The sequence below is a fragment of the Eucalyptus grandis genome, chromosome 3 (genome assembly GCF_016545825.1).
Source record: "Eucalyptus grandis isolate ANBG69807.140 chromosome 3, ASM1654582v1, whole genome shotgun sequence".
Taxonomy (NCBI): Eukaryota; Viridiplantae; Streptophyta; class Magnoliopsida; order Myrtales; family Myrtaceae; genus Eucalyptus; species Eucalyptus grandis.
Window position 1 is genome coordinate 26,475,155 of NC_052614.1, and position 72,089 is coordinate 26,547,243.

The window sequence follows — 72,089 nt, forward strand, 5'->3', positions numbered from 1 at the left end:
CTTGCCTTTCAAAATCAAGGTTAACACCTATAAGTAGGGGTCTGTACAAACTCTCAATATACATCACACACAGAACACATTCAGAAGAGTTCTCTTTTGAAGTCGAGGACCATTAAGGTCCTCCCCTCTACTTTTGGGTGATTGACTATTACCTAATTCAAAGGAGATCCCCATCATTTTTTAGGTCCATTGTACAGGCATACTCTACTTTGGGCTCATCGCCTATTAGCTAACTTAAATAGGGAATGGAGAAAGATAATTTAACAATTGACATTGGTAGATGCAGTTTTAAATCCAAGTTTGACCTCATGGAAGACACGCATCTAGTTGGTTGAGTGTGTTGAATTGCTCCATTATTCTCCAAGCTCCAAATCCAACACTGTAGAAGACACGCTAAATTTATCTCGAACCATGTTGTCAAAGCCCATAGATGCAATTTCCTTCCTTAAAATTGGGTTGTTTCACTTCCTCAGTATCTTTTCGACCTTTTATGTACCGAAATCCATTTTATAGTCCGTTTGATGTTCTTACTTGAATGAAGCTCCTATATTTCAAAAAGGGGGGAACACCTGGCGGTGTTGTTGATGGGGGCGCAACTTTTTCTATTTGCTTAATCGAATGCATTGAAATTTGGTCTATTCAAACCCATTAATTGGCTGTAATTTTTTTTATTTGGTAATAACCAATGAGTCGGTTACCCATTTTTCATCTCTACTTGTGGGCAACTTATTGAGATAACAATCACGTAATGACTTAAATAACCCTCAACCCCTTATATTTGAGCGAAGGAATTTTGTAAAATAAGTTTATCAATCTTTATATTTAGCGGTATTCTTGCATGCTACTTTTTTGTTGGCCAAATCTCCAACCCCTTTGCATAAACCCAAAAGATGTAACCTACTTATATCTGGGCTTGGACAAAAATGGCCCGACTACTAAAATATTAACACCGTTAGCCATGTTGGCAGCTATAGGATATTTAAACGTTAAAAAAAAAAAGTTTATTATTTTTGCCTCCCGAGTAAAAATGTGCTTTTGTTGGACATTAAAAAATTAAGCCATTTTGTCTCTCGGTGTAATTACGAGACATTTCCATTTGGCTGTGGTTCATGAAAGATGGTCATAAATACGAGACTTAAGAAACTTTTGGGCTTGTAGCAAGGGTAATTGTTAGTTTTATGCTTAATCTTGAAAAGTACTTTTATGCTAATTTTAGGCACGTAATTATTTTGTAAATTTTTGAAATTGGAATAACATGTTTAATTTTTGGTGAGAAATCAAGAAAGTATTTTTATGCTCGATCCTTGCAAAGCTCACAAAACTTTTGTTCTCATTGGATCCCGATGCATGCAAGGGTTGTTCTTGTATGTTCGATCGGTTGTCGATAAGTGCTAAATTAATCCGAGGTATAGTAGCACTTACGGTTGTGAGGGAATATGGATTTAATAAATTGTTAATTATAATAAATTATTAGACTATTCTTTATATAGTTCTTCTCCAAGTAAATCCCATCACCTCTCCTCTTAGTCCCAATCATTTGGGGGGGAGAACAAGATGAATGGCGAGAATTTAGACTTCGTATCGAATCAAAAGATAGGAATCAAAAATCGATCAATTCTAAGACTTTCTAGCAACCCTTAAACTTAACTATCTCCTCCTAACATTGGGAAGCAAAGTAGGGGAATTGCATATTCTAAAAGCTTCAATTCTTCAGTGACGAGATGATTTTCATTGAGTTCCATTTGGCTCTAATGCTACCATGACTTTGGAGAGGGTGATCAATGGTATTTAGGTTGCGACAACTCTGCCTATCTTGCATGAGTTCACATACAATGGAAAAAACTGAATCTAGAATTAGATTCTCTCGTGGATACTGTAATATACATTACCCATTTTTAGATCTCTACTTGTTGGTCAATCATTTGATGACGTAATAACCCTCAACCCCTTACATTGTTTGTGAGCCAAATCTCCAACCCCTTTGCATAAACCCCAAAAAAACAACCAACTTATATCTGGGCGTGGAAAAAAATCGCCCGACTATTAAAATATTCACATCCTTAGCCACGTTAGCAGCTACATAGGATAGTTTAAACTTTAATTTTTTTATTTTATTTTAGCTCCTTGAGTAAAAATATGCTTTTGTTGGACCTAAAAAAAAAAATTAAGCCATTTTTGTCTCTCAGGTGCAGTTACAAGACAATTTCAGTGGATTTGGTTGTGGTTCGTGAAAGATGGTCATATATATGAGACTTAAGAAACTTTTAGGCTTGTAGCAAGAGTAATAGTTAGTTTTATGCTAACTCTTGCAAAGTACTTTTATGCTAATTTTAGGCACATAAATATTTTGTAAATTTTTGAAATTGGATTAACATGTTTAATTTTTGGTAAGAAATCAAGAAAGTATTTTTATGCTCAATCCTTGCAAAACCCACGAAACTTTTGTTCTCATCGGATCCTGATGCATGCAACGTTCTTGTCTGTCCGATCAGTTGCTAGTATGTGCTAAATGAATCTGAGGTATAGTAGCTCTTGCGGTTGCAAGGGAATAAAGATTTAATAAATTGTTAATTGTAATAAAATTATTACACTATTCTTCATATAGTTCTTTTCCAAGTAAATCCCATCAGCTCTCCTCTCAGTCCCAATCATTCAGGAGGGAGAAGACAAGATAAATGGCAAGAATTTAGACTTTGCATCAAATTGTAAGAGACGAATAAAATATCAATAAGTTCCAAGGCCTTCTAGCAACCCTTAAACTTAACTATTTCCTCCTAACATTGGGAAGTAAAGCAGGAAACTGCAGATTCCAAAAGCTATAATTCTTCAATGACGAGATGATTTTCATTGAGTTTCATTTGGCTCTAATTCTATCATGAGGTTGGTGAGGGTGGCCAATGGTACTTAGGCTGCGTTTGGTTCAGCATTTGCAATGGGCTTTGAGTCCAATGCAAATGCTGAAAGCCCAAAGCTATTTTGGGAAATGCAGTTGTGTTTGGTAAAAAAATTTTGCAAATGGACTTTGAGTTGGATGCGTGTTTGGTAAAAAAAACTTTCGCAAGGGGCTTTGATGGGTATTATTTTTTCTTTTCTTTTTTTTGAAAATTCAGCTAAACCCTTCGCCGGACCGGCGAAGGGCCGCGGCTACCCGGCGAGCGATCCGCGCGCGGCCGTCGGGCCGAGGTCGCCCGAGGTTGGGCGACCTGCGCGAGGGTCGCGCGACCCAGCCGAGGTCGCCGGAGGTCGCCCGACCTCGGGCGACCTCGCCGACAGCGCTAGATCTGGCTCGCCGGCGGCCGTCGCCTTCGCCGGTCCGGCGAAGAGTCTCCTTTACATTTAAAAATAAATAAAATAAAGGGTAATAACGGAAATATGAAAAATCAATGAGGGTAATTTAGGAAGAAAAAAATGTTTTCAGCATTTGGTAGAATGTTGAATGCCCAAGGCTTCAGCATTTCCAAGGACTCCACTTTCATTTGAAAGCTCCCTGAGGAGGTTGCCAAACACCCTCTCTTTGGCTGAAGGGGCTTTGGGGGCTGGATGGGCTTTCTAAATGCCCATCCAAACGCACATTTAGGCTATGACGACTCCACCTATCTTGAATGATTTCACATACAATGGAAAAAAATTGAATTTAAAATTAGATATTTTGTAGATACCGTGACATACAACATGAAATTCTTGCAATCACATGAATATTGAATTTCAAAAGAAATTAATAGTAAGTCCTTTTCATTCTGCTTAGCTTTTCATGGTTGATGCATTTTGATTTGGGTGCAAAAGAACGTGGATCTTTGGTGAAAATGAGCAATTTTAACATTTGAGAAAATATTTGGTATAATTGATTCGTCAACTCAACAATATAATAAGAGCATGCTTTTTTTACTCATCTTTCTATTTAGACACTCTCTCTTCCTCGTCTTCACTACATGAGCAAAACTAGAAATGCATAATGAAGACGGGGAAGAGGGGGAGAGGACGGTTATTTATAGGGGAGGATACACCGACTTTGGATTGACCGTCGATAATAAATAAATCCAAAGCAAAGGTCGTGATTGGACGGCTGTGATCTTTGACGTTTTAATTCAGGAAAGTCGGTGGGCCGCCAATTCCGACCGTTGCTTGAGACGCATGCTGTATCGCGTGAAGAATTGGGAAGGCACGCTCGGCATGGATCATCTTTGAACATCTGTCCTGAGTTGGTGTGATCGTGTCCTTCCTTCTTGACATGGATAAAAAGTAAATAAAACCATAAAAAATGCACCCGAAAATTTAAGTGGTTCGGCCCAGTTGACCTACATCCACGGATGAAAAGGAGCGCATTATCTTTATGAACCAAGAATTACAACATGGCCAGCCATCTAGATTCAATTGCTCCCTTGGCAACACATATTCCAACAATCTCAAGACATTTATCCCTACTTGAGCAGCAACAAGTGGGCCTGGTCCCACTCTCCCCCGGCCACACCACAATGAGGGCCCGACGACTCTTTATCTCGTAGATGTTCCTGGTAACTCAACTACGACAGCAGAAAACAAAAGTATTCAGAAGAGCAGCAAGTTCCCTACTACGGATGGGATAAGGTATTGTTCGACGGCTACTGCATTGCTGGAATAGCCTTCCTCGCCCCAATTTTTTACCAATCGGAGGTTGACACGATAGTTGCATAATCTGCACTGGTTTCCAAATTTTTTATGGCAAGACCAAACTATTCACAAAACGCATGTGTTACTGTTGAATTATCCTGATTTTTAGGATCTGATTATTAGGAATATTCAATCATGATTTCTTGGGTCCTAATTATTAGAAAACAGCTGTAAATAATTAGTTAGGAAATGATTTATTAGTATCCATTGATTTGTGGGATTATAGCTGTATTTTACAGATCTGTTTTTTTTTTCTAGTTAGTACTTGTAGAAGTCCTATAAATAGCTTTGTAATCCTGGTACAGAAATACAGAGAATTATCACAATTCTTTTCTCTAAATTCTTCATGGTATCAAAGCCTTAGGCTCATTTTTTATGGGATAGTGTTGCAGTGCATCCTTCATTGAGGCAATAATCTTCCAATCATAGCCTTCATTACTGGGTTTGTCTTTGTCCTTAACAATCTGATCGCAACTGTCATTATTGCAATCCCTTTAGCTATATTTTTCTCTCTTCGCTTCTAAACTTGTCCCGATTTTTGCCCTAAAACCTCATTCACTTGCAGCCTTTACTGCATCTGTTTTTTGCTCTTCCTTTCCAAGTACTTTTTTTGTGCCTAGAATTATCCATGTCTAAGACAAAATTGATTGGAGATACTTCGGGTCAAAATGAGGAGGCCAACACCAACCATATGACCGAAGATCTACAAAATGTGAGAGCAACTTATAGGCTGAATGAAAAGAATTATCTCAAATGGTCACAATTTGTCAAGACCTATTTGAAGGGTAAAGAAAGACTCAGCCATCTTCTCAGAACAGATCCAACACCAGAAGATCCCACATTCAACGCATGGGATGAGGCAAATTCAATAATCATGTCATGGCTTTGGGATTCAATGGATTTAGCCATAAGTGATACATGTATGTTTCTCAAAACTGCAAAGGAGATTTGGGATTCTATTCGCAGGACTTATTCAAAGGCTCGAGATGTAGTACAAGTATATGAAATCAAGGTAAAGACAAGTGCAACCAAACAAGGGAGCAAAACGGTGACTGAATATGCCAATTCCCTTCAAAATCTATGGCAAGAACTTGATCATTATTGAGTATTTGAGATGAAGTGTGCAGATGATGCTGCGATTCTAAAACCTTCATTGAAAAGGATTGAGTATATGATTTCTGGCAGGTCTTAATTCTGAATTTGACCAAGTCATGATTCAAATACTTGGAAATGAAGAAATCCCTTCTTTGGAAGAGACGATTACTCTAATCTGGACATAAGAAAGTCGAAGGGGAATAATGCTAGAGCCTCAAGCTATGGAAGGTTTAGCATTAGTAATTCGCAATGCATCAACACAAGAAAGAGGAAAGGTGGATGCTTTGAGGCTTACATAGAGGGATAATTGAGACAGTTTGTGGTGTACCTGTAACAAGCCAAGGCATACAAAGGAACGTTGCTGGAAGCTGAATGGCAAACCAGCAACCTCAAGCCGAGAGTGGGGAAACAAAAGAGGATAGTCAAGGCCCTAGGCTCATCTAATTGAACAGACCAGCCATCAAATCAGTCACAGTGAAGGACGAGTGAAAGAATCCTTCAGTAGTGAGGAAATAAAAAGAATTAAAGGGCTTTTAGGGTTTCTTGATCAACCCTCCGATGCATGTTCCTTAGCACTCTCAGGTAAGTCTCCATTCTATTTTAGTCTAAATGCCTCAGAAAAACTTTCAAGTGAAGCTTGGATAATAGACTCAGGTGCCACTGATCACATGACTCACACTTCACTTTTTATTTATTTATTACCTACACCCCATGTCCAAGCAATAGGAAAATAGTTGTGGCAGATGGTTTTATGGCCACTGTTGAAGGAGTTGGTGATATCTATATTACGTTTGTTCTCACTCTAAAAGATGTCCTCCATGTGCCAAAACTATCAACCAACCTAGTCTCCATACAAAGGCTCACCAATGACCTCAAATGTTATGCAACTTTTTACCCTACCTATTGTGTTTTTCAGGAATAGGATTCAGGGAGGAAGATTGAACTTTCTAAGGAAAAGAATGGGTTGTATTATCTTGAGAAACCGGGGATTTCAAAGAAAGTCATGAACAATTCACCCTTGTCATTTCTTAGTGCTTCAAATAAGGATCTCATTTGGCTTTACCATTTTTGTTTTGGTCATCCATCTTTTCGTGTCTTAAACATCATGTTTCTTTCTTTGTTTAAAGGATTAGATATGAGTCAATTCCAATGTGATACTTGTGAATTTGCTAAGCATACCAGTGTATCTTTTCCTATAAACAACAAAAGAAGTTCTCATCATTTTGATTTGATTCACAGTGACATTGGGGACCTTCCACAATTCCAAATATCTCAAGGGCTTGCTGGTTCGTTTCTCTAATCGATGATTGCACTAGGGTCACATGGATATTTTTACTCAAACACAAATCTGATGTAAGTAGTATTGTTCCTAATTTTAATTTTATGGTTCAAAATTAATTTGGAGTTAAAATTAAGAGCTTTAGATCAAATAATGCTAGAGACTACTATAATAAGATCTTGTCAACCAATTTCCAAAAGAAGGGATCATCCATGAGTCATCTTGTGTAAACACAACATAGCAAAATGAGGTGGCTGAAAGGAAAAATGGTCATTTGCTCAACACTACTCGAGCATTGTTGTTTCATGGAAATGTCCCTAAGTCTTATTGGGGGGAAGCCGTCCTTACATCTACATACATGATTAATAGATTGCCATCAAGAGTATTAGATTTCAAAACTCCTATGGCAGTCCTTTCTAGCTTTTATCCCCATTTCAGGACAACAAATAATCTCATACCTAGAGTCTTCAGTTGCACCTCATTTGTACATGTTCATAATAAGCAAAGGGAAAGCTAGATCCTAGAGCAATCAATCCTAGAGCAATCAAGTGTGTCTTTCTTGGTTACTCCTCTACACAAAGGGGTATAAATGCTATCATCCTCATTCTCGAAAGACCCATATATCAGTCAATGTTACATTTGTATAAAACAAACCTTACTTTCCACAATCTTATCTTCAGGGGGAAAAGTCATTAGTTGAAGATAAAGACTTTGACAGCCTTAATCTTGACGTACCTCCTAATAATCTTCCAATCCCTGATCAATCAACTCCTAACCAATCAGCCTCCAACTCCAATTAAAGGGCTCCTCATGAATCAGTTTATGATGAATCGTTCGTGCTACTTCAATCCCGGACTCACTCTCTACGATTGAGCCTATTCCGGAACGAGAGTCCACTCCCATATCTCCCCATATTTATGACTCTATGAGATTTCTTTAGGTATACTCGAGAAAGATAGCTGTTTCTAGACCATACACAAGTTCAAGATTCCCATCCGAGTTTTGCAAATGAATTTCCAGTAAGTTCCAACTCTCATTTGCATAAATAGTCAATTGATATGCAAGAAAATGACTCGCATCTTCCCATTGCTGTTAGAAAATGTACTGGAGAGTGCACAAAGCGACCCTTATATCCTCTATCTCACTATGTGTCACTTGATCGCCTATCACCACCTCATAAAAATTTCATTGTGAGTCTGACACCTTTTCTATTCCAAATACTTTATTAGAGGCATTGTCTAAAGAAGAATGGAGAAATGCAATGAGAGAAGAAATTGATGCACTAGAAAAAAAAAACCAAACTTGGGAGATTGTCGAAAAACCTAAGGGAAAGAATCTTGTGGGCTATAAATTGGTTTTTACCTTGAAATACAAAGCTGATGGTTCTCTTGAGAGGTATAAAGCACGATTGGTGGCAAAGGGTTATACTCAAACTTATGGAGTAGATTATCAAGAGACTTTGCTCCGGTAGCAAAGATGAACACTGTGAGAATTCTACTCTCTTTGGCTATTCATTTTAATTGGCAACTTCAACAGTATGATGTGAAGAATGTATTCTTACATGGAGACCTAGAGGAGGAGATCTACATGAGTATTCCACTGGAATTTAAAGAAAGCATGTAGATTACGAAAAGCACTATATGGGCTCAAGCAATCACCTAGAGCTTGGTTTGGGAGATTTTCCGAAGTTATGAAAGTTTTAGGCTACAAACAAAGCCAAGGTGATCATACTCTCTTCATTAAGCATTTGGCAAGAGGGAGAGTGACTGCACTTCTAGTGTACGTCGATGATATTATTATCACAGGTGACGATGATGAGGAGAAATAGCAGCTAAAGCAATGTTTGATTAAAGAGTTTGAAATAAAAGAGCTAGGAAGACTCAAGTACTTTCTTGGCATTGAAGTTTCTTCCTCTAGACAAGGAATTTTTGTCTCACAACAAAAGTATGTGACTGATCTCTTGAAGAAATTGGAAAACTTGGTTGTAAACCAGTAGCCACACCTATTGAGCCTAATAAAAAGCTTGGTTGTAGATCGAGAAATGTATCAAAAATTAGTCGGGAAACTCATCTATTTGGCTCATACTAGGCCTGATATTGCCTATTCAATAAGCGTGATTAGTCCATTTATGCATGACCCAAGAGAATCACACTTACAAGCCATCAATCGAGTGTTGCATTATTTAAAGGGAAGTCCCGGAAAAGGAGTCATATTTAGAAGAAATCGAAAACTGGTGCTGCAAGCTTATACCGATGCTGGCTATGCAGGATCCATGGTGGATAGAAGGTCAACATCTGGTTATTGCACATTTCTTGGCGGAAATTTAGTAACTTTGTAGAGTAAAAAATAGAATGTAGTTGCAAGATTAAGTGCTGAATCAGAAATTCGAGCAATGGCCCAAGGAATATGTGAGCTATTATGGCTTTGAAATTGACGGGCATATTTTATCAAAGAAAAGATAGAAGAGGGGTTGATCTGCATGTCATACATACCTTCCGGAGATCAACTAGCTGATGTGCTAACCAAAGGACTTAATGGTGGGATCTTTCACGAAATAATCTCCAAGCTGGGAATGGAAGACATCTATTCCTCAACTTGAGGGAGTGTTGAATTATCCTCATTTTTAGGATTTGATTATTAGGAATATTCAATCCTGATTTCTTGGGTCCTAATTATTAGGAAATAGCTGTAAATAATTAGTTAGGAAATGATTTATTAGTATCCCTTGATTTGTGGGATTATAGCTGTATTTTATAAAACTGTTTTTTTCCTAGGTAGTACTTGTAGAAGTCCTATAAATAGCTTTGTAATCTTGGTACAGAAATACAAAGAATTATCACAATTCTTTCTCTAAATTCTTCAGTTACAATTGTTCTCGTGCTGCAGGAGAACCTTTCAAATATGAATACAAACATGACAATTAAAGAACGATCCAAAACAAGTATCATAGCACATAAGATAGTACAAAGGACATGCATCATTCTAAAACTCCCCACTCTTATCAACGTGGATTTACTGAAAGTTTGTGGACGGTGCACTAACGTTGGCTTGACAATACCCTCGCATTTAAGTCTGGCTCCACCACCCACATATACAATACAACACAAGTAAGAGCAAAATCCCAGGCATTTCATTATCAACAATGCTTGAAAATTGTAAGAGATGATGCGGTAACGCAGGAGCTAAGGAACACAAATCAATGGACCTAGTTCCAAGCAGAATTGAAATCGGCACGACAACCTGGAGCTGAGGGACATGCAAATAGAAGATCCCAGCTTCTTCAAATAAACAGATTCAGAATCCACAAGATAACCCTCTTCTCCCACTTGTCATCCAAAGATATAAAAGTCGAGAGAGAGTCAAAACTACTTTCAAACTCAAAATTAAAGAGAGGGATTCTGAAAGGAGTCGGATACAAACATCAAACTTCTACTGATAGCTCCATCATCATAATTATGTGTCCCAAAGATGTTTCCAGAGATGAACGTTCAAGTAAATCTCCAGATGGTAAACATATGGCCTATATACATCTTCAGTCAGTCAACATTGTATTGTGCTTAACCAACCTGTAAAAAAAAAAAAAAAAACCACAGGCAAACAAAACCCAGCAACAAATTCAGGTCCTTAGGAGGCGAAGGAATTACACCAAAACCTCTTCATCAGAATGAAGATCTATAATTGTGACTGGCATCTTGGCTAGATCTCAATTTTACCACCTCTCTTGATTGCTGACAGCGCAAATGCTGTGGCCTTGCAAGGTAGCATCAATGAGAAGGAAAACAAGTACTGCTAACAAATAGTTAGAAATTGCCTCTTGAACAGAATTAGGGATAACAGATTTGATATGTCTACATAATCAAGGTAGGTACCGAACTTAAAACAAAACACTCACTATATAAAAGAACCAGGTTACTATAATGAACAAATTGAAGTGCTCAGCCATAGTAGAGATTGTCAATAGTTCCAGAAGCTGTGCACAAGTCAATACTTCCACATCTAATAGCATTAACAATAACCATGCTTGGTGAGGATTTCCCAGAGAGCCAATGATACAATGGCCGGTAGGAAACCGTATAGACAAGGAAGAAACATTACTCAGTATAGCTGGATGAAGTATCGACATTCTTGAAGATCACCTTCCTGATGTCTGGTGTACACTATTAAAAGGACCATCCACCCTCAACAACATCAGAAGATTGGGAGAAATGAGTAAGGCAAGTTTTGTGAAACATCTCCATCAGGTAAAAATCTTATATACATGACATGGGAATCAAGGCGATAGCAACCGGTTAACAAAGAAAAGACAATAGACCCATCTCATATCCAACTGAAGCAATTTCCCAAGAAGGTAATAATCTCAGCCATCTGCGATCAACCAGTCACTTCAAGTGAAATTACCATTAAGATAGCGCACCAAATGCCAACTGTCCAGCCAAAATAAGGCTGGCATTATCCTTACAGTGACTAAAATAACTGAAAGACTCCAGTAATAAGTAAATCTTCTGTGTCTTAATCAAATTCCATTGCTATTAAAGACAACTTAGAAACCTTATCCGTATAAAAGCAAGTTGTTTCCACGTTGTTTTGACTTGTTGATGGTGCGTCAAGATCAGAACTGAATAGAAAAACCTCGGTCTTAACAACCAATTGACCAAATTGAAATCACCATCATTTTGGTAGCCATAACATTGTGAAAATCTGTTGATCAATGGCAAGGGAACTTCAAAATTTCCTTCTTATTCACTGACACCAGAATCTTTTGCTCATAAGAAACACGAACTCTGGAAAACAAGAACCAGAACCATCAAGTCCTAAGATATGCAGCTGAAAGTCCACAGCAGGAGTCTTATTGCAGATGTCCTCCATCCTATTGTAAAAAGAAACGATCTCCAGAACAAAAACATTGTAATCAGAGCACTGTAGATTTTGCATAGGAATAGATACTGGTGCACAATCTAGTACTAATGCCCATGATGAACAGCATGCTAAACCCCAAGACAACTGGAAGCAGAGAAGCCTCAACCCACTCCCCTCAACAGAGCAACCTACCCATTGCAGCCGTTGGTGGGAAGCCCACATTTTCAAAACACAGTAGATCACCCCATTATGGTTTCAAACCCATCAAAGTCCCCAGTAAAAGCTTTTTATCAGGATCAAGCATGTACCTAGTAAGCTCGTGCCACAGACAGCCTTGAATATGGGAACAAGCAATACGTCTCTCTTCCATTTGTCTGGTGTACTAAAGCCTCAATAACGCATGACAAGGACACCACCCATAAACCAACCCAACCAAAGATAGATGTCAATAGATCATCGAACTTGGGAAAAGCTCAGTCATTCTAAGTAATAATTGACCAACCTCATCATATGTACTCATTCCTGACACAACCTCCTCAATCAAAGAGATCGCTCTGTGAAAAAAGAAGCACAGCCAGTGCATTGGATTATAAATGCAGAAACAGCTCTAAAACAACAAAAGGATTGATCAATCCATCAATTGATGATCAAAGGAGTGTAAACACTGAGGATGTCCATGACCACTCCTCAACAACCACTTAAAGCATAGAAATCACCTGGTAAATGAAAAGTTCCAACAAAAATTCTGTATCAAAAGAAACATATAAATCGTATAGGATGAAACCCTAAGCTAAGTAAATTGTATGAAGGTAGCGTAGCATTCGCAAATAAATTACACTTGCAATATCTCCATGATTTACCACCAATCACTTTAGTTAATGCAGCATGCATTACAAGGATAGAAACAATCCATAACTTTGAGGATCCCAAGCTTTCCAGATTCATAAACAATCCCTACAATGGAAGATAGTGAATGACTATTCATTTTCCAAAAACAACAAAAGGCAAGAGAAGCTCAAATAAATAAGAGCTTGTTAATTGAAATGTAAAAAGAACCATTACAGATTAAAGAAAGCCCACACCTAAACAAGAGAGGCTTGCAATACAAGGAAAATGAGGAATGCCTAATCATCTCACCATAAATGGAAAAAAGCAGAAGTGGAAAACAAACTTCATTAAAACCAATAACTGCCTAGAATCCACAAAGCAGCTGCTTGTCCAATTTCAAACAATCATCAACTCAGCCCTACAGAAGAACACAATAGATCACCACTTCTCAAACCCGGCAAAACTTAAACCTCTAGAGAGAACTCAACAATTTCTATCTCACTTTTGCTCCTCGAAGACAAGTCAACCGAAGACAAACTTAAATCAAAACTACAAAATGCCTAGAGATCTTCAAAATTCCAGTCCAGCGCCCATCCTGAATATGTGGTCAGAGACTATTTCAGAACTCGAGCAAACAAAAACTGCATAATAGATCACCACTTCTCCAAGAAATACAGATCAAAAGTTTCCAATCCAATTCCGAAGAGAAAGTACACTCTAAAATAACAAAGAACAACTATCATCATCTGTTAAAAAATAGATTTAAAATAAGAAAGATCAAGAATACCAATCCAGATAGTTATTTGAAATACATCATCAAAAAATAAAATTCTACCAAGATATGCCCAAGTAAAACCAATTCTGTCAAAACAAATTCACATGTCCCAATAACCAAAGAAAACCCACAATTCTTTAGATATTTATATGGCCATTGACTGAATCCAACTTGAACAATCTCTTGCACAGAAAGAACACGAAGTGACCTCTTGATCTGTACCAAAAGAAAAACACAAGTCGTGTACAAAGGAAGGCGAAGCAAAGTAGGTAATGCCAAGAGTGATCTCCATGATAGGGAAGAAGTGCATAACGCATACATCTTAATGATATCTACATGAATAACCAGAGATCCAATTAGCGATTGTGGCACACAAATAAGAATGAAGAGAAACGAGCTACTACTTTGTCCGGACCTTTCCGACAAGAAAGAACTCGACAGAAGAGCTTGTCCTATGAATTAATTCTTATGCAGCAAGAAAGAGCCATCACCGATCACGACACTCCATCGTGAAATTGACGAGTTAAAGGATTGCCTCGACCAAACTATGACCTGCAAAGGAAAGAAAACATTTGATTGTTCCACCTCAACTAGACGATAACCACCTTGACTAGAAGATAACGAAGTGGAAGACAAATTAGAAATTGATGCTGCATTGTAGACACTCCATGTTGAACTTGGCCACATGAAATATTGCCTTGACCAAACTCTGATCTGCGAAGGGAAGAGAACTAGATCTGATCTCTCAGATTAACTAAGAAATAACAGAAGTAAAGGAAGAGTTTCATTCAAACCAATTAACTGCCCAAAATCCGAAAACAGGAGCTCATCCAATTTCAAGCGATTATCAACTCAGCCCACGAAAAAAGCAACGAGATCACCAACACAAATCAAAAACTTTCAATCAGAAAAGAAGCCTAGAAGGTTGTCAAAATTTCAGTCCATCGTTTGTCCTGAAGAAAAAAGGCTTCTAAAGATCATCAGCTCAACCAAAGAGTGCAAGATCATTAGTCCTCTAAAAAGCCCAAATGTCATATTCTAGGTAACCGGCGACCCGGTTACCTGTATTAATTGTCCTCGACAACATCCTCGAGAGAAGAAAAAAATGATTGCTCCAGAAGAAAGAAGCCACCGCCAATTCACGGAATTAGTCTTTACTAATCAGCTCATAATACAATGGAAAGATCAATCAATAATGAATCTATCAACGATCAGAAGAGCGCAAACCCTAACAACGCCCACAACATGGGTTAGTCCCAGAGAGGCCAGGTGTAACCTTTGGAAAATAAGATAGCATAAACAGAATCAGACCAATTAAACAATCAATCAAAGAAACAAGAAGAAAAGCGAGAGGATCAAGAGCGCATTTTGGGAACAATGTCTCATCCAACTTCCCTTGCAGAGGGCTGGCGAGAGGGGAACACAATGCAAGATGAAACTGAAGGATGAGGACACACGAGAGGGACTATTTCTAGGAAGGAGACACTGGCCTTTGAACTTATAAGATGCGAATCTGGATTGGATACTGGATAGTGATCTGTTGTGGCGTGTAAAGACAGGTTTTATGAAGAATCTCCATGAGGTGAAAAACTTATATACGTTATAAGCGAATCAAGGCGATACCAACTGAATAACAAAGAAAAGAGTTAGACCAAAAACTCATATCCGATCAAGCAATTCCCGAGAAGGCAAGAACCTCATCCATCGTGACCAACCACTTGTTTCAAGTGAAATTACCAACAAGGGAGTGCACCAAATGCTATCCAACCACAAGGCGAGTAATATACTTAGAATAACTATGAAATAATCAAAAGACTCCTGCAATTAGCACATCTTCTCCATCTAAATCAAATTCCATGGCTATTAAAAACCAAAAAGGCTGTAGACCGACAAGGGGAAGGGGCCGAGTTCCCCTCCTCGCAAGGCTGTAGACCGACAAGCTGGCAAGTCGGGCCAGCAATCCCGACCCATAGGAGGATCTTCCTTGATAGGGGATGGCTCGAGCCGTGGCCCGAAATCTCGGCCTCTTCGGGAAGGTCAATCTCGGGGACGAAGTCGAGTTCGGGATCCATCTAAGAGGGCACCGAGCAAGCCAAGCTCCTCAAGGCCCCCCAAGCCCAATCGTGGGCCAATGTGGCGCGGTTGGCCGCAAAGGGCTACGAGTTATCCTATAGTCCTCCTGCTGCTGTTGAGGGGGAGAAAGCGGTGGTAAACCTGCCGGGAGAAGCGCTACAGGCTGCGGATCCCAAATGGAAGGAATTCTTGGTAGGTTATTTTATTGGGAGGAAACTTCCTTTTCAGCTGATTGAACATACTTTGAAAAATATGTGGGGGACAAAGCTAGTAGATATGCTGGCTGATGATCAAGGCTTCTACTATTTCCATATCCCGGACCCGGTGTTCCGAAGGAAGATCCTAGAGGAGAGATCGATCACCGTTGCTCGGATGCCCCTCATTTTGCAACAATGGAAACCTCTTATGGAGTTAAAGAAGGCTAAGCAAACCTCAGTTCCGGTGTGGATAAGACTCAAGAACCTCCCCCTTGACCTGTGGTCTGCACCGGCGATTAGTGCTATAGCCAGCTCCGTTGGCAACCCCCTTCATGTGGATCAACGAACCGAGAATACGAGGATGATTTCCTTTGCCAGAGTGTGTGTGGAGATCCAGGTAAATCGGCCGAGAATTTCGACGGTTGAAGTGAATGTTGATGGGGTCATTAGACCCATTGCTGTGGAATATGAATGGAGACCCCTTGAATGCTCCAAGTGTGGAGTTTTTGGACATAAATGCGATGCTGCCCCTCCCCCTGTTCGGCCTCTTCCGGCTCCTATGGCAAATGATCGGCCCCTTAACCAGCCTTCCGAGGACTCTGAAGCCCCGGAGCAGGGCTGGAAGCAGGTGACGAGAAAGAAGAAAAATGCTCAACAATCTTTGGAAGGGACGCCACCCAGGTCAGTCAGTCCGAGCGAAAGAGAGAGGTCTTTGAAGCTCAAAACTGCAGCTGTAGAGAAGAGGCTACCTGGTACATACGCACGCAGGCCCCCTAGGGGGTCGTTGATCATCTCGGAGCAGGTTCATACTGTTCCAACTACTTCAGTTGAAGATATCACCACTTCGGTGCCGGAAGACACTGCGGTGCCCCGACCGGAGATTGTAGGGAGTCCAGACATCTCTTTTTCGGAGGATGATCTCCTCTCCCCTGTTCCTTCACCGAAGGCATCTGTAGAGGACAAGAGGCCTGTTGAGACGCCGGAGCCTCCTCAAGACAAGCTGCTTGACATTGCCCCGGATCCTCCTTCAGCGGTTCAAGCAGCCCCGCCTTTTACTAGGCGTAGCACCTCTAGAAGGAGGTAATGCTCTTGCACTCTTCTATTGTATGTATATATATGTATATAGGTTGCTGGAATATTAGGGGGCTTGGTGCCCCTATTAAACAAGCAGAAGTGAGGAATTTTATCTTGACGAACCGGTTGGCTTTGATTGGGGTAGTTGAGACTAAAATTCCTCATAACCTCTTTAATGACATCTCTGGGAATTTGATTTCGAATTGGTGTTGGCGGGCTAATTCTGAGTACTCTAATCGGGGTAGGATTTGGGTTGGATGGGATCCTACCGTGGTTTCCTTTGAAGTTTTATCGGTCTCGGATCAGATGATTCTTGGGAAGCTTTGCTGGATGGAGACCGGAGTGGCCTGCTATGTCTCTTTATCTATGCCGAGCATTCTTTTTCTAATCGTCGTCCTCTTTGGGAGGATTTGGTGGAGAGAAGTTATTTCTTGCAGGATATGCCTTGGCTTGTTTTGGGAGACTTTAATGCTATAAAGGATCCTTCTGACAGACTGGGTGGCTCGGACCATTGGTTGCCGTGCTTCGATGAATTTCGACAATGTCTGGATCAGGCGGAGCTAGATGACCTTCGTTATGTGGGGTTTAGATATACTTGGTCCGCCTCTTCAGGGCCCTCTCGAAAGATGAGAAAGATTGATAGAGTACTGGTAAACCCTTGTTGGAGCCAGGTTTTTTCCTTTTCGGAAGCGTCCTTCCTTGCGCCTGGGATTTCTGACCACTCACCTATGGTGGTTAAAGTGGTGAACCCGATCCTCCGGAAAAGGCCGTTCAAGTTCTTCGACTTTTGGATGCAGCACCCGGATTTTGACTCAATTGTGAAGCAAGTTTGGGAGAATCCGGGATATGGAGTGCCTATGTTTAGGCTTGGTGCGCAAACTAAAAATCTTGAAGGGTCGACTCAAGCAGTTGAATAGAGATTCCTTCGCCAACATCTCCGGAAGGACTTCTGATGCGAGGGAAGCTTTAAAGCAAACTCAAGTTGGCCTCCTTAATGACCCCACCAGCATGGTCCTTGCGGACCTGGAGAAGGTGCAGCGGCGTACTTTAGTGGAGCTTAGGTCTCACGAAGAGTCGTTCTTTAAGCAGAAAGCTCGTATAAGATGGCTCAAGGAAGGTGACCGGAACACAAAGTTCTTTTACCAATATGTCAATAAGAGACAACTAAGAAACAGAATCCTCTCTGTGGTAGATTACTCAGGTAACCAAATTACTGAGCCTCTACTGGTACAACGGCATTTTGTGGAGCATTTTCGTGATCTCCTTCTACCAAGGATGGAGCTTAACACCCCTCAAGTATCGGAAATTCGGGAGGTTATCCGCTCTCAGCTGAATGATGACTAGATTACCTCGCTTGCTCGTCCTGTGACTGATCTTGAGATTCGAGATACCAGGACCGGATGGCTTCACGGTTGAGTTCTTCAAGGAGAATTGGGATACGGTGGGTCAGCTGGTCACGGAAGCTGTGAAGGACTTTTTCACATCGGGGAGGCTTCTCAAAGAAATCAATAACACCATTTTGGTCATGGTTCCGAAGGTTCCCAATGCGACTACCGTTGATGACTACAGGCCTATTGCTTGTTGCAACACGGTCTACAAGATTATTACCAAAGTGTTGGCGAATAGGGTTGCAGCAGTACTAAAAGACCTGGTTAATCCGGCTCAGAGTGCCTTCGTAAAGGGACGACGAATCAGAGATAATATTCTATTGATGCAGGAACTTTTCTCAAAGTTCCATGTCGAACCCTATTCTCCAAAGTGTGCTATTAAAGTCGACTTCAGAAAGGCGTATGATACCGTGGATTGGCAGTTTCTCGAGAGTGTACTTCTTGCTTTTCGATTTCCTGATCATTTGGTTCACCTCATCATGAACTGTGTGAGGACTCCTCGGTTTTCCATCGCGCTGAATGGGGAATTACATGGTTTCTTCCCTAGTGGGCGAGGCTTACGTCAGGGAGACCCCATCTCTCCCTACTTATTCACGTTGGTTATGGAGGTGCTCTCTGGGATTCTTGGGAGATGCTCGCTACAGCCGAATTTCAGATTCTACTGGAGATGTAAGTCTACGTGCCTCTCGCACTTGTTCTTCGCGGATGACGTATTCCTATTTTGCGAGGGCCACCTGCCATCCGTGAAGCTTCTTAGGGATGGTCTCCATATGTTTTCTTCTTGGAGCGGACTCTTCCCAAACCCAAGGAAAAGCGAGGTGTTCATCTCGGGAGGCTTACCAACTTTAAAAAATCAAATCCTACTGGAGCTTGGCTTTGTTGAGGGTAACCTTCCAGTCCGTTATCTTGGGGTTCCAATCATTACATCGAGGCCCCGGAAGGCAGATTGTGTTGAGCTTGTGAGACGCATCACCTCCAGGGTGCAATCCTGGACTCATCGGTTCCTTTCTTTTGCTGGCCGACTACAGCTGATCAGGTCAGTCCTCCATGCCATTCAGGCTTTTTGGGCGAGTGTCTTTATTCTTCCTGCAGCTGTACTGGACCAAATAGAGCGGATTCTCAGACAATTCCTTTGGAAGGGACCTGAGTTGGGCAGGGGGGGTGCCAAAGTCTCCTGGGAAGATGTATGCCTTCCTAAAATGGAGGGAGGTCTTGGAGATTGCGTGAGTGCAATAAGGCGGCCATGCTCAAGCATATCTGGAATTTATTTTCAGATAAAGAATCGTTATGGTGTAAGTGGATCCACTCGACCTTCTTAAAAACCAAGAACTTCTGGGTAGTTAAAAAGCCAACCTGTTGTTCTTGGGCGTGGAAGAAAATCTTACAACTCAGGACAGATTGTCGGCTTCACTTCCACTGGAGGTTAGGCGATGGCTTATCAACGTCACTCTGGTTCGATAATTGGCATCCCAGGGGTCCTTTGAATTTATATTTCACGGATCCCCTCATCTATAGCTCCGGTCTCTCTAGGCAGGCTTTGGTTGCCGATCTCTTCTCGGAGGATGGACGAGCTATCAGATCAGAGATTGAGTCTTGGGGTTCGCCACTTCCTTCCTTGTCTGGAACCCAAGATCGGTTACTTGGAGAGAGGACTCGACGGGCTTGTTCTCGGTGGCCTCGGCTTGGGAGACCTTAAGGAGGAAGAAGGCCGAGTCAATTGGCATTGCTTCATTTGGAGTAATGCCATCCCGCCTCGCTACCAACCGAACTGTGGCTCATCACCAAGAGAAGGTTACCTACTCGCCTCTTCTCATGTCTTATGGTAGAATTGATGCCGCCATTTCTGCCCTTTTGCAACGAGGTGCCCGATTCAATCAATCATCTCTTTTTGGTTGTCGCATTACCTCGAGTATTGCCTTTTTTTGGGCTACTAGATGCAATCTCCCCTGGACCAATAGGACCTGGGAAGAGACTCTCAGTTGGGCCATTACCTTGCTCGGCGGCAAGGAGTTTTATAAGTGTGTTGCCCGGTTCTCCTTTGGGGCGCTGTGTCACATCATTTGGAGAAACAGGAACAATATTCTTTTCAGAGGGGAGCCGTTATCTATTTCGGCCATGAAGAAGCACCTCCTCAAGGTTGTTAAGGATAAGGCCCTTACCTTTAAGAATGTAGAGGACTCTCACAGGAACAGGCGAATACAACGCTCGTGGGATGTGGATCTCATTATCTTTGCCTCATATGATCATAGGCTGACCTAGGCTTTTCAGTGGTTGTTTTGGTTTTTTGCCAGGCTTGTTTGCCGTTGGCTTTCTGTTGGTCGTTTTGTTGCTTGTCCGCGGCTTCCTTTCACTCTCAATGAGCGTGTTCATTTTGAGTGTTAGCTTTCGGAGCCGTGTTGTTTGTACAGTTTGACCCCTATCAATATATTGCTTACTATTACCAAAAAAAAAAAAAAAAAAAAAGATACTATGTCCATATAAAAAGCAATTTGTCTCCACGTTGACCAACTTACGACGGTGGATTGTGATCGAGTTGGATAAAATCTCGAGTCTCAACAACCATCTTCACCAAGTTGAATTCACAATCATCTTAAAGCTGGTGAAAGGTAGCGAGGAGCTGTTGATCAATGGCAAGGGAACTTCAAAATTTCATTTATATTCACCCACACTAAAAATTTTGTTAATAAGAGAAAATAACTCGGAAAATGAGAGCCGAAGCATCAAGTCATACGGTATGCAGCTGAAAGTGCAATCAGGATTCCTACAGAAGAATGGGTAGACAAACGAGCTAGAACATGTGCGGACCTTTCCAGACATGAAAGAACTCTGAAAGAAGAACTTGTCCCACGAATTAATGCTTATGCAACAAGAATGAACCATTACCGATCGCAGATACTCCTTATCAAAATTGACGAGGTAAACTATTGGCTCGACCAAGCTCGACTCGCGAAAGAAAGAGAACATCCGATCGTTCCACCTTAACTAGAAGATAACGAAGTGGAAGACAGATTAGGGGTTGATGTGTATGAGCAAGAAAGAACATCACTTATCCCGGACACTCCATATCAATCTTGGCCAGGTATAGTATTGCCTTGACCGAACTCGATCGTGGAGTCGATCTTTCGGGTTAACTCGAAAATAACAAAAGTAGTAAAAGACAAGTTCCATTCAAAACAATAACTGCCTAAAATCCAAGCAGAACAGCTCATTAAATTTCAAACAATTCTCATCTCACCCTCCGAAAACGCAATAGATCACCACCGTCAAAATCCGGAATACTTTGGAACGGTAAAAGAAGCCTAGAAGGTTGTCAAAATTTCAATTTCAATCATTTGTCATACTTCTAGATCATCAGCTCAACCACAAACAGTGTAAGATCGATCATTAGTCCTCCAAAAGCCCAAATGTGGCATTCTATGTAACCAACTGACTAGTTGCATCGTATTCATTTTCCACTTGGACATCATCCTCGGAAAATGATCACTCCAAGAAGAAAGAAGAAACTGCCAATTCAGGGAATAGTGAATACCAGAATGAGCTCATAATGCAATTGAACTTGTAAAGATCAATCGATGATGAATTGATCAGCGATCAGAGGAGCGCAGACCCTAACGATGCCCACAACATGCCAGAGTCCCAGAAAGGCCAGGTGTAACCTTCGGAAAATAACAGTGTTAAAAAAATCAGACTGATTTCAAAATCAATCAAGAAAAATAAAGAAAAAAGAAAGGTCAGAACGCGTTTTCCAGGAACAATGTCTCCTCTCGAAGAGTAGTTCGGAAAGGGTGTCGGCTCGGTGAGGAATGCATGCACAATCATAGATGCACGATGAGCCTGAAGGATGAGGACATGAGGGAGGAACAATTTCTAGGAAGGAGACACCAACAAGCTGATCCAGATTGGATAATGATCTGTTGTGGCGCGTACACCTTGCAAAGAAAGAACCATCACAGTTATACGTCAACCAAACACTGACCTCCGGAGGAATGAGAATCGGGTTTTGCATTAATTGGAAAATTAGGGGATTGGAGAACAAATTTACATTCAAACTGATAATTGCCTCGAGAGACGATAGAGCTTATCCAATTTCGGACAATCATCGCCATGCAGCGAGATCACCACTTGTCAAGTCTAGCAAAAAACTCCGACTTGTGAGAGGATCCGGGCTAGACGATAATCAACCCCCAAAGTTAAAAAACAAAAAAAAAACTGAAGAATAATTCCCAATACAGACCAACAAATTTCGGCCTATTGCCCGAAAGACTACCGGTTCACCATCTCAACCGAAAAGAGGCAGCAAAAGGATCATCGGTCCTCCAAGAAGCCCAACATCTAGTTTTATGAAACAAACGAACAAAGTGTCATAGTATTCTTTCGTTCTTGCCATCGTCGGAAAAATAGTTCACTCCGAGGGGAAACAAACCACCGCAAATTCACCAAATACCGAATCTAGAAACGAGATCATAAAACAATTTTACGAAAAGTGGGTTCTTTAAAGAATCGAGTAGGAGCTAAACCAAACACTTCCCTTAACAATGTCTCCCCATGAGACTGAAGGATGAGGACATGAGGGAGCCACAATTTCTAGGAAGGAGACACCGGCAAGCGGATCCGTATTGGATAATGATCTGTTGTGGCACGTACGCCTTGCAAAGAAAGAACCATCACAGATCATATGTCAACCAAACACTGACCTCCAGAGGAACGAGAATCAGGTTTTGGAGGAACGAGAATCAGGTTTTGCATTAATTGGAAAATTAGGGGATTGGAGAACAAATTTCCATTCAAACCGATAACTGCCTTGAGAGACGATAGAGTTTATCCAATTTCAGACAATGATCAGCTCGCACCAAATCACTGCTTGTCAAGTCTAGCAAAACTCCAACCTGTGAGAGGATCCGGGCTAGATGATAATTAACCCCCAAAGTTTAAAAAAACCGAAGAACAAGTTCCAATCAAGAACAGCAAATTTCAACCTATCGCCCGAAAGACTACTTTGGTTCATCATCTCAACCGAAAAGAGACGGCAAAAGGATCATCATTCTCCAAAAGCCCAACATCTAGTTTTATGAAACAAACCGGCCGATGTCATGGTATTTATTCGTTCTTACCATCCTTCGAAAAATAGTTCACTCCGAGGGAAAGAAACCACTGCGAATTCACCATAATTACAAAATCTAGAAGCGAGATCATTAAAAAATTGTACAGAAAGTGGTTTCTTTAAATGATCAGAGGAGGAGCTAAACCAAACACTTCCCATAACGATGTTTCCTGATGAGACTGAAGGATGAGGACATGAGGGAGGGACAATTTCTAGGAAGGAGACACCAGCAAGTGGATCCAGATTGGATAATGATCTGTTGTGGCGCGTACACCTTGCAATGAAAGAACCATCATAGATCATATGTCAACCAAATGCTATGCTGACCTCCTGAGGAATGAGAATTGGGTTTTGCATTAATTGGAAAATTATGGGATTGGAGAACAAATTTCCATTCAAACCGACGAGAGATGATAGAGCTTCTCCAATTTCGGACAATCATCGACATGCGGCAAATCACCACTTGTCAAGTCCAGCAAAACTCCAACCTGTCGGGACTAGACCGGCAAATTTCAGCCTATTGCCTGAAAGACTACTTTCATCGTCTCAACCAAGAAAAAAGAAGCAGCAAAAAGATCATCGGTCTTCCAAAAAGCTGTGTTTTATGAAACAAGCTGTTCATCGTCCTTGACATCCTCAAACAAACAATTTCGCTCCAAGGGGAAAGGATCTACTGCGGATTCACCAAATAACAAAATCCAGAAGCAGCTCGTGAAACAATTGTACAGAAAGATCGATCGGTCATTGTATTAATAAAGGGTCAAAGGAGGAGCTAAACGAAACGCTCCCATTACGGCATCCTCAAGAGATATGATCCAAGAGGAAGGAAAGAAGCCGCGCACTGCCCATTGACCGAACAACACGATTCCAGAATGAGCTCGTCAAAACGACGCATAATGCAAAGATCAATCGATCGGTCAATGAATCGCTAAGCGATCAAAGGGACGACGCGTAAACCAATAGGCAAGGTAGACCGAGCCGAACCCTGAAAAATCTCCGCATCAACAGTCAAATCGGGATCGCTACTTCTCCTCCTCTCTGGAAGATGACGATATCGCCAGACGCTGACAGAGATCGTAGGCCAAGCGAAACCCTCAAGAATCTCCACACAACAGGGATGTGGGTGGGTCTCTGCAACCAGATGATGCTTCCACAAAATCAAGACCGAGATAGCGATCAGAACCCCATCAACAATCAATCAATCGAGAAACGGAATTAGAAAAGGGAGACGGGCCGACGGAGAAAGCTCTCAATCGAGAAGACGAACGATATTGCCAGATGCCACTGCAGGCATTAAAGGACTTGGCAAATAAATTTGAAACAAATTTAAACAGTTGGATCTTTTTATGATAAGATTAAATATCAGGATGAAATTATGCACTCATTAGAAGGTTGAAATTTATTCTACTACTTAGCCTTTAGTGGGAACAACATTTTTTGGATAATTCAACCACACGAATGACTCGATGGCAAAGAAAGAAAAGGTCAAGTAAATCGACTCGTTCTTGATAGAGTAAGAATTATGGGGAGAATGAGGGGTGAATCCATGTAGAGGGATTGTGTGAGCTCGTGGCCAAGTAACGTTTGATTCCAAAACACAAGCAATATACAACTAATTTGTCAGGCGAGTAATATCAACTGGAACTTCAATATAAAGAGAATCCACAAGAGAGCTTCTACGGACGGCAACAAACCAATTGAAAGTAGAAACGAATAATCTGCCATGATGTTGGTGAATATCTGCAATCAGTTTCTCATCTCACAGGGGTAAGCTAGAAGCATCTGACAAGCCAAACTGCCATCCATGTGTGCCACCAGCAAAGCAACAACTAGAGTTAGCCTTGAAACAGGACTCAATAGGAGTTTCATCCAGTGAAGTTCACAGAAAAAGATGAGAGGACGACATTATCAGAGAGAAAAGAGAGAGACTTGAACTGGCACCCAAAATTAACCAATTATACCAAAAATACCCCAGAAGCAGCAAAAAGTAGCCACATATGACCAACCTAACCAACAACAAGACTTAGCATTGGACACAAGACTCAATTGTAGTAATTGTAGTTTTATCCAGTGAGGTTTGTAGACCAAGATAGAGAGCATGACATCATCAAACAGAGATACTTGAACTGGCACCCAACATAAACCACTTGATCATGAGATAAGTACCAAAAGAGTGACTTAACAAAATAGTGTGATCATACGAAAAATACCCCAGGAGAAGCAAAAAGCAAAAGCTTGCTAACTGAAATACACTACAACACAAACCAGGTCGAATTCAGAATGATCTGCAACAAAAGAACTCCAACTCACAACATGAGAGAACTATATGTTCATCGCATCTCCTCTAATCCTTAAAAATAAAACAATCAGACAATCCCTGTAGAAAGATCCAGAACTTGCTCATCACTCCGATCCAAAAAGGAAAATGACAATTCAGTAGCTCAACTAAACATAATTGCATTAAATAACAACCTCCTGCCTTCCCAACTCAAGAACTTGGATTCTCTAACAGTTTTGATTACACGGTCCTTAGTTGGATTGCTCTAAACCGGAACAAGCACCCTTGGAAAACTGAGTAAGTCCATACAGCATGGAAGCCACAAAATTAGTATGATCAGAGGGAGACTTTGAACCTTAATAACTTTGATAAGCTTTCTATCCAAAATCAGAGCCTTCGCCAACATTGTTCTGGACATAGACCCAACCAGATGCTTCAAAATTCATCCCTTCAAAGAAAATACCAAAGCAAATGAAACTGATCATAAGGCAACCGTCTAGTATCTCCAATTACAAGTAAGATGACTTCGAACAACCCTTGTAGAGCCGATGAGAAAGAGATATGGTAAATATCTGGTTCACAGATCATCATTCGCAAAGGATCACGATGCAATTGGACATGTATAAGTTCATAGCCCTAAACAGGTTTGCTTTATTAAATTTAGATCATATAAACGAAGCAGAAGTTCACCCGTCGTACATTAGGGTATCATAAGAGATCAGAAGGGGTCCATGCTCGCTAGACATGTTAAAACCTCAAACCAAAGCTTATTCACTGCAGGATTGTTGTCTGCCCCTTCAGTTTCACCGATTTAAAAATAACTACAAAATTTGACAAACATGGCAACCAAGCACCAAGTGTCTGCTCCTCCCAGCTTGACCAGCCATGTCTGCTGACAGCATACATGAAATGACACAGCTTTGTGAAGAATAAGAAATGAGAGAATCAGCAGAAAGGAGAGAACCGGTCCGAGGGCAAGCAATGCCAAGGAATGATGATATGTCCATATGGCTGTCCGGTCAACATCCCCATGTGAGACCTGATCACATATGCCAATCATGCAAACAGGCAAAAGCACAGCATAGTTCATCTTTTCAGAATGAGATGCTAACAGTTTGCAATGGAGTATCACTTGGGCCCTTGCAGAAAAGCCTTTATTGTCCCATGGATCCACGAGAACCTAAAATATTCACAATTTAGGCCCCAAGGTGGCACCCTACACACTAAAAACAACCCATCTCACATACAAAAACCCTCACTTGTAAACTGTCCCCAACAATGACGGTGCCAGAAGAAAGTATTATAGAAGGGGAGAATATCGGCTAAGCAAAAATCCATACAGATATCTTATTGCAACTAAGCAGACTTAGTACTCTCCTTTTGCAAGTATGTCCAACAGAGGCCATCCAATGACAATCCACAATCTTTTGTCAAATTTCAAACCCTCAAAGCATAAGTCGAGCTTGTTCTCGCACACCTATCATAGCATGGCCAAAATATTAATTGATTAAGGATTCATCCATGTACACATATAGAGTGAAGACATCAAAGGAACCAAATCCAAGAAGGGGAGCTTATCCAATTTCAAACAAAGCGCGGACTCCGCAATTCATCAACTTAGCCATACAGAAAAAGCTGAATTGTCATCTTTCCACTCCAAGGGAATCAACTGAGGAATGACATTCAACAAAGTGCCTACGCAGCAGGAGTTTATCAAAATTTCAGCTCTTCAACTGGTCCTCGAGATGATCAAGGACACTGTCCATACACCAACCCAACCGAAGATAGATGTGAATAGATCGTCAAACTCAAGAAAAGCTCAGTCATTCTAAGTAATAATTGACCAACCTCATCATATATACCAGTCCTTAGAATCCACAAAATGGCTGTTTATCCAATTTCAAACAATCATCAACTCACCCTACAGAAGAAGGCAATAGATCACACCACTTCTCAACATGGAAAAGATTCCAGTAGAGGAATTAGAACTCGATAATAATTATCTCACTGCTCCTGAAGAAAATCAACTGAAGACAAACTTAAATCAAAACTACAAGATGCCTATAAATCCTCAAAATTCGCTCATCCTGAAGATGCAATCAGAGAAGACTACTTCAGAACTCAAGAAAACAAAGACTGCATAATAGATCACCTCTCCTCCAAGAAGCCCAATCACCTTCTTCTATGTTAACTCACCAGCTTCTATGTATTTGTCATTCTTAGACGACATGCTCGGATGAAGAGATTGCTACAAGAGGAAAGATGCAACTGCCAATACACCAAAATCCATAATCATTTTGATAAACAATTTAAATGGATCAATCTATTGATGAACCATCCGAGAACATTGCTTTATAAGTGAAAACATTCCATGCTATACTTTTGGTAAAATTTTGGCAGAAGGTAAATGCTACCACATAAAACAATGTAAAAAATAAATACTTTTTGGAAAAGAACCTAGCCTGCAAGTTCCCACTAACATAGGGAAAAAAGAGGCAATATGTCACATAAAAGTAACATCTCAGCATAGGAAATTACCATGCAGACAACATCAATCTGGTGCGAGCTGACGATTGTATGATCATCAGTCCTCAAAAAGCCCAAACATCCGTGTTTTATGAAACAAGCTGACTGGAGTCATCGCATTCACGTCCTGGACATCCTCAGATAAACACTTTCGCTCCATGTAGAAAAGAAGCCACTGCGGATTCACCAAATAACAAAAATCCAGAGGCAGCTCGTGAAACAATTGTACAGAAAGTGAGTTTGATAGAGGATCAGAGGAGGAGCTAGACCAAACACTTCCTATAATGACATCTCCTGATGAGATTGAAGGATGAGAACATGAGGGAGGGACTACTTCTAGCAAGGAGACACCGGCAAGTGGATCTGTATTGGATACTGATCTGTTGTGGCATGTACACCTTGCAAAGAAAGAACCATCACAGATCATACATCGACCATACACAGACCTCCGAAGGAATGAGAATTGGGTTTCGCATTAATCGCAAAATTATGGGACTGGAGAACGAATTTCAATCAAACCGATAACTGCCTCCAGAGGCGATAGAGCTTATCCAACTTCAGACAATCATCAGCTCGCACCAGATCACCACTTAGTTGAGTCTAGCAAAACTCCGACCTGTGAGAGGATCAGGACTACACAATAATCAACCCCCAAAGATAAAAAAACCAAAGAACAAAATTCCAATGAAGACCAGCAAATTTCAGCCTATTGCCTGAAAGACTACTAGTTCATCATCTCAACCAAGAGAAAAAGACAGCAGCCAAAGGATCATCAGTCCTCCAAAAAGCCCAAACATCCGTGTTATATGAAACATGCTAACCGGTGTCGTCGTATTCATCGTCCTCGACATCCCAAGACAAACAGTTTCGCTCCATGGGGAAAAGAAGCCACTGCAGATTAACCAAATAACAAAAATCCAGTAGCGGCTCGTGAAACAATTGTACAGAAAGTGGGTTTGATAAAGGATCAGAGGAGGAGCTAAACCCAACACTTTCCATAATGACGTCTCCCAATGAGATTGAAGGATGAGAACACGAGGGGGGGACTATTTCTAGGAAGGAGACACTGGCAAGCGGATCTGGATTGGATAGTGATCTGTTGTGGTGCTTACACCTTGCAAAGAAAGAACCATGACAGATCATACATCGACAAAACAGACCTCCGAAGGAATGAGAATCGGGTTTCGCATTCATCGGAAAATTATGGGAGTGGAGAACAAATTTCATTCAAACCAATAACTGCCAAGAGAGACAGAGCTTATCCAATTTCAGACAATCGTCAGCTCGCACCAGATCACCACTTGTCGAGTCTTGCAAAACTCCGACCTGTGAGAGGATCAGGACTAGATGATAATCAACCCCAAAAATAGAAAACCGAAGAACAAATTCCAATCAAGACCACCAAATTTCAGCCTATCGCATGAAAGACTACTTTCATCATCTCAGCCAAAAAGATGAAAGCAAAATGATCATCAATGCTCCAAAAAAACGAAACACCCGTGTTTTAGTATTCATCGTCCTTGACATCCTCAGACAAGCAATTTCGCCCTGAGGGGGAAAGAAGCCAACTGCAAATTCACCAAATAACAGAAAGATCGATAGGTTATTGTATCAACAAAGGGTCAAAGGAGGAGTTAAACCAAGCACTTCCCATGAGGACATCCTCTGACATCAAGAAATATGATCCAAGAGGAAAGAAGCCACACTCCCAATTCACCGAACAACAAGAATCCAGAATGATCTGGTCAAAACAACAGCGCAAAGTTCAATCGATCGGTCGATGAATCACTAAGCAACCAAAGGACAAGAGGTAAATTGAATAATTCCGATAACCAATAAGCATCGTAGGCCAAGCGAGAAACCCTCAAGAATCTCCGCAACAGGGGTGGGTCTCTGCAACCAGATAACGCCTCACAAAATCAAGACCGAGATAACAATGAATCAAGAAACGGAAACCAAAAGGAGAAAGAGCAGTTTCGCTCTAAGGGAAAGAAGCCCCTGCGGATTCACCAAATAAGAAAATCCAGAAACAGCTCGTGACAGAAAGATCAACCGGTCAGAAAAGGAGCGCTAAACCAAACACTTGCTGCGACAGCATCCTCATATGAAAGAAAGAAGCCACACTGCCAATTCACCGAACAACGAGAATCCAGAATGAGCTGGTCAAAACAACAACCCAAAGTTTAATCGATCGGTCAATGAATCACTAAGCAATCGAAGGGACGAGGCATAAACCAAAGAATCCAATAACCAAATAGGAACCGTAGGCGAGCCAAGCCCTCAAAAATCTCCGCAACATTGAGTCTTCTGCAACCAAATGCTTCACAAAATCAGCCCGAGAAAGCAATCAATCCCGATCAAGAAACAGAAACCAAAAAGGAGAAAGGCCGATGGAGAACGCTCGATCGGGATAATCGCTACTTCTTCTCTCTGGAAGAAGATGATATCGCCAGACGCCAATAAAGATTGTAGGGCAAGCGAAACCCTCAAGAATCTCTGCAATATAGGGTGGACCTCTGCAACCAGATGATGCTTCCCAAAATCAAGACAAAGAAAGCAATTTGCCCCATCAACAATCAATCAATCAAGAAACAGAAAACAAAAACGAAGAAGGGCCGACGGAGAACGCTCAGAAAACAAAGATAATAAAGTAAGAGTTTTGGAGAGAATGGGGGGTGAATCTATGTAGAGGGATTGTGCGAGCTCATGTTTGATTCCAACACACAAGCAATATAAAACTAATTCGTCAGGCAAGTAGTATCAACTGGAACTTCAATATAAAGAGAATCACCAAGAGAGCTTCTACGGACTGCAACAAACCAATTGAAAGTAGAAATGAATAATCTGCCATGATGTTGGTGAATATCTGCAATCAGTTTCTCATCTCTCGAGTATAATCTAGAAGCATCTGACAAGCCAAACTGCCATCCATGTGTGCCACCAGCAAAGCAACAACTAGAATTAGCCTAGAAACAGGACTCAATAGGAGTTTTATCCAATGAAGCTCACAGAAAAAGATGAGAGGACAATATTATCAAAAAGAGAGACATGAACTGGCACCCAAAATTAACCAATTATACCAAAAATACCCCCAGAAGAAGCCAAAAGTAGCCACATATGACCAACCAAACCAACAACGAGACTTAGCCTTGGACACAAGACTCAACTGTAGTAATTGTAAATTTATCCAGTGAGGTTTGTAGATGAAGATAGAGAGCACGACATCATCAAAGAGAGATACTTGAACTGGAACCCAAAAAAACTACTTATATGAAAAATACCCCAGGAGAAGCAAAAAGCAAAAGCTTGCTAAGTCAAATACACTACAACACAAACCAGGTCGAATTCAGAATGATCTGCAACAAAAGGACTCCAACTCACAACATGAGAGAACTCTATGTTCATCGCATCTCCTCTAATCCTTGAAAATAAAACAATCAGACAATCCCTGTAGAAAGATCCAGAACCAGCTCTCATCACTCCGATCTAAAAAGGAAAACAACAATTCAGTAGCTCAACTAAACATAATTGCATTAAATAACAACCTCCTGCCTTCCCAAATCAAGAACTTGGATTCTCTAACAGTTTTGATTACACGGTCCTCAGTTGGATCGCTCTAAACTGGAACAAGCACCCGTGGAAAACTGAATAAGTCCATACAGCATGGAAGCCACAAAATTAGTATGATCAGAGGAGACTTTGAACCTTAATAACTTTGATAAGCTTTCTATCCAAAATCAGAGCCTTCGCCAACATTGTTCTGGACATAGACCCAACCAGATGCTTTAAAATTCATCCCTTCAAAGAAAATACCAAAGCAAATAAACCTGATCATGAGGCAACCGTCAAGTATCTCCAATTACAAGGAAGATGACTTCGAACAACCCTTGTAGAGCCGATGAGAAAGAGATACGGTAAATATCTGGTCGACAGATCATCATTCGCAAAGGATCACGATGCAATTGGACATGTATAAGTTCATAGCCCTAAACAGGTTTGCTTTATGAAATTTAGATCATATATACGAGGTAGAAGTTCACCCGTCGTACATTAGGGTATCATAAGAGATCAGAAGGGGTCTATCCTCGCTAGATATGCTAAAAACTCAAACCAAAGCTTATTCACTACAGGATTGTTGTCTGCCCCTTCAGCTTCACCGATTTAAAAATAACTACAAAATTTGACAAACATGGCAACCAAGCATCAAGTGTCTGCTCCTCCCAGCTTGACCAGCCATGTCTGCAGACAGCATACATGAAACAACACAGCTTTGTGATGAATAAGAAATGAGAGAATCAGCAGAAAGGAGAGAACCGGTCCAAGCGCAAGCAATGCCAAGGAAGTTATGTCCATATGGCTGTCCGGTCAACATCCCCATGTGAGACCTGATCACATATGCCAATCATGCAAACAGGCAAAAGCACAGCACAGTTCATCTTTTCAGAATGAGATGCTAACAGTTTGCAAAGGAGTATGACTTGGGTCCGTGCAGAAAAGCCTTCATTGTCCCATGGATCCACGAGAACCTAAAATATTCACAATTTAGGCCCCAAGGTGGCACCCTACACACTAAAAACAACCCATCTCACATACAAAAACCCTCACTTGTAAACTGTCCCCAACAATGATGGTGCCAGAAGAAAGTATTATAGAAGGGGAGAATATCAGCTAAGCAAAAATCCATACAGATATCTTATTGCACCTAAGCAGACTTAGTACTCTCCTTTTGCAAGTATGTCCAACAGAGGCCATCCAATGACAATCCACGATCTTTTGTCAAATTTCAAACCCTCAAAGCATAAGTCGAGCTTGTTCTCACTTTTTACACCCTATCATAGCATGGCCAAAATATTAATTGATTAAGGATTCATCCATGTACACATATAGAGTGAAGACATCAAAGGAACCAAATCCAAGAAGGGGAGCTTATCCAATTTCAAACAAAGCGCGGACTCCGCAATTCATCAACTTAGCCATACAGAAAAAGCTGAATTGTCATCTTTCCACTCCAAGGGAATCAACTGAGGAATGACATTCAACAAAGTGCCTACGCAGCAGGAGTTTATCAAAATTTCAGCTCTTCAACTGGTCCTCGAGATGATCAAGGACACTGCCCATACACCAACCCAACCGAAGATAGATGTGAATAGATCGTCAAACTCAAGAAAAGCTCAGTCATTCTAAGTAATAATTGACCAACCTCATCATATATACCAGTCCTTAGAATCCACAAAATGGCTGTTTATCCAATTTCAAACAATCATCAACTCACCCTACAGAAGAAGGCAATAGATCACACCACTTCTCAACATGGAAAAGCTTCCAGTAGAGGAATTAGAACTCGATAATAATTATCTCACTGCTCCTGAAGATAATCAACTGAAGACAAACTTAAATCAAAACTACAAGATGCCTATAAATCCTCAAAATTCGCTCATCCTGAAGATGCAATCAGAGAAGACTACTTCAGAACTCAAGAAAACAAAGACTGCATAATAGATCACCTCTCCTCCAAGAAGCCCAATCACCTTCTTCTATGTTAACTCACCAGCTTCTATGTATTTGTCATTCTTAGACGACATGCTCGGATAAAGAGATCGGTACAAGAGGAAAGATGCAACTGCCAATCCACCAAAATCCATAATCATTTTGATAAACAATTTAAATGGATCAATCTATTGATGAACCATCCGAGAACATTGCTTTATAAGTGAAAACATTCCATGCTATACTTTTGGTAAAATTTTGGCAAAAGGTAAATGCTACCACATAAAACAATGTAAAAAATAAATACTTTTTGGAAAAGAACCTAGCCTGCAAGTTCCCAATAACATAGGGAAAAAAGAGGCAATATGTCACATAAAAGTAACATCTCAGCATAGGAAATTACCATGCAGACAACATCAATCTGGTGCGAGCTGACGATTGTATGATCATCAGTCCTCCAAAAGCCCAAACATCCGTGTTTTATGAAACAAGCTGACTGGAGTCATCGCATTCACGTCCTGGACATCCTCAGATAAACACTTTCGCTCCATGTAGAAAAGAAGCCACTGCGGATTCACCAAATAACAAAAATCCAGAGGCAGCTCGTGAAACAATTGTACAGAAAGTGAGTTTGATAGAGGATCAGAGGAGGAGCTAGACCAAACACTTCCTATAATGACATCTCCTGATGAGATTGAAGGATGAGAACATGAGGGAGGGACTACTTCTAGCAAGGAGACACCGGCAAGTGGATCTGTATTGGATACTGATCTGTTGTGGCATGTACACCTTGCAAAGAAAGAACCATCACAGATCATACATCGACCATACACAGACCTCCGAAGGAATGAGAATTGGGTTTCGCATTAATCGCAAAATTATGGGACTGGAGAACGAATTTCAATCAAACCGATAACTGCCTCCAGAGGCGATAGAGCTTATCCAACTTCAGACAATCATCAGCTCGCACCAGATCACCACTTAGTTGAGTCTAGCAAAACTCCGACCTGTGAGAGGATCAGGACTACACAATAATCAACCCCAAAGATAAAAAAACCAAAGAACAAAATTCCAATGAAGACCAGCAAATTTCAGCCTATTGCCTGAAAGACTACTAGTTCATCATCTCAACCAAGAGAAAAAGACAGCAGCCAAAGGATCATCAGTCCTCCAAAAAGCCCAAACATCCGTGTTATATGAAACATGCTAACCGGTGTCGTCGTATTCATCGTCCTCGACATCCCAAGACAAACAGTTTCGCTCCATGGGGAAAAGAAGCCACTGCAGATTAACCAAATAACAAAAATCCAGTAGCGGCTCGTGAAACAATTGTACAGAAAGTGGGTTTGATAAAGGATCAGAGGAGGAGCTAAACCCAACACTTTCCATAATGACGTCTCCCAATGAGATTGAAGGATGAGAACACGAGGGGGGGACTATTTCTAGGAAGGAGACACTGGCAAGCGGATCTGGATTGGATAGTGATCTGTTGTGGTGCTTACACCTTGCAAAGAAAGAACCATGACAGATCATACATCGACAAAACAGACCTCCGAAGGAATGAGAATCGGGTTTCGCATTCATCGGAAAATTATGGGAGTGGAGAACAAATTTCATTCAAACCAATAACTGCCAAGAGAGACAGAGCTTATCCAATTTCAGACAATCGTCAGCTCGCACCAGATCACCACTTGTCGAGTCTTGCAAAACTCCGACCTGTGAGAGGATCGGGACTAGATGATAATCAACCCCAAAAATAGAAAACCGAAGAACAAATTCCAATCAAGACCACCAAATTTCAGCCTATCGCATGAAAGACTACTTTCATCATCTCAGCCAAAAAGATGAAAGCAAAATGATCATCAATGCTCCAAAAAAACGAAACACCCGTGTTTTAGTATTCATCGTCCTTGACATCCTCAGACAAGCAATTTCGCCCTGAGGGGGAAAGAAGCCAACTGCAAATTCACCAAATAACAGAAAGATCGATAGGTTATTGTATCCATAAAGGGTCAAAGGAGGAGTTAAACCAAGCACTTCCCATGAGGACATCCTCTGACATCAAGAAATATGATCCAAGAGGAAAGAAGCCACACTCCCAATTCACCGAACAACAAGAATCCAGAATGATCTGGTCAAAACAACAGCGCAAAGTTCAATCGATCGGTCGATGAATCACTAAGCAACCAAAGGACAAGAGGTAAACTGAATAATTCCGATGACCAATAGACATCGTAGGCCAAGCGCGAAACCCTCAAGAATCTCCACAACAGGGGTGGGTCTATGCAACCAGATAACGCCTCACAAAATCAAGACCGAGATAACAATGAATCAAGAAACGGAAACCAAAAAGGAGAAAGAGCAGTTTCGCTCTAAGGGGAAAGAAGCCGCTGCGGATTCACCAAATAAGAAAATCCAGAAACAGCTCATGACAGAAAGATCAACCGGTCAGAAAAGGAGCGCTAAACCAAACACTTGCTGCGACAGCATCCTCATATGAAAGAAAGAAGCCACACTGCCAATTCACCGAACAACAATAATCCAGAATGAGCTGGTCAAAACAACAACACAAAGTTGAATCGATCGGTTAATGAATCACTAAGCGATCGAAGGGACGAGGCATAAACCAAAGAATCCAATAACCAAATAGGCACCATAGGCTGAGCCAAACCCTCAAAAATCTCCGCAACATTGAGTCTTCTGCAACCAAATGCTTCACAAAATCAGACTGAGAAAGCAATCAATCCCCGATCAACAATCAATCAAGAAACAGAAACCAAAAAGGAGAAAGCCTGATGGAGAACGGTCGATCGGGATAATCGCTAGTTCTTCTCTCTGGAAGAAGATGATATCGCCAGACGCCAATAAAGATTGTAGGGCAAGCGAAACCCTCAAGAATCTCCGCAATATAGGGGTGGACCTCTGCAACCAGATGATGCTTCACAAGATCAAGACAAAGAAAGCAATTTGCCCCATCAACAATCAATCAATCAAGAAACGGAAAACAAAAACGAAGAAGGGCAGACGGAGAATGCTCAGAAAACGAAGATAATAGAGTAAGAGTTTTGGAGAGAATGGGGGGTGAATCAATGTAGAGGGATTGGGTGAGCTCATGGCCAAGTAACTTTTGATTCCAACACACAAGCAATATAAAACTAATTTGTCAGGCAAGTAGTATCAACTGGAACTTCAATATAAAGAGAATCACCAAGAGAGAGCTTCTACGGACTGCAACAAACCAATTGAAAGTAGAAATGAATAATCTGCCATGATGTTGGTGAATATCTGCAATCAGTTTCTCATCTCTCGAGTATAATCTAGAAGCATCTGACAAGCCAAACTGCCATCCATGTGTGCCACCAGCAAAGCAACAACTAGAATTAGCCTAGAAACAGGACTCAATAGGAGTTTTCTCCAGTGAAGCTCACAGAAAAAGATGAGAGGACGATATTATCAAAAAGAGAGACTTGAACTGGCACCCAAAATTAACCAATTATACCAAAAATACCCCCAGAAGAAGCAAAAAGTAGCCACATATGACCAACCAAACCAACAACGAGACTTAGCCTTGGACACAAGACTCAACTGTAGTAATTGTAAATTTATCCAGTGAGGTTCGTACACGAAGATAGAGAGCACGACATCATCAAAGAGAGATACTTGAACTGGAACCCAAAATAAACTACCTATATGAAAAATAACCCAGGAGAAGCAAAAAAGCAAAAGCTTGCTAACTCAAATACACTACAACACAAACCAGGTCGAATTCAGAATGATCTGCAACAAAAGGACTCCAACTCACAACATGAGAGAACTCTATGTTCATCGCATCTCCTCTAATCCTTGAAAATAAAAGAATCAGACAATCCCTGTAGAAAGATCCAGAACCCGCTCATCACTCCCATCTAAAAAGGAAAACAACAATTCAGTAGCTCAACTAAACATAATTGCATTAAATAATAACCTCCTGCCTTCCCAACTCAAGAACTTGGATTCTCTAACAGTTTTGATTACACGGTCCTTAGTTGGATCACTCTAAACTGGAACAAGCACCCGTGGAAAACTGAATACGTCACATACGGCATGGAAGCCACAAAATTAGTATGATCAGAGGGAGACTTTGAACCTTAATAACTTTGATAAGCTTTCTATCCAAAATCAGAGCCTTCGCCAACATTGTTCTGGACATAGACCCAACCAGATGCTTCAAAATTCATCCCTTCAAAGAAAATACCAAAGCAAATGAAACTGATCATAAGGCAACTGTCTAGTATCTCCAATTACAAGGAATATGACTTCGAACAACCCTTGTAGAGCCGATGAGAAAGAGATATGTTAAAACCTCAAACCAAAGCTTATTCACTACAGGATTGTTGTCTGCCCCTTCAGCTTCACCGATTTAAAAATAACTACAAAATTTGACAAACATGGCAACCAAGCACCAAGTGTCTGCTCCTCCCAGCTTGACCAGCCATGTCTGCTGACAGCATACATGAAACAACACAGCTTTGTGATGAATAAGAAATGAGAGAATCAGCAGAAAGCAGAGAACCGGTCCAAGCGCAAGCAATGCCAAGGAAGTTATGTCCATATGGCTGTCCGGTCAACATCCCCATGTGAGGCCTGATCACATATGCCAATCATGCAAACAGGCAAAAGCACAGCACAGTTCATCTTTTCAGAATGAGATGCTAACAGTTTGCAAAGGAGTATGACTCGGGTCCGTGCAGAAAAGCCTTCATTGTCCCATGGATCCACGAGAACCTAAAATATTCACAATTTAGGCGCTCAAGGTGGCACACTACAAACTAAAAACAACCCATCTCACATACAAAAACCCTCACTTGTAAATTGTCCCCAACAATGACGGTGCCAGAAGGAAGTATTACAGCAGTGGAGAATATCAGTGAAGCAAAAACCCATACAGATATCTTATTGCAACTAAGGAGACTTAGTACTCTCCTTTTGCATCTATGTCCAACAGAGAGGCCATCCAATGACAATCGGCGATCTTTTGTCAAACTCCAAGCCCTCAAAGCATAAGTCGAGCTTGTTCTCGCACACCCTATCATAGGATGACCAAAATATTAATTGATTCATCCATGTACACATAGAGTGAAGACATCAAAGGAACCAAATCCAAGAAGGGGGAGCTTATCCAATTTCAAACAAAGCGCGGACTCCGCAATTCATCAACTTAGCCATACAGAAAAAGCTGAATTGTCATCTTTCCACTCCAAGGAATCAACTGAGGAATGACATTCAACAAAGTGCCTACGCAGCAGGAGTTTATCAAAATTTCAGCTCTTCAACTGGTCCTCGAGATGATCAAGGACACTGCCCATACACCAACCCAACCAAAGATAGATGTGAATAGATCGTCAAACTCAAGAAACGCTCAGTCATTCTAAAGTAATAATCGACCAACCTCATCATACATACCAGTCCTTAGAATCCACAAAATGGCTGTTTATCCAATTTCAAACAATCATCAACTCACCCTACAGAATAAGGCAATAGATCACCACTTCTCAAACCTGGCAAAGCTTCCTGTAGAGGAATTAGAACTCGATAATAATTATCTCACTGCTCCCCGAAGATAATCAACTTACGACAAACTTAAATCAAAACTACAAGATGCCTATAAATCCTCAAAATTCGCTCATCCTGAAGATGCAATCAGAGAAGACTACTTCAGAACTCAAGAAAACAAAGACTGCATAATAGATCACCTCTCCTCCAAGAAGCCCAATCACCTTCTTCTATGTTAACTCACCAGCTTCTATGTATTTGTCATTCTTAGACGACATGCTCGGATAAAGAGATCGGTACAAGAGGAAACATGCAACTGCCAATCCACCAAAATCCATAATCATTTTAATAAACAATTTAAACAGATCAATCTATTGATGAACCATCCGAGAACATTGCTTTATAAGTGAAAACATTCCATGCTATACTTTTGGTAAAATTTTGGCAAAAGGTAAATGCTACCACATAAAACAATGTAAAAAATAAATACTTTTTGGAAAAGAACCTAGCCTGCAAGCTCCAAATAACATAGGGAAAAAAGAGGCAATATGTCACTTAAAAATAACATCTCAGCATGGGAAATTACCATGCAGACAACATCAATCTCATAAAATATAAACACAAAAGGAACCTGACAAAAAATTCTTCAAATAAACCAAATTTAACATTTCATTGACACAAAATTCAAGCAGACATACACACCAAGTCAAAACAAATGCATATGCGAGAAACGTATTTCGAAATGAATGTGTAACAAAGTACGTTGAAAGGGAAAGTCCATGATAAATAAAATGCAGGATAGTTTCCATCGAAGAAAAAGGTAAGACATACTAATCAAAAGTTTCCAATCCAATGCCAATCTGCCAAAGAACAACTGGTATCATCCATCATCTTCCATTACGAAATAGAAACAATATAAGAAAGATTAAGAATGCAAATTGCGATAGATATCTGAAGTACGTCATTTCGAAATAAGATGCTACCACTTTGCCCCGAAGTGAAACCAATTGTGTAGAACTTTTCAGACAAGAAAGCACTCTGAAAGGAGAGCTTGTCCTATGAATTAATTCTTATGCAGCAAGAAAGAACCATCATGGACCACAGACACTCCATCTCGAAATTGACGAGGTAGGGTATTGCCTTGACCAAACTATGACCTGCGAAGAAAAGAGAATAACTGATTGTTCCACCTCAACTAGATGATAACCACCTTAACTAGACGATAACATAAGTGGAATACAAATCAGAAATTGATGTTTATGCAGCAAGAAAGAACATCACAGATCATAGACACTCCATATCGAACTTGGCCACGTAAAGTATTGCCTCGACCAAAATCTGATCTGCAAAGGGAAGAGAACTAGATCTGATCTTTCGGATTAACAAAGAAATAACAGAAGTAAAGGACAAGTTCCATTCAAACCAATAACTGCCTAAAATCCGGGAAGCAGGAGCTCATACAATTTTGAACAATTATCAACTCAGCCCCACAGAAAACGCAACAGATCACCAGCTGTCAAAACCAGTAAAACTTTCCATTTGAAAAAGAAGCCTAGAAGGTTGTCAAAATTTCAGTCCATCGTTTGTCCTGAAGACAAAAGGCTTCTTTAGATGATCAACTGAACCACAGACAGTGCAAGATAGATCATTAGTCCACGAAAAAGCCCAAATGTCATATTCTATGTAACCAACTGACCAGCTGGATCATATTCATTGTCCTCTCAGACATCATCCTCAGAGAAAATGATCGCTCCGAGAAGAAAGAAACCACTGCCAATTCAAGAAATAGTTAATGCCAGAATCAGCTCATGATACAATGGAAAGATCAATCAATGATAAATCAACCAACGGTCAGATGAGCAATAACCTTAACACTGCCCACAACATGGCAGAGTCCAAGAGAGGCCAGACGTTCCTTCAGAAAATAACATAGCGTAAACAGAATCAGACTGATTTTAAAACCAATCAAGAAATAAAAAGAAAAGAAGACAGGCCAGGAGTGCGTTTTCAGGAACGATGTCTCCTTTGAAGAGTAAGGGTGTCAGCCGATTGAGGAATGCATGCACAATCATAGATGCACGAAGAGAACATGAGGAAGGGACTATTTCTGGGAAGGAAACACCAGCAAGCGGATCCGTATTAGATAGTAATCTGTTGTGATGCATACACCTTGCAAAGAACCATCACAGGTCATACATCAATAAAACACCGAACTCCGAAGGAATGAGAATCAGGTTTTGCATTAATTGGAAAATTATGGGACTGGAGAACAAATTTCAATCAAACCGATAACCGCCTCCGAGGTGATAGAGCTTATCCAACTTCAGACAATCATCAGCTCGCACCGAGATCACCACTTAGTCGAGTCTAGCAAAACTCCGACCCGTGAGAGGATCGGGACTAGATGATAATCAATCTGCAAAGATAAAAAAAAAAAAAAAAACAAAGAACAAATTCCAATAAAGACCAGCAAATTTTCAGCCCATCCCCTAAAAGACTACTAGTTCATCATCTCAACCAAGAAAAAGAAGCAGCAAAAGGATTATCAGTCCTCAAAAGCCCAAACATCCGTGTTTTATGAAACAAGCTGACCGGTGTCGTCATCCTTGACATCCTCGAGACAAACACTTTCACTCCATGAAGAAAAGAAGCCACTGCAGATTCACCAAATAACAAAATCCAGAAGCAGCTTGTGAAACAATTGTACAGAAAGTGAGTTTGATAAAGGATCGGAGGAGGAGCTAGACCAAACCCTTCCTATAACGACATCTCCCGATGAGATTGAAGGATGAGAACACAAGGGAGGGACTACTTCTAGCAGGAGACACACCAGCAAGTGGATCCTTATTGGACACTGATCTGTTGTGGTGCGTACACCTTGCAAAGAAAGAACCATCACAGATCATACATCGACCAAACACAGACCTCCGAAGGAATGAGAATTGGGTTTCGCATTAATCGCAAAATTATGGGACTGAAAAACAAATTTCATTCAAACCGATAACCGCCTTGAGAGACGATAGAGCTTATCCAACTTCAGACAATCATCAGCTCGCACTGATCATCACTTAGTTGAGTCTAGCAAAACTCCGACCTGTGAGAGGATCAGGACTACACAATAATCAACCCCAAAGATAAAAAAACTGAAGAACAAAATTCCAATCAAGACCAGCAAATTTCAGCCTATCGCCTGAAAGACTACTAGTTCATCATCTCAACCAAGAGAAAAAGACAGCAGCAAAAGGATCATCAGGCCTCCAAAAAGCCCAAACATCCGTGTTTTATGAAACAAGCTGACCGGTGTCATTGTATTCATCGTCCTCGACATCCCAAGACAAACAGTTTCCCTCCATGGGGAAAAGAAGCCACTGCAGATTAACCAAATAACAAAAATCCAGAAGTAGCTCGTGAAACAATTGTACTGAAAGTGGGTTTGATAAAGGATCAGAGGAGGAGCTAAACCAAACACTTCCCATAACGACGTCTCCCGATGAGATTGAAGGATGAAAACAGAAGGTAGGGACCATTTCTAGGAAGGAGACACTAGCAAGCGGATCTGGATTGGATAGTGATCAGTTGTGGTGCTTACACCTTGCAAAGAAAGAACCATCACAGATCATACATTGACAAAACAGACCTCCGAAGGAATGAGAATCGGGTTTTCGCATTAATCGCAAAATTATGGGAGTGGAGAACAAATTTCGTTCAAACCAATAACTGCCTAGAGAGACAGAGCTTATCCAATTTCAGACAATCGTCGGCTCGCACCAGATCACCTCTTGTCGAGTCTTGCAAAACTCCGACCTGTGAGAGGATCGGGACTAGACGATAATCAACCCCAAAAATAGAAAACCGAAGAACAAATTCCAATCAAGACCACCAAATTTCAGCCTATCGCATGAAAGACTACTTTCATCATCTCAGCCAAAAGATGAAAGCAAAATGATCATCAATGCTCCAAAAAAACAAAACACCCGTGTTTTAGTATTCATCGTCCTTGACATCCTCGGACAAGCAATTTCGCCTGAGGGGGAAAGAAGCCAACTGCAAATTCACCAAATAACAGAAAGATCGATAGGTTATTGTTTCAATAAAGGGTCAAAGGAGGAGTTAAACCAAGCACTTCCCATGAGGACATCCTCGACGTCAAGAGATATGATCTAAGAGGAAAGAAGCCACATTCCCAATTCACCGAACAACAGGAATCCAGAATGATCTGGTCAAAACAACAGCGCAAAGTTCAATCGATCGGTCGATGAATCACTAAGCAACCAAAGGACAAGAGGTAAACTGAATAATTCCGATAACCAATAAGCATCGTAGGCCAAGCGCGAAACCCTCAAGAATCTCTGCAACAGGGGTGGGTCTCTGCAACCAGATAACGCCTCACAAAATCAAGACCGAGATAACAATGAATCAAGAAACGAAACCATAAAGGAGAAAGAGCAATTTCACTCTAATGGGAAAGAAGCCACTGCGGATTCACCAAATAAGAAAATCCAGAAACAGCTCGTGACAGAAAGATCAACCGGTCAGAAAAGGAGCGCTGAACCAAACACTTGCTGCGACAGCATCCTCATATGAAAGAAAGAAGCCACACTGCCAATTCACCGAACAACGAGAATCCAGAATGAGCTGGTCAAAACAACAACCCAAAGTTCAATCGATCGGTCAATAAATCACTAAGCGATTGAAGGGACGAGGCATAAACCAAAGAATCCAATAACCAAATAGGCATCGTAGGCCGAGCCAAACCCTCAAAAATCTCCGCAACATTTAGTCTTCTGCAACCAAATGCTTCACAAAATCAGACCGAGAAAGCAATCAATCCCCGATCAACAATCAATCAAGAAACAGAAACCAAAAAGGAGAAAGGCTGATGGAGAACGCTCAATCAGGATAATCGCTACTTCTTCTCTCTGGAAGAAGATGATATTGCCAGACGCCAATAAAGATTGTAGGGCAAGCGAAACCTTCAAGAATCTCCGCAGTATAGGGGTGGACCTCTGCAACCAGATGATGCTTCACAAAATCAAGACAAAGAAAGCAATTTGCCCCATCAACAATCAATCAATCAAGAAACGGAAAACAAAAATGAAGAAGGGTCGACGGAGAACGCCCAGAAAACGAAGATAAAAGAGTAACAGTTTTGGAGAGAATGGGAGGTGAATCAATGTAGAGGGATTGTGCGAGCTCGTGGCCAAGTAACTTTTGATTCCAACACACAAGCAATATAAAACCAATTTGTCAGGCAACTAGTATCAACTGGAACTTCAATATAAAGAGAATCACCAAGAGAGAGCTTCTACGGACTGCAACAAACCAATTGAAAGTAGAAATGAATAATCTGCCATGATGTTGGTGAATATCTGCAATCAGTTTCTCATCTCTCGAGTATAATCTAGAAGCATCTGACAAGCCAAACTGCCATCCATGTGTGCCACCAGCAAAGCAACAACTAGAATTAGCCTAGAAACAGGACTCAATAGGAGTTTTATCCAATGAAGCTCACAGAAAAAGATGAGAGGACAATATTATCAAAAAGAGAGACATGAACTGGCACCCAAAATTAACCAATTATACCAAAAATACCCCAGAAGAAGCCAAAAGTAGCCACATATGACCAACCAAACCAACAACGAGACTTAGCCTTGGACACAAGACTCAACTGTAGTAATTGTAAATTTATCCAGTGAGGTTCGTACACGAAGATAGAGAGCACGACATCATCAAAGAGAGATACTTGAACTGGAACCCAAAATAAACTACCTATATGAAAAATAACCCAGGAGAAGCAAAAAGCAAAAGCTTGCTAACTCAAATACACTACAACACAAACCAGGTCGAATTCAGAATGATCTGCAACAAAAGGACTCCAACTCACAACATGAGAGAACTCTATGTTCATCGCATCTCCTCTAATCCTTGAAAATAAAAGAATCAGACAATCCCTGTAGAAAGATCCAGAACCCGCTCATCACTCCCATCTAAAAAGGAAAACAACAATTCAGTAGCTCAACTAAACATAATTGCATTAAATAATAACCTCCTGCCTTCCCAACTCAAGAACTTGGATTCTCTAACAGTTTTGATTACACGGTCCTTAGTTGGATCACTCTAAACTGGAACAAGCACCCGTGGAAAACTGAATACGTCACATACGGCATGGAAGCCACAAAATTAGTATGATCAGAGGGAGACTTTGAACCTTAATAACTTTGATAAGCTTTCTATCCAAAATCAGAGCCTTCGCCAACATTGTTCTGGACATAGACCCAACCAGATGCTTCAAAATTCATCCCTTCAAAGAAAATACCAAAGCAAATGAAACTGATCATAAGGCAACTGTCTAGTATCTCCAATTACAAGGAATATGACTTGAACAACCCTTGTAGAGCCGATGAGAAAGAGATATGTTAAAACCTCAAACCAAAGCTTATTCACTACAGGATTGTTGTCTGCCCCTTCAGCTTCACCGATTTAAAAATAACTACAAAATTTGACAAACATGGCAACCAAGCACCAAGTGTCTGCTCCTCCCAGCTTGACCAGCCATGTCTGCTGACAGCATACATGAAACAACACAGCTTTGTGATGAATAAGAAATGAGAGAATCAGCAGAAAGCAGAGAACCGGTCCAAGCGCAAGCAATGCCAAGGAAGTTATGTCCATATGGCTGTCCAGTCAACATCCCCATGTGAGGCCTGATCACATATGCCAATCATGCAAACAGGCAAAAGCACAGCACAAATTTCAGCCTATCGCATGAAAGACTACTTTCATCATCTCAACCATAAAGATGAAAGCAAAATGATCATCAATGCTCCAAAAAAAAAGCGAAACACCCGTGTTTTAGAATTCATCGTCCTTGACATCCTCAGACAAGCAATTTCGCCCTGAGGGGAAAGAAGCCAACTGCAAATTCACCAAATAACAGAAAGATCGATAGGTTATTCTATCAATAAAGGGTCAAAGGAGGAGTTAAACCAAGCACTTCCCATGAGGACATCCTCTGACGTCAAGAAATATGATCCAAGAGGAAAGAAGCCACACTCCCAATTCACCGAACAACAAGAATCCAGAATGATCTGGTCAAAACAACAGTGCAAAGTTCAATCAATCGGTCGATGAATCACTAAGCAACCAAAGGACAAGAGGTAAACTGAATAATTCCGATAACCAATAAGCATAGTAGGCCAAGCGCGAAACCCTCAAGAATCTCCGCAACAGGGGTGGGTCTCTGCAACCAGATAACGCCTCACAAAATCAAGACCGAGATAACAATGAATCAAGAAACGGAAACCAAAAAGGAGAAAGAGAAGTTTCGCTCTAAGGGGAAAGAAGCCATTGCGGATTCACCAAATAAGAAAATCCAGAAACAGCTCGTGACAGAAAGATCAACCGGTCAGAAAAGGAGCGCTGAACCAAACACTTGCTGCAACAGCATCCTCATATGAAAGAAAGAAGCCACACTCCCAATTCACCGAACAACGAGAATCCAGAATGAGCTGGTCAAAACAACAGCGCATAGTTCAATCGATAGGTCGATGAATCAATCACTAAGCGATCGAAGGGATCGTAGGCCGAGCCAAACCCTCAGAAATCTCCGCAACAGGGGGATCTCTGCAACCAGAAGACGCCTCACAAAATCAGACCGAGAAAGCAATCGATCCCCATCAACAATCAATCAAGAAACGGAAACCAAAAAGGAGAGAGGCCGACGGAGAAACGCTCAAACGGGATCATCGCTACAACCACGTCTTCTCTCCGGAAGAAGATGATATCGCCAGCCGCCAATAAAAATCGTAGGGTAAGCGAAACCCTCAAGAATCTCCCGCAACATAGAAGTGGATCTCTGCAACAATCGATCGATCAAGAAACGGAAAACAAAAGCGAAGAAGGGCCGACGGAGAACGCTCAATCGGGAAGACGACATCTCCAGACGCCATGGCCAGAGAGGCGAGAGAGGCGAGAGGAAAAACGCGTAATGAAGAGGGAATGGAGAGGACGGGGACAACGGTTACTTTTAGGGAAGGATACACCGACTTCGGATTGACCGTCCGATAATAAAAAAAAATTCCGAAGCCAGCTGTGATTGGACGGCTGTGATCTTCTGCTGACGGTTTCGTTTAGGAAAGTCGGTGGGCTGCCAATTCCGACCGCGTGTGCTTGGGACGCACGCGGTGCCTTCAGTCCTTTTATTGCGTAAAGAATTTTTCTGAACACTTGTCCTGACTTCTTCCTGCCGCTTTCCCCCTGAAATTTTTAAGTATCCTCCCTTGAAGTATTAAGATTAGATAAACTTTCATTCTTCAAGGATGAAATTGAAATTTGAGAAGATATCTAACGAAATATTTGCTCCCATCGGAAGTGTTAGGAGACTTGGGAAATAAATTTGAACGATTGGATCTTTTTATGATGGGATTAGATGTTAGGATGAAATTGGGCACTCTTTAGAAGATTGGGATTGATTCTACTACTAAGCGATTAGTAGGAAAAGAATTTTCGAGATAATTCAACCACATGAACAACTTGCTAGCAAAGAAAAAAAGGTGATCGAACTTGGATAGCTTTTTGCTAGCACAATCTTGTCTAGGACAAGTGGCTCTCCACCAACAAGAACTCTTTTCTCCCCGTTGGAGTCCTCGTCCTCAAATTTGGCCAAAAATGTTGAAAAGTTCTTGTGCCCCTTTTTTGTCTTTGGATTACATTACCACACCATTATGTTTATACAAATTCTTATCAATCCTTGACTACTTAGTTTATGAGTTTATAAACGAGTGTCAAACCGTAAGCTTGTTATCTATGGAAGATTTGCCATGATTTTTTTTTGTCAATTTAAGATATTTTTGCTTCTATTTCATGCTAGGATTCTACATGTGATAGTTTCAATTGCAAAAGAGATAGCATGTGCCAATTTGTTATGCTTGATTTTATAACAAAAATACTGACCGGAAAATAAAGTATCATCAATTTGCAAAGCAACTAAAGTAATTTGACTCATTCTCATGTCAATTTATTCATCTCCTTCATCATTAGAGGATTATTTACTAGCAAAATTCATATGAGTATTTCAAACTTTCATATTAGATATTAATGAATGTCTCTTTTTGTGAGTATTTTCCAACATTAATATTAGACGAAGATACCATGTTTATCGATTACGACTTATAGAATGGGAGAGCTAAGTAACGAAGGTCCTATCTCTATCTTGTCATTTCATGTAAACCTAGACCATTGACACGGAAAAAAAAAATAGACCACCAAAAGATACACATGAAAATTTACGTGGTTCAGCCAAATTGACCTACATCCACGGATAAAAAGGAGCAGATTATCAATAGGAATTGAGAATTACAGTACGGCAACCATCTAGTTTCAATTGCTCCCTTGACAACACATATTCCAACAACTCTACATCCATCCCTACTTGAGCAGCAACAAGTGGTCTGGTCCCGCTCTCCTCTGGCCACATCACAATGAAGACAACTCTTATCTTCTAGATGTTTCTGTTGACTTAACTACGACAAAAGGAAACAAAAGCATTCAGCAGAGCAGCAGGTTTTCTACTCCAGATGGGATAAGGTATAGTTCTTTAATCAAGACAAAATTGCATTCTATGTAGCCAACCTATCCACCATAGTTGCACTCTAGCAAAATTCAATGGCTGCCACATTGCTGAAAGTAGCCTTCCTCACCGCAATTTTTCACCAGTGCTGAGGTTGGCACGATAGTTGCATAACCAGTGCACTAATATCCAGATTATAGACGGAAAGACCCAACTCTGTTTACAAAACGCATGCTAAAAACTGTTACTTGTGCCACAGAAGCTCCTTTTACATATGAATACAAATGTCACATTTGTAAAATGATCCAGAACAAGTGTCATAGCCCATCTTAGTACGAAGGACACATTAATCACGCTAAAACTCACCCCTCTTATCAACATGGATTTACAGAAAGTTTGTGGACAGTTCACTAACGTTGACACTACCTCCTTGCAATTAAGCGTGGCTCTGCCACCACATAATATACATATATAATAACAATGCCAGAAAATTGGAAGAGATGATGAATAAAGGAGCTAAGGAACACAGATCAATGGACCTGGCTCCAGACAGATTCGAAATCAGCACAACAACCTGGAGCTGAGGTTAATGGAAATAGAAGATCCCAGCTTCTTCACATAAACAGATTCATAATCTGCAAGATGACCTGCTTCTCCCACTTGTCATCCAACGAAAGAAAGAACAGTCAAGAGAGAGAGCATCATAATTTCGTTCAAACGTCAAATTAAAAAGAGGGATTCTGAAAGGAGTTAAATACAAATATCAAACTTCTACCAATAGCTCCATCATCATAATCATGGGTCCTAGAGATGTTTTCAAATATAAGCGTACAAGTAAATCTCAAGACAGTAGAGTAATACATGTTCCTAGTCAGATGAGATTGCATCATGCTTAACCAACTGTGAAGGAAAGCCATAGGCGAACCCCACAATGAATTCAGGTCCTAGGAGGCGATGGAGATACACCAAGACCTCTACATCAGTACAAAGATCTGCAGGTGTGACCAGCATCTCGGTAAGTTCTCAATTTCACTTCACTGCTGATAATGTGAATGATATGGCCTTGCAAGGTAAGCATCAATGAGAAGGATAACGAGTAATAGGAACAAATATTTAGAAATCGTCTCTTGATCATAATTAGGGTGCTTTCATATAGCTACATGGTCAAGACAGAAATTGTCTCTTAATCAGAATTAGAGCTTTCATATGGCTACAAGGTCAAGGTAGGTACCAAACTTAATACAGAACACTAATTGTGTAACAAAACCAGGTTACTATAATGAACAAATGGAAGTGCTCTGCAGTGATAGAGGTTGTCAATAGTACCGGGAGCTGGACAGAAGTAAATAATTCCACATCTAATAGCATTCACAATAACCATGCTTGGGGAGCATTTCCCAGAGAGACCACAACATACTGGCTGGCAAGAATCTGTATAACCAAAGAAGGAACATTACTCACTATAAATGGATGAGGTATCAACACTTTTGACGATCACCTGGTATATGCTATTCAAAGGACCATCCATTTCCACGACATCAGAAGAAGAGAAATGAGTAAGACTGGTTTTGTGAAACATCTCCATCAGGTGAAAATCTTATTTACATCACAAGGGAATCGAGGCGATGGCAATTAAATAACAAAGAAAAGAGAATAGACTAATCCCATATCAGACCGAAGCAATTTCCCAAAAAGATAAGAACCTCATCCATCTGCAACCAACCAGTCATTTCAAGAGAAATTACCACTAAGGAAGCGCACCAAATGCTACCAATCCAGCATAAGGCTAGTATTATCCTTACAGTGACTCTGAAATAATCGAGACTCCTACAATCAGTAAATCTTCTGTCCTAATCAAATTCCATAGCTATCAAAGACCAGAAAGAAACCATATCCATATAAAAGCAATTTGTTTCCACATTGTCCGACTTAATGACGATGCATTGTGATCAGAACTTAATAAAAAACCCCAGTCCCAATACCATCTTGACAAAATTGAAATCACCATTATTTTGGAAACCAGTGGAAGTTTCAAGAGATCTGTTGATCAATGGCAGTCACTTCAAAATTTCATTCTTATTCACCGAAACCAGAATCTTTTGTTCATGAAAGAAAAAAACTCCGGAAGAAGAGAACCAGAAGCATCAGGTCCTTATGTATTCAGCCAAAAGTCTACAGCTGGAGTCTTACTGGAGATATCCCCTCCGATGATTAAAAGTAACTATCTTTGGAACAGAAAACCATTGTTGTCAGAGCGTTGTACAGAAAAGCAATGATGGACAGCTTGCTAAATCCCAACACAACTGCAAGCAGAGAAAGCCTCAACCCACTCCCCTCAATTGAGCAACCTAGCCCTTCCAGTTATTGGTAGGATACCCATATTTTCAGCACGTGGTAGAAGAGGAACTATTCTGGTTTCAAACCCATCCAAGTCCCCCAGTGAAAAGTTCCTTATTGGGATCAGGCATGCCCGTATTATGCTTGTACCACAGACGACCTTGAATATGGGGAACAAGCAATTCGTCTCTCTGCCCTTGGTCTGATGTGTTAAAAGCCTCATGAACACATGACAAAGGCACATTGACAAAGGTAAGGCAAAGACACCATTGGCTCTGTAAATGCGCAATTCATCTTGTGCTCCTTGTGTCCTATGAGCTATAAAAAAAGCCTCCACATTGACTTTATATCATCTCCAAAAAAGTTAAATTCTTAGACAAATCATGGAATCTTCCATAAAAGGCACTCTAGAAAACCATATGCGGGAATAAATATGACCGACATCATAATCAAACCCAAACCAGAAGCCAGAAGGGGACGACAAATAAGGACTTTCTTATGTCTCTTCTTGTTAGGAGTAAGAAGGGTAAATTAGTCTTAGGGTAAATTAGTCTTTACCACTTTTAGGATTTATTTTTGGTGTATATATATTAAACTTTATTGAATAATACTAAGTAAGTTTTCCTTACATGGTATCAGAGCCTAGCTCTTAACCCTAGAGCAACCACTCGCCGCCGTCGACTCGCTGGACCGCCGTCGACTCGCCGGACCGCCGTCGGTTCACCGGAATAGGGCTTCTCTCTCGCGGAGCTCACTCACGGTGCTCGCGCAGCTCGCGCGACTCGCTCGCGCGGCTCGCCCTTGGGGCTCGCTCGCGCGGCTCGCCCGCGGGGCTCGCTCGTGCAGCTCCCTCGGCTCGCGCCGCCCACACTGCCCGCACGGCTTGATTGTGCTGCTCGTGGGGCGCGCTCGCCCTCACTCGGCTTGCTCGCGCGACTTTCTCGCTCGTGGGATTTGGTGGTGTAGCTGTGTTGCTTCTTGTACGTGAGGTCCGTGGAAGAAGGAGGAGCTGAGGATGCCGGTGGTGTTTGTGAAGGAGGAGGAAAGTTGCTGATTTCGGGATGGTTTTGTGGGTTATAGTTTGCTTTAAAGTTGCTGATTTGGCTGATTAATTTGTTTGAGACTTGTGATGAAGCAAGTTGCTGCTTGGGTATAGTGCAATTATTTATTTGATGATTTGAAAGTTGTGGGGTAACTTTTGTCACTTTATTTGGTAGTGGTATTATTGGGTTATTGAATTATTGAGGCTGAGTTATTTGACAGAAGCTAAGGTCAGAATTTGCTTATTCTTATTTGGAAAATGGGCGATGAGAAGAGCAATGCTGTGATGACTGAGGTGATTTCTTCTTCATCTAATCGAATTACTGATAAAAAGCTCGCAGGTAGTGCTAACTTCTACCAATGGAAGAAAATTGTGAAGCTTACTTTAACAGATATGAATCAACATAGACACCTAACTGAGTTTAAGCCCAGAAATGATGTTACTTGGGATGGTGTTGATGCACGTATTCTTGGTCAAATGCTAAATTCTATGGAGAGTAATATAGTTGACATGGTAACTCATATTGATACAAAGGAGAGAACTATGGGAGTATTTGAATGTGCTTTATTCTCGCCAAGATAATTTGTCACGGATTTATGAGCTATTGCAGGAGTTTTATCGATTTGAAAGAAAGGGCGCTCTATTACTCGGTGCTTTGCAGACTTTAAGAGATTGTATGAGGAGTTGAATGTTTGTTCTCTCTATTTCAGGTGATGTTCAACAAATGCAACGTCAAAGGGAACAATTGGCTGTAATGGGATTCTTAGGATGTCTTGGTTCTGAGTGTGAAAATGTTTGATCTCAGATTCTTGGAGGAGAGAATATAGCGTCACTCACAGATACATTTGCTCGATTTCTTCGAGTATCTCGTGAGTCCTCTCAGGATACTAAATCTATGGTAGGAAGTTCAGCCCTTGTGTCCCAAACTCGAACTGGTAGTGGTAATAGGAGTGATGGAGGAACCCGTGGCGGATATAGTGGGCGTGGTGTCCGAGGAGGAGGCCGAGGCATTGGAATAGGGAGAGGTCAAGGTAATCAGCATCCTTATGGACAATTCCATATATCTACCGATAATCCGGGAACTACACGAGTTTGTCATTACGTGGCAAACCCGGTCATATTCAAAAATTTTGCTACAAGCTACATGGAAGACCAGGCAGCAGCACCAGTTGCTAATACGTTATCTAATATTGATCCTACTCCACAGTCATCTGAAGACAAGGTGGTGGTTATGTCTGGTGAGGAATATGCTCGGTACACACAGTTTCAAATCTCACAGCCTGTTTCTTCCACTGCTACTTTGGCTCGATGTAATGCTACCGCATGTCTTTCGGCTACTTCTCGTCCTTGGATCATTGATTCAGGGACTTCGATCACATGTCGGGTCTTTCGGTATATTTTCCTTTTTTCTCCATCTTCGTCCATAGTTACTCTAGCCAATGGGTCACCTACACAAGTTAGGGGAATTGGCACAGTTAACCCAAGTCCTTCATTACCTTTGTCCTCAGTGCTTTATCTTCCACAACTTCCATTTAACCTAATGTCTTTTAGTAAGTTAACCAAAAACTTTCAGTGTTCGTTAACTTTTTATCCCGATTCTTGTGTCTTCCAGGATCTGGCTACGAAGAAGACGATTGGTAGAGGATGTGAGGAAGGGGGGCTGTATGTACTTGAAGATGCTTCTTCGCTTGCTTGCACAAGTGTTGCGTCCCCACATCAAATCCATTGTCGTCTTGGTCATCCTTCTCGTAGTCTTCAAAAGTTAGATTCTAGTTTTCAATCTCTTTCTAGTCTAGAGTGCGAGTCATGCCAACTTGGCAAATTACATCGTGTTAGTTATACACCTCGAGTCGTTAAACGATCAGCATCTCCTTTTTATTAGTTCATTCAGATATTTGGGGTCCATGTCGTGTGGTTTCCAATTCAGGTTTCAGATATTTTGTTACTTTTATCGATGACTATTCCAGAGTTACTTGGTTATATTTAATGAATGATCGTTCAGAATTATTTTCTATTTTCCGTGCATTTATATTTGAAATTTATACTCAATTTGGCATACGTGTTAAAGTTCTGCGTTCTGATAATGCTAAAGAGTATTTTTCCACATCCATTTCTGATTTTATAACTCAACATGGTATGATCCATGAATCTTCCCGTCCGATACTCCACAACGAGAATGGTATTGCTGAACGGAAAATAGGCATTTATTGGAAGTTACTAGATCCATGTTATTTGAGATGAAGGTACCGAAAACCTTTTGGTCCGATGCTTTGTTCTAACTGCATGTTATCTCATTAATCGCATGCCTTCTTATGTTCTGCAAGGTGGTATTCCTTTTTCCACCTTGCTTCCTAGTGAACCACTGTTTGCCTTACCACCCCGTATCTTTGGTTGTGTCTGCTTTGTTCGTGATCATCGACCTGGAGTATCAAAACTTGATCCCAAGGCACTCAAGTGTATGTTTATGGGTTATTCCCGCACTCAAAAGGGATATCGCTGTTATTCTCCATTACTGAGAAAATATTTTATAACAGCTGATATTTCATTTTTTGAATCCACTCCTTATCATAATGTTCCAATTGATGTGTCTGAATTAGATGAAGACTTGTATGTGACCACCATTCGGTCTACTATTCCCAATGTTTCATCGGTATCTCTGGCAGAGAAACCACCTCCTCTCCAGTTTATACACGACGTCATCGTGATGCTACTACTTGCTCCCCAAGCTCCTCATGTCACTACTACATCGACTTCATCTCCAGATCCGCCATTAGTTGTCACTCCTCTTGTATCTGATCTTGATCTTCCTATTGCTCATCGCAAAGGTACACGTACTTGCACTCAACATTCTATTGCAAATTTTATTTCTCACTCTTCTGTGTCTCCTACTTTTCGAGCCTTAACTACTGTTGAACAATATCCTATCTCCAAGTCTGTCGCTGAGGCGTTACAAAGTTCTGGTTGGAGGACAGCAATGGAAGAAGAATTACAGGCTCTGAGATTAATCAAACTTGGGACTTAGTACCACTTCCTCTAGGCAAAACTGCTATTGGTTGTCGATGGGTGTATGCTGTAAAAGTTAACCTCGATGGTTCTCTTGCTCGTTTAAAAGCAAGACTTGTTGCAAAAGGGTATGCTCAGGTGTATGGAATTGACTATCTAGACACATTTTCTCCTGTTGCCAAACTTACTTCTGTTGGTATTTTGATCTCTCCAGCTGCAACGCATAATTGGCCTTTATTTCAGCTTGATGTTGAGAATGCTTTCTTGAATGGCACTCTTCATGAGGAAGTTTATATGGAGCAACCTCCAGGGTTTGTTGCTCAGGGGGAGTCTGGACTAGTTTGTAAATTAAAAAAGTCTTTATATGGTTTGAAACAATCTCCACGAGCATGGTTTGGAAGATTTTCTGAGGTTGTATTGTCTTTTGGGCTATCAAGATGTGGAATGATCATTCTTTCTTTTATAAACAATCAAGGGAGGCAAACTATTCTTGATTGTGTATGTTGATGATATTATCATCACGGGAGATGACTTGGTTGGTATAAATGAGCTAAAAGCCTATCTTCAAGCAATAGTTTCAAACTAAGGACTTAGGAAAATTGAAATATTTCCTAGGAATCGAAGTGGCACAATCACAAAAAGGTGTTGTTCCGTCACAAATGAAAATATGTATTGGATTTGCTCACCGAAACAAGTATGTTGGGATCAAAGCCTCTTGATTCACCCATGGAACAAGGGTTTAAATTAGTTGCTGATGGAGGAGAAATTCTTAATAATCCCGAGAGATATAGAAGACTGGTAGGTAAGCTGAATTATCTTACGCTATTTACTCGACCGCATTGCTTTTCCCGTCGGTGTAAGCCGTTTTTGTCTTCCCCTCGTACATCTGACTGGGATGCAATTATTCGGATATTGAGGTATTTGAAGAAAGCTCCGGGAAAAGGAATTCTCTACCAAAACCATGGTCATAACAGAGTTGAAGGTTTTTCTGATGCTGATTGGGCTGGGTCTCCAGATGATAGAAGATCAACTATTGGATATTGTACTTTAGTCGGAGGAAATTTGGTATCATGGAAAAGTAAGAAACAAAGTGTTGTTGCCCGCTCTAGTGCTGAGTCAGAATATAGAGCCATGGCACAAGTGACGTGTGAATTAGTGTGGATTCAACAGTTATTGACTGAGTTAGGCTTTAAAGATTTAGTACCCATGACTCTGTGGTGCGATAATAAAGCTGCTGTGCATATGGCTTCCAACCCCGTGTTTCATGAGAGAACAAAACACATTGAGGTTGATTGTCATTTTATCCGAGAAAAGTTGCAGAATGGAGTAATTCTTCCCAGTCATGTTCGAACTAGTGAACAACTTGCAGACATCTTTACTAAGTCCTTGGGTAATGGGAGGATAGAATATATTTGTAACAAGCTTGGCATGATTAATATTTATGCTCCAGCTTGAGGGGGAGTGTTAGGAGTAAGAAGGGTAAATTAGTCTTAGGGTAAATTAGTCTTTACCACTTTTAGGGTTTATTTTTGGTGTATATATATTAAACTTTATTGAATAATACTAAGTAAGTTTTCCTTACACTTCTCAAGTTCATCAGACCTGAAGTCACCCTGCAAACAGCATCCAAACTGGGAAACTGACAATAAATAGTTACACATGCCATGCGCACATGTCATGTGAAGTCTTAGTTCCTCAAAGACCTAAGAGAAAGAGCAAGAAAGGGGCCACCATAACATTTCCTTTCGAATGATATCCAAACTTCATCCACCTAATTCTGCTAAGCATATTTGCTCTTCCATAACTCAACAGACATCTCTTCAATGTTGCTTCCAATGGATCAATAATTCATGATATGGGGTCCATCATCCATCTAGTTAGATGAGGAGAAGTGAAGAAAAGGACAGACAGACAGTGTTCAAGTTGCGTGTGTGTAAAGCAAGTGCAACCCCACCATTTCAATGGCTGCAACTCTAATCAACTTCAGAGTCCTAATCAAAGGACATCAATGAGACAAAGAGACTGCCAAACATCTAACAACCCAATCAAACAGCCTCTAATCCACTAACAGCTAAATGTCAGAAGATGATACAATCAGTCCACCCGATACGAACGTGAACCCACTTGACGCCAAAGCAGGTTCTACCCTGAAAATGTCTGTATAGGTCTATCCAATTTTTGAAGTAAAAATCGAAAAAAGAACACATAAAAAAATGGAGTACGGAGAACGGCAGTCACAACTGTGCGTCCTCAAGGCCTGACTGATTCAGGAAATCCATCCCAGGATAATATGTTCAGCTGCCATTCTAATTTCTGTGCCAACAGAAAAGAACACACGAAGTGCATATCAACAGGCCAGAATGAACACTATTAAATACTATTGAGATACAAAACACGATCCACGGCCCACTTCTCTGTCCAAAGAGGTAGCCACCTATTTTTCAGAGTGAACAACTGTTGAGAAAAGAGTTTTTATAGAAATGGATAACCTATTCTATTGTTAGGAGGAAACAAAGAGGCTTCTGCATGAAAGAAATGGCAACAAATCCAATCTTCATTGCAGCAAAAAGTTATTGGACAGCAGGCACCAAAAGCAGTAGTCTCAATAAGCTTACACGGACAGCAGGCATCCACCAAGAGACATCCATTCTCATAGAAAATGTTTTTTGGCAGACACCAGTAGAAGGAGAAGATATCCAATTCTGAGAGAGAATATCCAGCAACACCATCATCATCATAGCCACAGTAAATGGTAAAAACACTGCGCAGTAGTGATCATACTTCCATAGATTTTGCTTTTCCTAATGTCCATATCTACAGGAGCTTAAGGTGCAAGAATAATGACTGCTTGATAATGAATATGCCTGAAGAAAAATATCCAAAGTTTTAACAAAAAGCAATAAGGAGTAGCGAATATGAGAATCGAAAGCAAAGTTCTCTAAATAAAAAGATTCCTACTGTTAAAAATCAGAATAATCCATTATCTTAACTGAAAAAGCATACTGAAAGATCTAATTGGCAAAAGAAAACATGGAAATCAGATAAAAAGAGCTGGTAATAAAAATATACCCAATGCCCATGTGGCCAAGTTTGTTGAGGTACTCATGCTAATAACAATAAGCCAGCCACACTAACAAATCCGCAATCAGAAACTACCAATGCAAGGGGAAAGTGAAAGGGAAATTGATCTATATGCAAAATGCTTGCAGCATCATTCCTCTTCATCAACTTGGAAGAAATTTCAAGGAGAAAAAATAATTACATTTAATCTGGCAAAGAAAATACATCTTTATGAGGATTTCCTTCTCCTAGTGGCAGGCACAAGGATCCTCTTTCCTGGTTTCTATGGCAAAGAAAGAGCTAGAGTTGGACAAAATATCAATATGGCAACTTAGTTTTACTAGCAAGCGGAATCATCTAATCTTCTACATCATATAAAGAAATGATCAAATTTCTTCATCCATTTCTGAATACAGTACAAGAGGCCAATAATAAATTGAGAATAATTATTTGTACAACAATTAAATTTTCAACAGGAGAACTTAGTAACTAAAACGTATATTGAAAAATATATATGAAGCAAATTTATAAATTAATGAAAACTAACAGTAGAATAACTTCTCAACAGATTAATTAATGTTCTGCAGAAGGCACTGAAATGGAACTTTGCTGTGGCTTATCATTCAGATCGATTTTATAGACTTCCCAACTTTACATTAGTGATCATAGATTAGTGCTACAGTGAAGTCGATGCAAATGGCAGTGTAGCTTAGCTGTAATATCGAAGTAAGTTTACTTGGAGGAAAGAAGAATAAACTGACCAGTGCTGGGAATGGTCAATGTCTGTACCTGACTGAATCAAAGATCAACCAGCTGAAATTGAGATTGCGTGCAACAGGGACATTGGCATCAACAAAAAATGAAATCAGTTTGTTTCTTCTGATAATAAGACTATTCCCAACAGTTTAACCGAAATACTGCACTGAGAGGAGCGACGGAGATGCAATCCAGGGTGAAAAGATGAGATCTCAACTCTGCTAGGAGCAGCCACAGAAATCCTCAACTTTGTAAGGCTCCAATTGCCATTACAAAACATTCATATTGGAAAAAGTGAAAAGACATTTAATTGCAAAAGTACCCATGCCACCTGGATAGTTTGTAAAAGCATTCTAAAAGAGAGAGGAAGAGATGCCAATTCCATAATGCCCATGACTACTAGTCAGCAAACACTCAAAATATCTCCAATTAGGAAACTTGACCATAAACGCCCACAATTAGATGCCACAAATGAAAATCCGAGATGTTACAAGAAAATCGCCACCTCTCATTTGGCAAATCTCAAGAATTTATAGTCCATAAAATACAGATCATTAGCCAAGGACATCACTTCCAAGAGTGTGCAACTGACAACAGACAGAAATATGTTGAACAGTCCAAATATATGAGCAAAGTTTTACGAGCTCCATACATCCTGCAGGAAGGCCCAATTCTTTGCGAAGTCTTCAAAACAGTTAGTTTTTCTTGTCAAGGTATAGCTCATACAGCATACAAACCTACCAAAAGCAACATGTCCAGTGCACCATCTCATTCAAAGTGTGAGCATTACAGATGGCAATAACAACCAAACCATGCACTCCACCATGCCCCCTCCCTCCCTCCCTCCCCACCAAAAGAAAACGAGCAAATTCCAAGCATCTTTGCAGATATAGTTCTGCAGGTTGCAGGTACAAACTAAAGCCAGCTTCCGCAGAAAATGATGATAATAGAAAACGAGTTTAGGAGAGAATGACACGTGAATCCATGTAGAGGGATGAAGCAAACTCCTGGCCAAGTGACTCTCAATTTCAACACACAAGCAATATAAAACTAATTTGTTCAACTGGAGATTCAATATAACGAGCATCCTGAGGAGAGAACTTCTATGGACTGCACCAAACCAATTGAAAGAAGGGATAATCTGCCATGATGTTAGTGAATATCAGCAATCAGTTTCCCATATCACAAGTATACGTTAGTAGAATTTGATAAGAAATGGAACAAACAGTCAGGAGACTCAGTCACTACTCCATAAGTCAAGCAGCCATCAATGTGTGCCACCAAATGACCAAGCAAAGCAACAACTAGACTTAGCCTTGAAACAGGACTCACTTGTATTCTTATCCAGTGAAGTTGACAGGAAAAAGATCGAGAGCATACATCATCCAAGAGAAAGACATAAACTGGCACCCAAAATAAACCAATTACACCATAAATACCTCCAGAAGAAGCAAAAGTAAAGGCCCCGAATGACCAAGCTACGCAACAAGTAGACTTAGCCTTGAACATAAGACTCAATAGTAGTAATTGTAGTTTTATCCAGTCACGTTCGAAAACAAAGATGGGAGCAAGACATTGAAAACAGAAACTTGAACTGGCACCCAAAATAAACCATTTCTACCAAAAATATCCCCAGAAGAAGCAAAAAGTAAAGGCTTGCTAAGTCAAGTCATTTCACTAAAAGTTAGGTAAAATGGGTCAATACCTTCAACACAAACCAGGTCAAATTCAACATAATCTGCACAAAAAAGAAAAAGAAAAAAGAGAGAGACCCCAACCAACAACAGGAAGAGAACTAGATGTCCATCACATCTCCTCTAATCTGTCAAATGAAAATATCATAAACCAGATCTTTGCAGAGGTCATGAAGCTACAGATAATCCCTATAGAAAGATCCAGACATCACTCATCACCCTGATCCTCAAAGAAAAACAACAATTCAGTAGCTCAACTTAACATAATTGCATTAGATAATAACCTCTTGCCTTCCCCAGCTCAAAACTTGGATTCTCTAACAGCTTGATCAATTAGCATCCTCACACAATCCATAGTGAGATCTCTCTAAACTGGAACAAGCACTGGTTGACAACCGAAAAATCCGTATAGCATGGAAGCCACTAAATTAGTTGATATAATCAGAAGGAGACCTGAAACTTAATAACGTTGATAAACCTTTCTGTATAAAATCAGAGCCTTCACCGGCATTGTTCTGGAAATAGACCCAGCTAGATGCTTCAAAATTCATGCCTTCAAGGCAAATACCAAAAGCAAATGAAACTGATCATAAGGCAAAAGTTTAATATTTCTGATTAGAAGGAAGATGGCTCCAAACAATCCTTGTAGAGCCAACACTAGAACCACGAATTAATCTGGACAACGGATCACCAATGGCAAAGGATCATGATGCAACTGGAGATCTATAAATTCATAGCCCTAAAGACCTTCAACAGCTATGCTTGATGCTTAGATCAGATTACATATACAAAGTAGAAATTCACCCACCATCCATTAGGGTATCATAAGAAATCAGAAGGGGAAGTAGACTGAACTCTGTGCTCACCAGAAATGTTAAAACCTCAAATCAAAGCCTCATTCACTGCAGGTTTGTTGTATGCCCCTTCAGTTTCACCCATAAACATAATTGCATTAAATAATAACCTCCTGCCTTCCCAACTCAAGTACATTTCCTAACAGTTCTGACCAATTGGCATCCTCACACCGTCCTTAGTTGGATCACTCTAAACTGGAACAGGCACCAATAAGTCCATATAGCATGGAAGCCACAAAATTAGTTGTTATGATTAGAGGGAGACTTGAACCTTATTAACATTGATAAGCTTTCTGTATAAAATCAGAGCCTTTGCAAGCATTGTTCTGGAGATAAACCCAACCAAATGCTTCAAAATTCATCCCTTCGAAGCAAATACCCAAGCAAATGAAACCGATCATAAGGCAACCGTCTAGTATCTCCAATTACAAGAAAGATGACTTTGAACAACCATTGTCGAGCTTATGAGAAAGAGATACAGAAGAGCCATGAATTAAAATATCTGGTTGACAGATCATCATTCGCAAAGATTCACGATGAAATTGGAAATGTATAATTCATAGCCCTAAACAGCAGTGCTTCATTAAATTTAGATCATATATACGAAGTAGAATTTCACCCGTCATACATTAGGTATCGTCAAAGATCAGAAGGGTCTATGCTCAGTAAATATGTTAAAACCTCAAACCAAAGCTTATTCACTGCAGGATAGTTGTCTCCTCACCCATTTAAAAAAAAAAAAAAAAAAAACTACAAAATTTGACGAACATGCCAACCAAGCACCAAGTGTCTGCTCCTCCCTACCTGACCAGCCATGTCTGCTGACAGCATACACAAAACAACCAGCTTGTGATGAATAAGAAACAAGAGAATCAGCAAAAAGGAGAGAAGCGGTCACAGCGCAAGCAATGCCAAGGAAGTTATGTCTAGACGGCTGTCCCATCAACATCCCCATGTGAGGCCTCATCACATATGCCAATTGTCACAAAACTGATTAGAGAACCCGCAACAAGTAGAAAGAGAGAAAGAAGGAAGAGAGAAGGAGGAGAAAGAGAACGTAAAAGAAAGAGAGGGCTGTAGTTTTTCTTTAATAACAGAAACCCTACACCCATTGTATTTATATTGAATATAAATTGTATATAACAATAATATTCTTATGTAAGTAAAAAAAGGAAATAAAACTCTGATAATAAAAGAAACTTAATAAAGTAACTTAACACTCCCCCTCAAGCTGGAGCATATAGGTCACCATGCCCCAGCTTGGAACAACCAAAGCAACAAAAGCGGGACAAAATAATGCTTTGGTAAACATATCAAGAACCGATCTCTAGAGGCAACATAAGAAGTAGCAACCAACTTCTACTTCACAAAGATTCACTTAACTTCTATATGCTTAGTTTGCTCTTTTCACTTAACTTCTATATGCTTAGTTTGCTCTTGAAAAAGAGGATTCCCAGCAATATAAATAGTTGTTTGATTATCACGCATCATATCAATAGGTTGATTAATAGAAAATCCAAGCTCCTGGAGAAGAGATTTCAACCACAACAATTCGGCCACAGTATGTGCCATAGCACGATATTCAGCCTCTTAATTTGTTTCTTCTTATAGATAGTAGAGCCCAATTAGCAATCGTAGTAGTAGTAGTCGTAATAGTAGCAGTAGTAGCAGCAATGGTAGTAGCAGTAGCAACAGTAGTAACCGCAGTAGTAGCAACAACGGTAGTAGTAGTAGCAGTAGCAACGGCAGCAATAGTAGCAGCAACGGTAGTAGTAGTAGCAGCAGCAATAGTAGCAGCAACGGTAGTAGTGGTAACAGCAGCAGAAGTAGCGGTAGTAGTAGCAGCAGCAATAGTAGCAGCAACGGTAGTAGTAGCAGCAGCCGCAATAGTAGGAGCAGCAATAGTAGCGAACGGTAGTAGTGGTAATTGCTTGAGAAGTAGCAGCAAGCGGCGAAGAAGAGTAGCGGCGGCAGCAACGGTAGTAGCTAGAGTAATGTCGCAATAGCAATAGTAGGCGCAGCAATAGTAGTAAGAGCAACGGTAGTAGTAAGGGTAGCAGAAGTAATAGCAGCAGCAGCAATAGCCGCAACAGTAGCAGCAACAATAGCAGGAGCAGCAATAGGAGTCATAGTAGTATCACTCATGACGATAATCTCAATATAAATATATCTACCACAGAAATTTCTAATCAAATAATTATATGCTTGACGGAAACCCAAAGAAGACCAAATCAATCATAATCAATAAAGTACTCCGATTCTTGAATCTGCTGATTAGTAAGTGTTGTAATCCATGTTCACAAACCGAACCTGACAAATCTGATATCTTCCAATCCAATATGTATCAAGACTTGAAGAGAAAACAGATAAAAATTACAGCTTTAGGTGGCTGTGCACCAACCCTAGGGACTCTTAAACCAGCAATAGGATCAAGTAATCGTAGTTAGACTCGCTTTCGATACCATGTCACAAAACCGATTAGAGAACCCGCAACAAGTAGAAAGAGAGAAAGAAGGAAGAGAGAAGGAGGAGAAAGAGAACGTAAAGAAAGAGAGGGCTGTAGTTTTTGTAATAACAAAACCCTACACCCATTGTATTTATATTGAATATAAATTGTATATAACAATAATATTCTTATGTAAGTAAAAAAAGGAAATAAAACTCTGATAATAAAAGAAACTTAATAAAGTAACTTAACACCAATCATTAAACATGAGAACAAAGAGACCTTCTAGTTATGAAAGTAACCTACGTGGTATATGTTATTAAGAGCAAACAGGCACAAAGCACGGCACAGTTCATCTTTTCGAAATGAGATGCTAACAGTTGGCAATGGAGTATAACTTAGGTCCTCGCAAAAAGCCTTCATCGTCCCATGGATCTATGTGAACCAAAAATTCAGAATTTAGGCCCTCAAGGTGGCACTACAAACAAAAAATAACCCATCTCACATAAAAACACCTCACTTGTAGACTGCCCAACAATAACAACAAGCGGAAGAAAGTATTACAGCAGGGGAAAATGACGGCTAAGCAAACCCATACAGATATCTCATTGCAACTAAGGAGACTTAGAGTACTCTCCTTTTGCAACTATGTCCAATAGAGAGGCCATCCAATGACAATCGAGATCTCATGTCAAACTTCAAACCCTCAAAGCATGAGTCAAGCTCGTTCTTGCACACCCTATCATAGCGTGGCCAAAATATTAATTTATTACAGATTGATCCATATACACATATAGAGTGAGGATAGAGAATGAGAACATCAAAAGAACCAAAATCCAAGATGTGGAAGCTTATCCAATTTCAAACAAAGCACGCACTCCGCAATTTTTCACCGGTCCTCAAGATGATCAAGGACACCGCCCATACACCAACCCAACCGAAGATAGATGTGAATAGATCATCAAACTTGAGAAAAGCTCCATCATTCTAAGTAATAATCGACCAACCTCATCATATGTACCATTCCTTAGGATCCACAAAATGGCTGTTTGTCCAATTTCAAACAATCATCAACTCACCCTACGTAAGAAGGCAATAGATTGCCACTTCTCAAACTGTCGAAACATCAACTTGTTGAGGAATTAGAACTCGAGAATAATTATCTCACTGCTCCCGAAGATAATCAACTGAAGAAAAACTCAAATCAAAACTACAAAATGCCTATAAATCCTCAAAATTTGCTCATCCCGAAGATTTGATAAGAGGAGACTACTTGAACTCAAGAAAACAAAGACTGCATAATAGATCACCACTCCTCCAAGAAGCCCAAGCACCTTATTCTATGTTAAGTGACCAGCTTTGTCATTCTTGGACAACATGCTCAGATGAAGAGATTGCTACAAGAGGAAAGATGCAACTGCCAATCCCCCCGAAATCCATATCATCTTGATAAACAATTTAATGGAAATATCAATCTATTGATGAACCATCCAACAACACTGCTTTATGTCAAAACATTACATGATATACTTTTCGTTAAGAAATAGAAACAAAATAAGAAAGATTAAAAATTCAAATCGTGATAAATATCTGAAGCACGTAATTTCAAAATAAGATCCTATCAGTATGCTTTGAAGTAAAACCAATTCTGTTAGCAATCTTCAGAGACCCGATACCAAAGAAAACCTACAATTTAGACAATTTATATGGCCACTGACTGAGTCCAACCAACTCAAACAACCTCTCGCTCGGAAAAAACACGAAATGACCTCTTATTCTGCACCAAGAGAAAACACAGAAGTTGTGTAAAAAGAAAGGTGAAGCAAACTAGATAACGTCAGGAGCCATTTCCGAAATAGGGAAGAAGAGCATGATACATGCACCTTACATATGATATCTCCATGATTTACCATATCCAATTAGTGATCGTAAAACACAGGTAAGAATGAAGAGAAACTAGCTAGAGCATGTGTAGACTTTTTCACACACAAAAGAACTCTAAAAGGAGAGCTTGTCCTATGAATTAATTCTTATGCAAAGAAGAAAGAACCATCACCGATCACGAGACAATCCATCTCAAAATTGACCAAGGTAAAGTAATGCCTTGACCAAACTATAACCTACAAAGAAAAGAGAACATCTGATCATTCCACCTCAACTAGATGATAACCACCTTAATTAGATGATAACATAAGTGGAAGACAAATTAGAAATTGATGCTTATGCAAAGCAAGAAAGAACATCACGATTGTAGACACTCCATATCGAACTTGGGGACATAAAGTATTGCCTCGGCCAAACTCGATCGCAAAGGAAGAGAACTAGATCTAATGTTTCGGATTAACTAAGAAATAACAGATGTAAAGGACAAGTTCCATTCAAACCAATAACTGCCCAAAATCCGAGAAGCAGGAGCTCATCCAATTTCGAACAATTATCAACTCAACCCGATGGAGAAGGCAACGGATCACCAGCTGTCAAATCCAGTAAAACTTTCAATCCGTAAAAGAAGCCTAGAAGGTGGTCAAAATTTCAGTACATCGTTTGTCCTGAAGACAAAAGCTTCTATAGATCATCAGCTCAACCACAAACAGTGCAAGATAGATCATTAGTCCTCCGAAAAACCAAACGTTGTATTCAAGGTAACCGACTGACCAGTTGCATTGTATTCATTGTCCTTAGACAACATCCTCAGAAAAAATGATTGCTCCAAGAAGAAAGAAGCGACCACTGATTCAAGGAATTGTTAATGCCAGAATCAGCTCATAATACAATGGAAAGATCAATAAATGATGAATCAACCAGCAATCAGAGAAGCGATAACCCTAACGATGCCCACAACATGGCAGAATCCCAAAGAGGCCGTGTGTCACCTTCGAAAATAACATAGCATAAATAGAATCGCAGATTTTGAAATCAATTAAGAAATAAAAAGAAAAGAAGAAAGGTCAGGAGTGCATTTTCAGGAATGATGTCTCCTCTGAAGAGTACTTCTCAAAGTGTGTCAGCTGATTGAGGAACACATGCACAATCATAGACGCGTGATGAGACTGAAGGATACAGACATAAGGGAGGGACTACGGGCCTGTTTGGTTCAGCATTGCAAATGCTCATTTAGACTCTAAAGTCCTTTGGCCAAATGCAAACGCGTTTGGTTCGAGTTTTTGAGTGACTTTGGCAAGATGCAATTACATCTCCAAAGGGGTCTAAGGGCCTTAGGCCAAAGGAGGTCCAGAGGTCCTTTGGAAACTTGCATTTCCGGAATGCAAATTCCGGTTACTATTCACTTCGCGATCTTTTGTTCATTCGCGAGGAAAACCACCGCACGGAGGCCGACGACCGCCGGCCAAGGGGGTTGCACACGCCGGCGACGCGCCGGCGACCGCCGCCTGAGGGTCGCCTGACCCCGGCGACCGTCGCCGGACCTCAGGCGACGCCTGAGGTCGCGCGACCTCAGGCGGCCGTCGCCTGGGGTCACGCTACCCCGGCGACCCTCCGGAGGCCAGATCCTTTTAATAAATAGAGTTTACTATGTTTTTGTAGATCTAAGCTAATTTCATTTTATATTTCATTATTGGGTTTTACACATGGTAAGAGTTTCGATTGAGAATAAAATAGCACATGATAGTTTGTCATCCTTTTTATTGTAATAGAAATAATGACTTGAAATAAAATATCATCTCTTTGCAAAATAAATAAAGTAATTTGACTCTTCCCTATATATGAATTTGTTCATCTACCCTTCGGCACCAAAACCCATATGAGCATTTGGTCCTTACCTTATTGAAGAAATTTTTAACATCCAACTAAACTTTTATTTTAAATGTGAGATTTTTTCACCACAGTTTTTTATTCACAAGATCTTTCGAGTGTAGAGCATATGATCGGGATAAGGTGCTATTTTACCATTTTAAAATCTCTAATGGCGGATACAATTTTGAAGAGAAAATGGTAGAATTAACTTTGCATGGTCTAAGCACACAAATAAACAATTTTTTTGCTGAAGACTAGTCTTGCTTGCATATTTTAAAAAGAAGCCTTTATATCATTAGGGAAAAAAAAAAGACAAACAAGATTATATCACTAGTGACACAAGCATAATATTACCTCATACCTATGTCTTTCAACCATTACTCATCCTAAAACATTAATTACAAAATCATGATTCATAACCATGACTCACATTAATTACAAAATCATGACTCATAACAATGACTCATTTTAAACATTAATTACAAGCCCATGAATTTTTGAGTATTCGACATTAAATAGAGAATTTTCCGCTTCGTACTTTAGAGGAGGGCCAATTGTGCATTCTTGCTTTACTGTTCACCGGGATTCTCTCTAGGGCGAGACTCAGCTCCTGTTCAACTCATCTGTTCTTCTGCTCATCCTGAAGTTTGTAGCCATTGGTTTCGGTTGAGATTTGGAGGGTAGCTTCAGCTGACCTTCCTCCTGTCCCTCACCGAGCGATTTGCTTTGTTTTGCCCCCAGTCGACATCTACCTTACCTTAAATTTCGATCAATTTGCTGCTCTATCGGCCCTGGTTCTGTTTGTGCTGGGTGTCGAAGCTCCTTTGGCGGCCCTTGCTGTTGATTTGTGACTCCTCAGCACCCCTCTTCTTCCCGCATAAGCCTTGCTCTGTTTGGTGCTGTTAGTGGAAAGGGGTTCTGCCCTAGCGTGCGATTTGCTGCTCTGTTTCACCTGATTCTGCTCGTGCTGGGTTTCGGAGCGGCCCAAAGCGTCTCTACTGTGGAGATTACAATCCTCAGTATCCCTCCTCGACCTGTTGAAGATCTTTCCTTGCCTTGCCTTGGTATGGACCCCCTCTGCTTTGCCTGTACTATAGAAGGTTGTTCAGGGGGTTTTAGTGCTGGTTTTTGCTGTTTTATGGCTGCTTCACCTACTGTGGTGGGTGAACCGAGCAATGTGGCATAAATGGGTGCAGGTACTGAGAAGGGACTCAGCATTTCTTCTCAAAACTTGGCTGCCTAGTCGTCCCTGTCACGGGAAAGGGCCCTGCAGCAGAGGCGATGCTGAACCGGGATCGCCCCAAGGCCTCGGCCTGGGGAGGACACTCAAGAGGACGTAGTTGTGTGAGGTTGGCGTCCAAGAAGCCTCAAGCCCCGCAAAAGCAGTCGGGAAACTCCAAGCCCTCACCTCCCCAATCGTGGGCGAACATTGCTCAGCTTGCAACTAAGGTGTACGATCTAACCTACGTTCCCCCTTCATTTGAGGACAATATCCCGACTGTTAATCTATCGGAGGAGGTGCTTGATGCGGTGGATCTCAAGTGATATGAATGCCTCATTGGATACTATGTGAGAAGGAGGCTGCCTTTCCAACTCACGAGGATTCTCTTAAACACAATTGAGGCGAAGCTTCGTGAGGTTTTCGCAGACAATCAGGGGTTTTTCTTCTTCTATATCCCCAACCCTACTTTCTAGAGGAAGATATTGGAGGATGGACCTATAACCATTGCAAGAGTCCCTCTCATCTTGCAACAATGGAACCTCTTCTAGAGTTGAAGAGGGAAAAGCAAATCATGGTGCCGATTTGGATCCACTTGAAGAATCTCTCCCTCGACCTGTGGTCGACATCGGCAATTAGTGCCATAGCAAGCCTTTGTTGGTAAGCCTCTTCATGTGGATCACCGCATGGAGTAAATGCGAATGATTTCTTTTGTAAGGGTTTGCGTTTAGTTCCAAGTTAACCAGTCGAGGGTCTCTTCGGCTAATGTGAAGTTGAATGGAGTCTCTCGATCAATTGCCATTGAATATGAATGGAAACCGACTGAATGCTTGAAGTGTGGCACTTTTGGACATAACTGTGAGGAATCTCCAGCCGTCCCTAGACCGGAGGTGGGCTCACAGTAGGCTCAGACCAGCCCCGCCCCTCCTGCAGCAAGCCATCGCCTCGAGCCTATTCTAGCAAGGGTGGAGGGCTCTCGGGAGCATGAATTGGAGTGGCAACAGGTTAGGTGAAAGAAAAAGAAGTCCCCTTCTCCTAGGGAATTTGCTCCAACCCTTTCGGTTAGCTCAAGTGATGAGGAACAGTTGACCAAGCAAAATGTTGTTGCGGTGAAGTCTCTACCCTTGACGTCAACTCGTAGGGCCCTTACATGCCCGTAGATCCTTATTAAGACAGATGCCCCTGTTCTCGATGGAGAGGACCCCATCAGCCTTGTTGAAGCCTCGACAGTTGCTGGAATATTAGGGGCCTTGTTGCCCCCATCAAGCATGCAAAGGTCCGAAAACTTGTCTCATCAAGCCACTTGTTCTATGTTGATTTATTGGAAACGAAGGTGCCACAGAATCTCTTCAATTCCAATTTTGGGGAACTAATCAGAGAGTGGTGTTGGCTTGCAAACTATGAGTTCTCTCCTAAGGGTAGGATCTAAGTTGGCCGGGATCCTTTACAAGTTAAGTTTGAAGCTTTTGCAATTACTAAGCAAGCGGTTCATGGGAACCTCATATGGTTGGATTCCAGGGTGGTATGCTATGTCTTTTGTCTATGACGATCACTCATTTTCGCTCCGGAGACCTTTGTGGGAGGACTTGATCCTTAGGAGCATTGCTTTGCAGAACTCAGCCTAATTAGTTTTGGGGGACTTCAATGCTATTAAAGACTCTTATGACCGTGTTGGTGGCTCTTGTCACGACCCGAATCTTGAGCGCATGCACATTCCTTGGTGGTCAATACAATTTGCGACGCCCCAGAAATTGTTGCCGACCCATTCAATTTATGGCACTCATGGAAACATAATAATAATCTCCAAATAACACAAAAGTGGGATAGAAACGTATGACGATATTTTCACGAAACACACTTATAATACAACAACACCTATATACAGAGAAGTCCAACACTACATGGATCTATTTAAAAAAAAACAAGAGCTTCCAGGGTATCTATGCTCTGAGCTTCTCGTCCATGGGACTGGAGTCCTCTACGATCCTGTCATAGTTCTCGATAACAAAAGGATGAACTGTCACCCACTATCCAAACTAGACGGAAGACCCGTTGACATTTGACATAGACTAAAGAAAAACTTAAGCTTAACTTCTTGAGAACCCCTGCACCTCGTTTGACAATCCTCCATTTAGGGATCTGAAAATGGTTATACAATAACCAGTGAGACGCCATCTTAGCGAGTTCATTCCTTAATTCCAATTAGGAGAAAAGTACACCCGCATGTAGTCTAACCATATCTCCCCAAAACTCATGTAACACCCGTGTACCGTCCCGCATGTTAGTATCATTCAAATTTGTATATAATTATATTGAAATCGGGCATCGTGGAACATCTCGACATGTATACACATATAAATATATATCGTCATCGATTCACGGGCCTCGATTACCAGACCAAATCGTTATGGTATGTCCCATACTGTAGCATACAATTCCGTCTCCTAATCAAGCCCCTCAATCTCAATCATTCATGCGTTCCAATTGATTATCGGTCATGGTCAACTCAATAGTTAGCAATCTTCTGGCTTAACTGGGTTTCGTCTCGCACCATCAAGCACGTCAACGTCTACATCTAGACGACATTCCTCGAATGAGCATTGGTCGAGCCTCCATTGCGATTAACATCTGTTGACTTGGGGCATTCTCGAAGGACCATCGTTCGGCCCAAAGGCTCGTGACGGCATCTCATATCATTCATGCATTCATCCAATTTCAGCCTAGGACATCGTGCATTACACTCAAATATCTCAATTAAAATGGTGATCATGGCCTATTTTCTTCATATTATAAATATATTGTAAAATAATTGTGGGCATATACATAATCAGTATGATAAAAAAAATTTGATAATTCCTCTTTTAAAGCCCCACTATTTATATAGTAGTCAAAACCCACTTTTGGTAACAAAAGTTTTGCCTCTGGTATTTTCCAACTTAAATACCGAATTTTCATTGATTGAGACAAATACTCAATTTCAACATCCGTCATTAACCATTGGGATTCGCCCTAGTGGCCACCCTTCCAAAATGGAAGGGGAGGTGATGGGTTCAAATCCCCACTTTCTCAGGGAGGGATGGGGTGGGGACGCGTAAGTTTCAGAGTGTGTTTCGACACCCACGCCTTGCAAGAGGCAGGACAAAAGTCTGAAAGTAAGTGTAGAATAGGAATAGAGTAAGATTGACAAAAAAAATCTGTCATTCAATTTCACAATTTAGTA

General features: G+C 40.8%; 1 protein-coding gene and 6 long non-coding RNA genes across 11 annotated transcripts; 1 reads left to right on the plus strand and 6 right to left on the minus strand.

The window, feature by feature from the left end:
• Positions 1-10,277: 10,277 nt before the first annotated feature.
• Positions 10,278-13,203, minus strand: LOC120291201. Its single transcript, XR_005549113.1, has 2 exons — positions 12,187-13,203; positions 10,278-11,908 (listed from the first exon to the last, which is right to left on the minus strand). It is a non-coding gene; the product is annotated as an uncharacterized LOC120291201 (long non-coding RNA).
• A 2,627-nt stretch (positions 13,204-15,830) lies between these two features.
• LOC120291767 lies at positions 15,831-19,360 on the plus strand. Its single transcript, XM_039309496.1, has 5 exons — positions 15,831-16,831; positions 17,112-17,652; positions 17,720-18,026; positions 18,220-19,249; positions 19,306-19,360. Exons 1-5 carry the CDS (start codon positions 15,831-15,833, stop codon positions 19,358-19,360), a joined length of 2,934 nt encoding a protein of 977 aa, XP_039165430.1.
• An 8,034-nt stretch (positions 19,361-27,394) lies between these two features.
• LOC120292190 lies at positions 27,395-28,204 on the minus strand. The gene is made up of 2 exons (XR_005549954.1): positions 28,131-28,204; positions 27,395-27,860 (listed from the first exon to the last, which is right to left on the minus strand). It is a non-coding gene; the product is annotated as an uncharacterized LOC120292190 (long non-coding RNA).
• Positions 28,205-30,867: 2,663 nt separating this feature from the next.
• LOC120292191 lies at positions 30,868-31,898 on the minus strand. The gene is made up of 2 exons (XR_005549955.1): positions 31,824-31,898; positions 30,868-31,039 (listed from the first exon to the last, which is right to left on the minus strand). It is a non-coding gene; the product is annotated as an uncharacterized LOC120292191 (long non-coding RNA).
• A 1,374-nt stretch (positions 31,899-33,272) lies between these two features.
• LOC108957224 lies at positions 33,273-41,429 on the minus strand. 3 transcript variants are annotated; one of them, XR_005549952.1, is made up of 4 exons: positions 41,005-41,429; positions 40,834-40,907; positions 39,969-40,294; positions 33,273-33,738 (listed from the first exon to the last, which is right to left on the minus strand). It is a non-coding gene; the product is annotated as an uncharacterized LOC108957224 (long non-coding RNA). The 3 variants fall into 3 exon arrangements; XR_005549953.1 differs by lacking the exon at positions 41,005-41,429 and having other exon boundaries at positions 39,969-39,997; positions 40,121-40,294; positions 40,834-40,998; XR_005549951.1 differs by lacking the exon at positions 41,005-41,429 and having other exon boundaries at positions 40,834-40,998.
• A 2,257-nt stretch (positions 41,430-43,686) lies between these two features.
• LOC120291180 lies at positions 43,687-45,477 on the minus strand. The gene is made up of 2 exons (XR_005549079.1): positions 45,346-45,477; positions 43,687-44,561 (listed from the first exon to the last, which is right to left on the minus strand). It is a non-coding gene; the product is annotated as an uncharacterized LOC120291180 (long non-coding RNA).
• Positions 45,478-48,455: 2,978 nt separating this feature from the next.
• LOC120291262 lies at positions 48,456-51,366 on the minus strand. 3 transcript variants are annotated; one of them, XR_005549215.1, is made up of 3 exons: positions 50,032-51,366; positions 49,567-49,697; positions 48,456-49,364 (listed from the first exon to the last, which is right to left on the minus strand). It is a non-coding gene; the product is annotated as an uncharacterized LOC120291262 (long non-coding RNA). The 3 variants fall into 3 exon arrangements; XR_005549216.1 differs by having other exon boundaries at positions 48,456-48,658; positions 48,768-49,697; XR_005549214.1 differs by having other exon boundaries at positions 48,456-49,697.
• Positions 51,367-72,089: the final 20,723 nt, after the last annotated feature.

Bases quoted from the DNA above. Each gene is read 5' to 3' on its own strand.
- LOC120291767 (XM_039309496.1), top strand. From the start codon at position 15,831: ATGCTGGCTGATGATCAAGGCTTCTACTATTTCCATATCCCGGACCCG. The intron at 16,832-17,111 runs GTAATGCTCTTG...TTTCCTTTGAAG, and splicing joins CGTAGCACCTCTAGAAGGAG to TTTTATCGGTCTCGGATCAG. The intron at 17,653-17,719 runs GTTTGGGAGAAT...AAAATCTTGAAG, and splicing joins TTGACTCAATTGTGAAGCAA to GGTCGACTCAAGCAGTTGAA.